At 39.9% G+C, this 72,089-nt stretch overlaps 1 protein-coding gene across 1 annotated transcript; it reads left to right on the forward strand.

Moving 5' to 3' along the window:
• The first annotated feature begins 21,173 nt into the window (after positions 1 to 21,173).
• LOC138428350 (glutamate decarboxylase 1-like) lies at positions 21,174 to 52,458 on the forward strand. The gene is made up of 15 exons (XM_069568999.1): positions 21,174 to 21,258; positions 24,915 to 25,031; positions 25,476 to 25,718; positions 27,704 to 27,794; positions 33,514 to 33,626; positions 33,931 to 34,046; positions 35,841 to 35,920; positions 38,446 to 38,500; positions 39,191 to 39,307; positions 40,103 to 40,167; positions 40,263 to 40,341; positions 43,913 to 44,062; positions 50,595 to 50,702; positions 51,445 to 51,534; positions 52,198 to 52,458. The coding sequence occupies exons 1-15, from the start codon at positions 21,174 to 21,176 to the stop codon at positions 52,369 to 52,371; spliced, it is 1,683 nt and encodes a 560-aa protein (XP_069425100.1). The 3' UTR covers positions 52,372 to 52,458.
• Positions 52,459 to 72,089: the final 19,631 nt, after the last annotated feature.

The following is a 72,089-nucleotide window of genomic DNA, read 5'->3' on the forward strand; positions in this document are numbered from 1 at the left end:
GATGGAAGGAGAAGAAATGGGATAAAAAATGCACTTATCTCAATCAAAAGAGGCAATTAAATATATATGGCCTGCATCAAAAAATGAGTGCCATGAACAAACTGAGGATTATTTAATGTGGATAAAGAAATACTTTCTCTTATTGTGGAAATCCTGGATAATCACATCTAAAGCATATTTTTTCTGTAAATGTGATCTCTCCAAGCCAACACATATGTTCCCCAGAACTGAAAAACGTGTACCACTTGACCCATTATAAATTTCTCCACTTCATTTTAAGTAATTTTATTAATAATTTTGCTATATTTGTAAAAAAATTCCTGTATGAATAATTTAGCAATGCGATTTTCTTAATGCACTGAGAAAGGGAAAAGCTCAGGTTGGACTATCAATAGTTAAAAGATACTTTTGTCTCTTAATGCACTGTGAGAGGGAGAAGCAGCATGTAGTAGAAGCTATTAATGGTTCTAAAAAGTAGTTTTGGTAAACAAAGTGAGGGAAGTGGACCTTGCCGAGCTAACTGCTTGAATTCCATCCTGCACAGGCTTCCCACAACTGATTGCAAGTCCAAGAGTGCCATCTACTTCCCATTTTCTGTACAAAATTCCAGCGTTTGGAAAACAACACAGAATGATCAAACTCTGACCTCAGATTTATGATTTACATCTGCAAAATAAAATGGGTATAGCAAGAAAAATTTAGTCATATAATCTTTCATATAAAATACATAATTCTCAATGTTTTCTATTTCTAAATCAGCAATACCTTTTGCTCTTTTAAGAAGATAGGTGTCTGGTACAGGTTGCTGGAAAAAAATCTTACATATTATGACAGTTTTAAAGCCATATCTGAATTTTAAGTAATTTTTTATTTTCTTTTTTTGTTTTTAATGTGATCTCTAAAGGTTGTCACTGCTTGGAATTAGATTTCCGGAAAACTTGCTCCTGTACTATGTTTATCTTTGAGATCAAATAACTCTTCAGTTGCCAGCTGTTAATTGTCATTAGTCATCTTTACTTGATAGCTTCATATGTTTAGAAACAGCACCCTTTTCTAGATGATTTCTCCTAATAAAAGTAACATAGCAATTTCTTTTGAGGGACTCAACTTTTGTTAATCAGTGTTCTTATTCAATCTGATGGTTAAGGGTACTGACGTGTGAGGAAGCGGTTTGTTGAGCAGGGCTGACTCAGTTACCTCTGAGCTTGGTACATGGTCACTGTGGCCTAATTAATATGAATCAACAGTTTTCATTAGATGGAGAATTTTATTTTGTCATTAAAGGTATTATTTCACAGGTAAACATTTTGAGTCCCGATGAAGAAGTTCAGGACTGTAAATGTTTTTAAGGAAAAAACAATAATTGATTTCTTCCAGATCATAATTAGCTACTTAATAAATAACACTGGGAGGAGGGCACAGCAACCCACGCCAATCTTCCCTGGAGAATTCCCATGGACAGAGGAGCCTGGTGGGCAACAGTCCAAAGTGAAGTCACTTGGTCGTATCCAACTCTTTGCGACCCCATGGACTGTAGCCTACCAGGCTTCTCTGTCCATGGGATTTCCCAGGCAAGAGTACTGGAGTGGGGTGCCATTTCCTTCTGGGTCACAAAGAGTCAGACAGACTGAGCAACTAAGCACAGCACAGCATATACCACTGGGCTTCCCTGGTGGTTCAGCGGTAAAGAGTCTGCCTGCAGTACAGGAGGCGTGGGTTCAGTCCCTGGGTTGGCGAGATCCCCTGGAGGTGGAAATGGCAACCCACTCCAGTACTCTTGCCTGGGAAATCCTAAGGACAGAAAATCCTGGCGAGCTACAGTCCATAGGGTCACGAAAGAGTCGGACATGACTCAGTGACTAAACAACAATATACACCATCCCATCTTGGGAACCAGGGATACAGAAGTGAGTAAATTGAGAGCCTCGTTCTCATGGGGACGTTAGAGAGGGTGTTCAGACAATCAAATAGTCAACAATTGAATGAATTTTACACTTTCAGATAGTTTTGACTGCTCTGAGAAATTACAGCCCAGTGACATGAGAGTTACAGGTCAGAATGATGAGGAATGGATAATTTACAGAGGGAGCTCTCACTGACTTGTCTGAGAATATGAGGCAGTATCAATATTCAGGATTGCACCAAAACTCATATGACTAATACCACTGGTGTGAGAACGTAGAAATTATTATTCTTATTCTCATCTCTACAGGGTGAATGCAAGGAAAAAAAAAGGGAACTGACATAAGGAAAATTCGGGATTATAGCTTGGTGCTATTTTTGCATTGGATTTAACACTTGACACAATTTGGAATTAGAATGTTTTAGCAGTCCACAGGATAGAGTCAGACACGACTGAGCGATTTCACTTTGACTTTTCACTTTCATGCATTGGAGAAGGAAATGGCAACCCACTCCAGTGATTTTGCCTGGAGAATCCCAGGGACAGGGGAGCCTGGTGGGCTGCCGTCTCTGGGGTCACACAGAGTTGGACACAACTGAAGCGACTTAGCAGCAGCAGCAGTCTTTCAATTACCTTTTTTGGGGTGTGAAACAATTCTTAATTATTATTAAGAATTAACAATTCTTAATTATTTAAATCACATGTAAGTGGCTAGTCTGAGGTCTTTGCTTTATACTGACTTTGTGTTTTAACTAAAAGTCTGATACTGTAACATACTTTAAGTTAGGCGAATTTAGATAATCGATATTAAAACATATGTACTATTTATTTTTCTTGTTTTAGTTATCTAATATTTATGCTTTCCTTCAAAACAGTCTTTTACCCTGACTATTTTTTGAGCATAAAAAACAAACTGAAATTAATTGCTATTGACCACGCCTACTCCCTGATAAGGCTGTAAGGAAAGTTCTACTGTTCATATGCAAACATTGAGCTTGATATCTGTGAAGTTTCTAAGTAAAACAATTTGCTGTTCAGTCGCTAAGTTCTGGACTCTTTGTGACCTCACAGACTGTAGCATGCCTGTCTCCCGTCCTTCACTATCTCCCATGGATTGCTGAAACTCGAGTTCACTGAGTCAGTGACAATATCCAACCATCTCATTCTCTGTCACCCCCTTCTCCTCCTACCCTCAATCTTTCCCAGAATCAGAAATTTTTTCCAATGAGTCATCTCTTCACATCACATGGCCAAAGTATTGGAGCTTCAGCATTAGCAACAGACCTTCTAGTGAATAATGGCTTCTTGTAAATACAATTCTGTAAGATTCCTGGTTTGTATTCCAAGGCAGGAGAAGTCTAAATTAAGCCCCAGCATTTTTAATAGATGTTGAAATTGCAGGTTTATAAAAATCATGCCGCAGTCCTTTCATGAAACCAATAACACATTCTATATTTTTCTTGGCTGATAAGAAAATTGTTGCTAGTCTCCAAAATAACTGTAATCCATCATGTGGAAATTGGAGGTTTCAAAGGGAAGATTGATCCAGTGTTTTCACTTTTGCAAGCAGGATGAAGTTATTCGGATCCCAGAGAAACTAATACGAAGGCAGATTCTAGTTTAAGAGAATATGATGTATCATTTGACACAGAAATTTCAGAAGAGATGCTCTACCTTTGGTAGAGTAATTAAATGAGATGACCTCATGATGAAATGTATTGCTAACTTATTTATACTATAGATGATTGCTATAAAAAATTAAGTTGAAAAACTTGCTGAGTTCTTTGCTAACATCTTGGCTTTCTGTGCCTCTGTGCTAAACAGAAATACAGAGACAGTTACAGAGGGGAAGGAAAGAATGGCTTCATTACTTTCCAGGCAAAGAGAGAACATAGTGGCCTAGTGCCCCAAGAACTGCGTCCCTCTCCCTGGTGAGTAAGGAGAGGCTATATAGTCAGGCAAGGCTATGTGATAAGGATCAAGGCACTAACAGCAACTTTGCATTCTTTCTGCTGCAAAGTTCCAAAAGGACGAGATTGCTGACAAGATTAGAATGTGTAGAGTCATGCAAAATGCCAGGCTGGATGAGTTACAATCTGGAATCAAGATTGCTGGGAGAAATATCAACAACCTCAGATATGCAGATGATACCACTCAAATGGCAGAAAGCAAAGAGGACCTAAAAAGCCTCTTGATGAGGGTGAAAGAGGAGAGTGAAAAAGCTGGCTTAAAACTGAACATTAAAAAAACTCCATGGTATCCAGCCCCATCACTTCACAGCAAATAGAAGGAGGGGGAGAAGGTGGAAGTGGCGACTGATCTCTGCGGCTCGGCTCTAGGATCACTGCAAACGGCGACTGCAGCCCTGGAATTAGAAGACAATTGAATCTTGACAGGAAAGCTATGACAAACTTAGACAGTGTAGTATAAAGCAAAGACCTCACTTTGCCGACAAAGATCTGTGTAGTCAAAGCTATGTTCTTTCTAGGAGTCATGTATGGATGTGAGAGCTGGACCATAAAGAAGGCAGAGTGCTGAAGAATTAATGCTTTTGAACTGAGGTGTTGGAGAAGACTCTTGACAGTCTCTTGGACTGCAAGGAGATCAAACCAGTCCATCTGAAAGGAAACCAACCCTGAATACTCACTGGAAGGACTGATGCTGAAGTTGAAGCTCCAACAATTTGGCCACCTGATTTGAACAGCTGACTCATTGGAAAAGACCCTGATGCTGGGAAAGACTGAGGCAGAGAAGGGAGCAACAGAGGATGAGATGGTTGGATGGCATCACAGATTCAATGGACATGAACTTGGGCAAACTCTGGGAGACAGTGAGGGACAGGGAAGCCTGGTGTGATGCCGTCCGTAGGGTCCCAAAGAGTTGGACATGACTTGGCAGCTGAACACATGACATAGAGTGGTGGCTCTCCTAATCTTAATGAGTCTCCCTGGCCTTTTTAATCTTGCCCCAGGTAGTTTCATTGCTCGAGCTTCCTTGATTAGCAACTGATCTGCCCCTTGGAACTCAGGAAAAGTCATGGAGGCTGGAGTCTTGCCTGCAAGAAATGCAGGACATGCCGGGAAGTCCAATAAGGTACTGCTCAGCATCAAGTTGATTATAAGCCATCTAGTTGAGTTATTCAAGTTTATTCTGCCTTTTTTTTTTTTTTTTTACTATTCTCTCTCTCTCACTGTCTTTCTGGATACAAGTCTTCAAAAAATTAATGGAAAATAAAGCCAATTTAATTATAGTATATTAATGCCAATTATATCTTTCAACTGGAAGACACTGTACTTCCTTTCCATATGGTAAATTTTATAAAAGAACAAAGGAATAATAGTTCAAACAATACTTGAATGAACAGTAATTGAATTTCATGCCCCATCAGCCAAATTTAAGCATATTCCCATTGTCTCAGAGCACAAAGCATGGATTTCATTATATTCAACATAGAACAATATCCTTTAGAATGGCTGACCTTCTGAGTTTTGAGAGACTGTGTGGGCGCTTATGTGTGCTCAGTTGTGTCCGACCCTATATGACCCCAAGGACTATAGCCCAGCAGGCTCCTCTGTCCATGGGATTTCAAAGGCAAGAATACTGGAGTGGATTGCTGTTTCCTTCTCCAGAGGATCTTCCCAATCCAAGGATCCTGCAACGCAGGTGGATTCTTTAGCCTCTGAGCCACCAAGGAAGCCTGCTGACCTGATCTTTGAGAGGCTAAATAAAGACAAACATGTTTTTTTTTAAAAGCAAGTTTCTTTCTGACAGTTCATCTCACAATAGCTGCTGGTTAAATTAACTCCACCTAACATTCAACTTTCCTACACATGACCCTGAAACACTTTAGATAAATACCTGTACTTTTCAGCATTAGCAGTAATTTGGAGGTAAAATAGTTACGCTTTAACTCAGCTCTCTGACTCTCCACGTTGTGTGTGCGTGTGTGTGTGTTAGCGGTTGAATCACCTGTAGTCACCTTTTTCTTGGTCTTCATGGTAAGAAAATAATTGGCCCTTGGTCTTGACAGAGCAGCCTACTGGACATCTGACCGTAGAGTAGGGAGATAGCAAGTCAAGGTTAGAGGGGAGTGAAAGTTCGAAAATTGGAAATTTACTGGCTGGACCCCTGCAGAGAGCTGAAATAGTTTAACTGGCAATGCTCAAGGGAGAATACAAAGGCTCCTTCCCCTTCAGGCAAGTTTCTATAACTGAGCACTCACTTGCTGGGCTTCCCTGACGGCTTAGATGGTAAAGAAGCTTTCTGCAATGCAAGAGACCTGGGTTTGATCTTTGGGTCAGGAAGATCCCTTGCAGAAGGGCATGGCACACCATTCCAGTGTTCTTGCCTAGAGAATTCCATGGACAGAGGAGCCTGGCGGGCCACAGTCCATGGGGTCGCAGAGTCAGACATGACTGAGCAACTAACAGGTATCTGGGACCAGCATCCTACATTTTCCCATCCTCCTGTCCACAGGGAGTGGCAGGAGCTGTATCACAGGCAGGACTCACAAGACCCGGGGCTTCCCAGGTGGCACTGGTGGTAAAGAACCCGCCTGCCAGTGCAGGAGACATAAGAGACGTGGGTCCAATCCCTGTGTCGGGAAGACCCCCTGGAGGAGGGCATGGCACCCCACTCCAGTGTTCTTGCCTGGAGAATCCCACGGGCAGAGGAGCTTGGAGGCCTACAGTCCACAGGGCTGCAAGGAGTCGGACACCACTGAAGGGACTCAGCACACGCACACGCACACGCACACGACCCAGGCGAGGACTGCCTCGGAGCTGGGTGAACGCAGACAGCTCCGATCTGCATCCTTGCTTCCCCAACTTGAGGTCAATGCACTCAACACGCTGCGGTGCGTATGCATAACTGAGGCCTTCAGCTGTCTATGTTCAGATCACAGTTCCGTTTGCTTGAGATGCTCTTCTATCCTCCTTTAGCATTTAACTTACACATCTAGTGAAAACTACATTTCCTTCCGAAACCTCCCAACTCTCAAGCAGAGCTGGCCTTTCTCTCTCCATGCTCCCATGCTGCTTCACGTCTGGCTCTTTTCTGTCTGTCATAGTTTGCATTTTTTTTAATAAAATAGGGTTAATTTACAGGGCTGTGTTAATTTCTGCCGTACAGCAAAGTGGCTCAGCGACTTACACACATGCATAGTATTCTTTTCTTTTCTATTACGGTTTATCCCAGGCTAGGGAATACAGTTCCCTGTGCCGTATAGTAGGATCTTGTTGTCCAGCTATTCTGTATGTAACAGTTTCCATCTACTATCTATTCTACTCTGACTATTGATTTCAAATTATTTGATTATAGTTCAGTTTTCCAAGTCAAAGTGCCTGAGCACTTTTAGAAAAATCTAGAAGATGTTTTTCCAGAGAAGGCAATGGCACCCCACTCCAGTACTCTTGCCTGGAAAATCCCATGGACAGAGGAGTCTGGAAGGCTGCAGTCCATGGGGTCGCTAAGAGTCGGACATGACTGAGCAACTTCCCTTTCACTTTTCACTTTCATGCATTGGAGAAGGAAATGGCAACCCACTCCAGTGCTCTTGCCTGGAGAATCCCAGGGACGGGAGCCTCGTGGGCCACTGTCTACGGGGTCGCACAGAGTTGTACACGACTGATGTGACTTAGCAGCAGCAGCAGCAGATGTTTTTCTCCCTTACTCCCATAATTCAGCCTTTTATCCTGGCCCATAGTAGGCAGCGCTTGTTTCTTGCGCTTGGTTTTTTCTTTTTTTTAAGAGCATCCACCCATTATTTAGTTTGATATTCACAATTTTGTGTGATTTTCTGAGATTTTAGCAATTATCACTAAACCAATCTCACCAATGAGAAACTTGACTTTAAAAGTTTTAGAAACTTGACTGCATCTCAAAGGTTTTGCAAACACCCATCAATCTCTGTAGTTTCAATCGCTCATGTATGTAAATAGCTTTGCAAATACTTAGCATTTCCTGCTGCTTCTTTGTTGACTGGTTTTGGCTGCTGACTATCATTCTGTCCTCATTCACTCCTTCAAAGTCTGGAAATTGCTGCCGCAACTTATCGTATTTATTTTTGCTGTGTATTTTATTTTTATAACATGCTTTTAGCTAAGTAAATACATTTCTTTTTCTTTTACTGGAAGACACACATTGTTTTGTAAAACATTTTCTCATGGATGTCACTGACACACCCTAGCTCTTTGAATTCATGTTAACATTGAAAGTTAGCAATTTTCTTTACCCATCATAAAGAGCCTAGTTTTATGAACATGCCTCTACTTAAGAAAAATTGATTTTTGAAGTCATGTGAGAGACTTGTTGCTATTTATTATATCTACAGTGACATGTTAGGAGACACAAATATAAGACTGACAAAGTCACAGCAGAGGACAAGAACACAAGGTGGTGTCTGGGGTATTATTAATGGGACACCAGAGTGGCGTGTTTAAGAAATGTCACTGCTAAATCTCAATAATTTTCTTCCAAAATATTTTGTCAGGTATTCCCTAACAACATATATCATTGTTAATATAGAAGCAGGGAAGCTAATTTAAAAATAGTTATATTTATTAGGGTTTCTTTGTTTTTATCAAGTTCACATTGTCCTTAAAAATTTATAATATGCCAAGCTCCATGCTGTGTGGAACACAGTAGGGAGATGTTGAAAATAATTTTTTTTTTTACAAGCTGTATCAGTCTTGCTTAAGAAATATCCTCTAATGCAAAACTCAAACATTGACATATTATTTCATTTAATAGATATTTATTGTCTCTTAAGAAGTCCGGAAATGGATGTGAACTGAAAGACGACTGACAATGAGCAGTCAGTGACTGCTTACCTGTCTAAATACCGAAATATGTTAGCATAAAATGCCAAGGAATTGCATAGGAAGCGAACCTAATTCAGTTTTGTATGCTCTGGGAAGTTATGGAAAATGAACATGTGTAATTTACGACCAGAAGGATGAATACCAATTAGCTAAGCAAAGGGTTAGGGAGAAGGGTGCAGGCTAAAGGGATTACATTTTAAATGGACCAGATCAGAGAACATGAAATTGTGTTAAACATCTTACCCCCTGGGGGGTAAGATTCCCCTTGAAAATGGACTATGAAGGCTGCGGAAAGAGAAGTGTTAAACTTGGTGGCACAGACAGGACCAGAAAGGACTTTATATATCATACTAAGTAATTTGGGCCTTTGTACCACTGAAAGATTTTAGGTAGGATAACTTTAAAGTCATATTAATGCTTCAAACTGATGACTATAAATGCAGTGTCTGTCAAGAGTGGAAGTTAGGGAATCAAGATAGTACAGGTGTAATTATGAGAAGTATAAAAATATAGAAACTGCTGAAGAAGTAAAGCCAAAAGTACTTAACTATTTCACGGGAGATGTTGGGGAGAAGAAGGAGTGAGGGCCGACACATTCCTCATCTGGGAAAGCGAATATACAATGCTGTATTCACAGGAATAGGAGAAAGGTCAGGAAGGACAGAAAATGAGTCCTGGCTCAAATATGTCACTTTAGAGTATTAGTTTATGTTTCCAATGAGTTTAAAGCCCGGCAACTTGAACTAGAACTTTGAAATGATGAGCATGGTAAGTAAAATAAGAATTGAAGAGAGTCATGGCTTGAACTCTAAACAAATATCAAAGAGAAACAGGAGCCCAGTAGAGCTGAAGATGGTGTGATCATCTGTAAGCGGTGGAGAGAAAAGCAACATAATATGATATAAAAAACAAGGTAAGGAAGCATTTGAGAAAGGAGAAAGTGGTCATCAGGATTAAAATTTAGAGACAGGAAAGGAAAAAAGTTTCAATACCTGCGAGGTAGAATACAAATGGTAACGAATTGAATAATTGCTAAAAGTGGAGGAAATACAGGTAAAATGGCCCGCAAGTGAGGAAGCCTGATGCTCAAGAGGAAGAAAAAAACTGTATGATAACAGTGAATCATATGGGTTCACAAATAGAGGAAGTTTTGAAGTTGGAGAAGTTTTGACTTTCTATAAAGACAAATGAAATCTGTATTAGTTCATTAGGGCATCCATAACAAATTGCCATAGGTTGAGTAGCTTAAACAACAGGAACTTATTTTTCTCAGTTCTAGAGGCTGCTGCTGCTGCTGCTAAGTCACTCCAGTCGTGTCTGACTCTATGGCAGCCCACCAGGCTCCCCCGTCCCTGGGATTCTCCAGGCAAGAACACTGGAGTGGGTTGCCATTTCCTTCTCTAATGCATGAAAGTGAAAAGTGAAAGTGAAGTTGCTCAGTCGTGCCTGATTCTTCTCGACCCCATGGACTGCAGCCTACCAGGCTCCTCCTTCCATGGGATTTTCCAGGCAAAAGAGTACTGGAGTGGGCTGCCATTGCCTTCTCCGATTCTAGAGGCTAGACGTCTTGAGATTAAGATGTCAGTAAGACTGGTTTCTTGTGAGTCTGCTCTGTTTTCTTGGCTTTGTAGGTGGCTGTCTTTCTCTGTCTTATTTGTTCTTTCCTCTGTGTATTTCCGTGACCTGATTTCTTTTTCCTATGACAGCACGAGGTATATTGGATTAGGATCCATCCTAATAACCCCGTTTAACTCAATCAGCTATTTAAAGACCCTATTTCCAAATGCAGTCGCATTCTAAGGTACTGGGGGGTGAGACGTCAACATATGGGATTTGTGGGGACACGACCCCACCCCCAAACCTTCTGTTGGAGCTTTGTTTCCTGTAAAGCGGAAGGAGGCGAAGTCAGAGGAGAGAGAAGGGAACCAAGAGGGAGTGAAGTCCCCGTGGGAGATAGGATGGAAAAAGATGCAGGTGAGGCTTGGCCATAGAGGAGGGATCTTTACGGTAACAGAAAATGAAAACCAGAGAGATGCAGCTGCTCTTAGTGTACACAGGTACTGGGGCTCGATGGCTTTTATCATCGCAGGAAGAAATATGGTAGAGGAGTTGGGCTAAAATTTTGAGAAAGATTTGCTGGCTGGGAAAGAGGCTACAAAACAATAGAGCAAGATGTTGAGAATATTGACGAGAGACTGCAGTAATGAAACGTGGGGCCTCTGCTAGCTGGGAAGGGACTAAAGACAGGAAGTCGTTAATGGGAAGGTAGTGAAGCAAGTGTTGAGAACTTGAAGCTCTCATGATTTAGTGTTGATTCACTTAAAAAATAAAATCTATGGGATTTTGCTTTCCCTAACTTTTATTATTAGCTAAATCTATCAGTGTTTTATCATCTCCAAACATCATTAAACTCTCTATATAAGAAAGCTGTTTGCTCTTTCATAGAGGTTAATACAATCACCCAGTACCTCCTTTATACCAGGTATGGCTTATTTACAGTACAAAGCATATTTGCTTACTATCTTATGATGTTTTGAAAGACAGTGCCCTTGGATTTGAGAATATAATACTTATTTTGAAGGAGTAGAACTGAGGGTTTAAATGTCCATGACTACTAATGAAAATTGTTCGTTGCAAAGGATGAGAGACTGCAGAGGGCACCTACAAGTGGAAGGCAGAAAAATAATTTTTTAAGAAATCTCTGGAACAGAAAACAATGGTGGGTGTGGGGTGGGGGAATAAATCTCCCCTGCAAGAGCATCAAAGTAAATAAAATGAGAGCTAAAGAGAGTGACATAATTATGGCTGGGTTGTAAATGTCTATTTCAAGTCTGCTTCATGTAGTTTAAACTGTTTTTCAGCTCCTTACTTGTAAGTTAGTACTCTACAATTATTAAAGTCTGTTAAAATTCATACCTTTAAAACAAGAAAACTAAGCTATGAATTTATTAGGCATTTAGGTCAAGTAGTGTATTCTTTAAAATAAAATTTATTTTCCAAAAGTACAGCTAGTGTGTCATGTGATACGAAAACCCCACTGATGGTTCGTCACTTTGACCACCTCCACTGCTTGCTGACCACTGTTGCTGGTGTAATGTAAACTTACAAATGTCTCTCGTGAAATGTGAGGCTTCCTTCAATCTCCTGATTTTGCAGTTTCACTCCTGCTCCATCTGTCCCTGATTACAAAGAAATAGGTTATTTGATGATTTAGAAAATGGAATTAAATGAATTGTACATGGTTATGCTCACCCAGGGAGAAGGCAATGGCACCCCACTCCAGTACTCTTGCCTGGAAAATCCCATGGACAGAGGAGCCTGGAAGGCTGCAGTCCCTGGGGTTGCTGAGGGTTGAACATGACTGAGAGACTTCACTTTCACTTTCATGCATTAGAGAAGGAAATGGCAACCCACCCCAGTGTTCTTGCCTGGAGAATCCCAGGGATGGGGGAGCCTGGGGGGCTGCCGTCTCTGGGGTTGCACAGAGTCGGACACGACTGAGGTGGTGACTTAGCAGCAGCAGCAGCAGCAGCAGCAGTGTGCTCATCCAGTCTTTACCTCAAAGAGTTCCACTCATATTCCTCACCCTTTTTCAGATTTCTTTCTCAGCTACATTTCCTTCAGCCTTCCATGGATGCAAGGATCCTGCTGAGATGAACTTAAGTGGAACCTGAACCTCAGAGTGGAGTAAGTTTTGAGTCTCAGTGTTAATTTTAAAAGTTAGAATTTGGGTTCAAATTTAGAATTTGGATTCATCAGCTGGACTCATTCACATTTGCTTTATGGGGACCAGTATCAGCAGATGGAAAATCTGTTTTGGGATGGATGGAGAAAGCCAGGTAAAATTCAGTAAAAAGAGGATGATGTAGGGATCCTCCTCACAGCTTATTTGAAGGGAAGCAATCCAGTTCTGATCCAGTTCTGAGGCTGAAATAATATTTTTGTTCATTTGAAAAGTCTTAATTGAACATGTACTAAGTCCTAGGCATATGGTGGAGCCCGGAGATAGGGAATGAAGCCAGCACTACTGCCAACACTGAAAAGGCCACAGTCAAGTCAAAGATACGACTCGGTTTGAACTTACTGGTTGCCATGGCTCAACCAATTACACAATTGTAGTGGTTCATATTGGAGAAGGAAATGGCAGACCATTCCAGTATTCTTGCCTGGAGAATCCTATGGACAGGGGAGCCTGGTGGGCGGCTGTCCATGGGGTCACACAGAGCCAGACACGACTGAAGCAACTTAGCAGCAGCAGCAGAGGTTCATAGGTATCTTGGGAGGAGTAAGCTGTTAGTAGTACTCTAAGAAGTAGGGAATCTTCATAAATAAGATTAGAACTGACTTTGAAGTATAAATTGGCTAGGTATGAAAAAAGGAAAGTATTCCAGGCAAAGGGAATAATCCAAAGACACACAGAGAAGTGTGTAAATGCTTAAACATAGTTCACATCTGTTCTGAATAGGGAAAGTCTTTCCCCCATGATTTTTCTCCAGAAAGAAATAACTAATCTTTATGTGGCCATTTAAGATTAAAGAAGTCTTTAAGATAATTCAGTTTTGAAGAATTAAGCATAGCAGAAAAGGGAAATTGTTGGGATGCTACATAATATTGAAAAAGTATATGTTGGATGATTGAATGACATTTGTAAACAAGCATCTTCAATTGTATTGGTTTATAGTAAATTACATCAAGTATGCAGCCAGGGGGCTTCCCTGGGGGCTCAGTGGTGAAGGATCTGCCTGCCAAAGCAGGAAGCCTGGGTTCGATCCCTGGGTCAGATCCCCTGGAGTAGGAAATGGATACCCACTCCAGTATTCTTGCCTGGGAAAGTCCATGGACATAGGAGCCTGGCAGGCTGCGGTCCATGGGGTTGTAGAGAGTCAGACACGACTGAGCATGCCCACATGCACACATCTCTAGAAGTTCTCATCAGCGGAGAAGGCCTTAGTCTTCTTGCTCCTGACAACTTCCCACAACTGGTCTCCCCTCAGACTTCCAACATATTCTTTTATCTTTAGCTGAAAATGGTATTTAAGGTGGTAGCTTGGGCCATTTTGGGAGTTACAAAGGTTTTCCTGGCTAAATCTTATGTATGCAGAAGGTAAACAAGTTATTAAACTTATTATTGTTTTGACAGGGAGGCCTGGCATGGTGCGGTTCATGGGGTCACAAAGAGTCGGACACCACTGAGTGACTGAACTGAACTGAACTGAACTGAATATGTCTTTATTACAGGCGAGTCTAGCCAAGAACCTAGAGTTTTCTGGAAAGAAAAACATGTTTTCCTCCCCTACAGACACATTATAGTCAATAAATGTCCTTTTAAGAAATCAATGAACTAACATAATACTCACTTTACTGTGGTTTTTAAGCGTTGAATAAAATTTAATTAATGTTACTTTGTTCTGAATTTTCCAAATCTCCTGTAAATGTGTTATCATACCTTCATAATTTAAAAAATGAAAAGAAAAAAGAAAGAAATATAATTACAGAGAATAAATTCAGTTAGGGAACTTTTGAAATCTTGCTGGCAACTTAGAAGAAAATGGGACAAAGATATGATTTAAATTGACTCCCCAAAATGGAACCTTGGTGTCACAGATGCCTCAATTCTATGTCTATATTTTGCATTTATTCCAAGACTTAAAAACATGCATTTTATATTTCTTCTTTCATGGTAAGATATGACGTGTTCTTAAATTCTTATTCAATAATAATATAAAATATAATGATGGTATTCTTGATGCTTTATTTCCTTGGTTAAAATTTAATTTTTGGTCCTCACACTAGGTGATTCGGACTAAGCTGATAGAATTTTCTGAGGTTGTTTAATTCACTTCATTAACACAAAATAGCCATCTACTAAGTTTTCAGTTTCGAACTACATCAATATAGACAAGGGTGAGAAAGACGCAATAGTAGTTACTTCAAGAAACTGATATAATGTAGTCAATGAAGCAGAACGTATAAAAGCAAATCATTACATTGCAAGATAATCAACACTCTAAGGTAAAATCCCAAAATACTGAGAAAACATTCTGTGTCAATAATGAGGAAACAGAAAACTATTTCATCTTATGCTGTTGAGAAAGAATAAGTAAGTCCTGTAAGAATAAGTAGGACTTTTCAAATAATAAAGGGAATTTGGGGAAGACATGCAAAATTGAGTTAACAGCAAAACAAATACATTTAATAATTAATTAACTCAAGTGACTGAAGTCCTCTCATCTTGTATATATAGTTCACACTGTAGACTAAGTGAATGACAGTTAATAGATAAGTAGAATTCCATCCTCATTCCTACTGCAGACTAGAAAGATGAGAGATAAATGTATTTTCCTCTGCTCTTTTCTGGTTAATCATGGCTATCTCGGACAGTTTTAAAGCTTTCTAATGTGTAAACAAGAATCAAGCTAATATCTCATTTTCAAATAGTGTTCAGTTATGCAAATCTCTGTCTTTCGTCTTTGCTTTTTATTAGTACAGTGGTATCCAGTGATTATAATGGCAGAGGATTTTTTAAAACTATTCTAATGTCGTTTATATAAGGAGAAAAATTTTTGTATCAAGCATCTTCTACAAAATGATGCATAGATAAATAATTCAGGGGATATTTATGAGTTTATTCATTTGTTTTATCCATAGAAGAAATAATGCGCAAATAAATATTTATGAGCCAATTTGTGTTACTGGTTTATTTCGTGATACCCAGATGTTATTTTTTTCCTCTTTGTATTCAGTAATGATCATTTGAGATTTAAATGCAAACACTAGGTGTAGTTGTCATACCTGTCCATCATTAAAAAATGAATAATACATCTTCATGAGGAAAAAAAAAAACTTACTGTCTCCTTTTCAATAAGACAATACCATTTGAAACCCTGCTGTGTATTTCAGAACAATTTTGTATCTACACTGAAGCTTACAAACACAGCACTTGATAACTTTTTGGTCTCAGGATCTCTTTACATATAGTCCTAAAAATTAGTGAAAACCTCAAAGAATTTGCTTTATGTGGGTTATATCTAATAATCTGGTTCTACTAGAAATATTCCAAATTAAATTAGTAAATTTAAAATATTTATCAGTTATTTAAAAGCAAAAATTGCAAATCTATTATATATATTGCACTTCACTAGTGGCTCAGATGGTAAAGAATCTGCATGCAATGCATTATATATTAACAGAAATAACATTTTTTTTTATAAAAAATAATTCTATTTCCCAAAACCAATCTAAAACTCATCGTAACAACTATTTGTAGCAAACTGGATACTATTAACACTTGGCTGTTTCCGGCTTCCGTGACTGGGGTCACCTGAGATTTGCCTTTGTTCCCTGAAGCTGCTGTCAGTCATTTAGCGCAGATGTCACAGATGTGGTTCAGGCCAGGTTACACTAAACTCTGTGAAATTCAGCTTGGAATTGTTTGTTGCTATTAGTCCGTATTCTAAAATCATGCTTCAAAATGTAGGCTTTGAGAAAATGCGGGAGCTTCTGAGAAAAGAAACATAAAGTGCATGTGTTAACAAATAGGAAGTAGCAACATGAAATGGCCGTTCATTCCCCCGGTGAGGGGCTGACCTGGCGGCTCAGATGGCAACGAGTCTGCCTGCAATGCAGGACACCCGGCCTTAATCGCTGGGTTGGGAAGGCACCCTGAAGAAGGGGGTAAGTCAGGAATTTGCAAAGCCAAGCATCAGTATTACTTTACATCTTCATATTTTATGCTGAAGTGAAAACACACACCAACTGAACGCAATATAAAATACTGGTAACACGATAGGCCGGATTTTAAAAATTCACTCGGTGGAAAGAAATGGGAAATGGTGTGCTGTGTTGTTTTAATAAAATGAAGAGATTAAAGTGGGAAGACCTGTGTTTTGGTCTGGGGTTGAATCTCTGTTCTGAAAGTTGTTAGTGATACTTTGTAGGGGGCAAACTCCTTAAGTTTTCTGGAAAATAGTTTCTATACTGTTGGTATTTTGTTAGAATTATATATCTGAATAATGGGAATGGCATTTGTTTTGCTTTGCTACAAAAAACAAAGCAAAACAAAAAAAGCTCTTTTTCTGCTTTACAGCAGAAAGCAAGCTGATAAAAGAAAGATGTCCTATAGTCTAGACACAAAAAGTACAAAGAAAAATATTGGTTCAAGTATATTGAATGATTATAATCTTTTCTCCTTACAGTGTGTAAACAGTAGGTTTGCAAGTGCGGATCGGAAAACTAAAGTGAAATGTAAGATGAAAGAATCACATAATTGTAAGGACCAGATTGTTCCAGAAAGCAAGAGCTGTTCTCTCCGTCCTTTGTATATTCAGAACATTGTGCTTCATGGTATTGTTAAAATCGTTTCTCAAAGACAAAAACAAATTCTCCCAGAAGAAATCAGTGACTAATGAGAACAAATGAAGTCAAACCTTACAAAGTAAACACACATCAATATGTCTCCTGGGTGTTATTTGTATCTTTCTATTCCACAGTCTTAATTATTTACTCTGTCTTCAAACGTATCTTTCTATTTGAACCCAGATAATCAGACATTATATGGAAAGAAAGGTTAATAAATATTTCCAGTGAAAGCAGTGACAATTCTTCTTTGGACTTTGTAGTATGACTAAGCATCATGTAGATATGAAAATAATTAAATGATTTTCTGAAGACAGAAAAAAATATTCTTAAATATTTTTTTTCTGTCTTCAAAGTTTATGCAGTGTAAGGGACAGAATACCAACACAGGCAATGTTAAAAAAAATAATAAAACATTAAATGGCAATGACCCACACGTTATTTTTTTAACAATATATTGAAATTACAAACATCCTTCTATCTTGGTCCAGATATCATTTTTTTTCCAACTCTACTCGTTAAAAACTATAAATGCGCACAAGGTATGTGATGATTTTGTGTTTCCCATTACTTATCTAAAGAAAGTTCTACACTAGTATCTGTGCATGGCATAGCCTGTTAATTTTCCCTAGTATCCCTCTTCTCTTCTTTGTTTTAGAAATGGAAAACCTTCCTTCCCCCGTTCTCCTCCTCCTTACCCTATGCACAAAGTGTCACCAAAGAAGAAGTTTGTTTAGAGGGTGACTGTGGTTTCTCACCTAGCCTCCCAGCAGTTCTGTATGACCAGGGCGGCTGTCTCTGACCGTGGAACTAAGATCCGGCCAAGGGGATGTACGTAAGTTCTAACTCACACTTTAAACAGTAGCCTAATTTCTTTCATCTTCTTCCCCCCCATTCCTTGGTCCAGAATTCAGGCACAAGGCTAATAAGCTAGCTTTGTGGATAAAAAGTAGGTAAAAGAAGCAATCTTGACTTGTGCTGCCAGTTCAGTGGTGAGTGGCCACGTGTGGCTTTTGAGTACTTGAAATGTAGCTGGTGTAGTTGAAGAGATAAATTTCAAATTTTACTTCCTTATAGTTAATTTAAATATAAAAACTCATACTCAATTTAGTTATTGGAAAGTTTTAAGTATCTTTGAAACAATTTATATATGTTCATTTATTTTTTAATTGAAAATTGCATGAAATCTAAATACAGACTAAGTATTTCAAATGAAATCTAACATCTTCATTGAGAAGCAGTTCATGCTTGAAATGATGAAACTTAAATATATTATTAAAGTTAACTCACCTGTTTTTAAAATTTTTGAATATGCTATTTTTCTGAGCATTTTTTTCTTTTACTTTTAAGTGCCATATAAAATGGATAGCACAGATGAAGGGAATGGCGGTGCCACAGGAAGACAAGAACTCAGGTCTTTGGATGAACTCATGGAGCAGAACTCTGAACACCTTCCATCCAGTTTAGATTTCTTCATAAAAGAGAAAATAAAATTATTGGTTTAAATCACTCTTATTTTTGTTTTTGTTAAGGCAGCCATACACTGTTTTAACTAATAAACTACTTCATAGATTTGTTGAGAGGGTTGAATGAATGAATGCCTCTGAAGGGCTTCGACTAGAGCCCGCCATATACTAAAGCCCGGAGCTTCCCAGATGGCTCAGTGGTAAAGAATCCGCCTACCAACGCAGGGGACGAAAGAAACGTGGGTTTGATCCCTGGGTTGGGATGATCCCCTGGAGTAGGAAAAGGCAACCCTCTCGAGTATTCTTGCCTGGAAAATTCCATAGACAGGGAAACCTGCTGGGATACTGTCCATGGGGTCCCAAAGAGTCGGACACAACTAAGCCCGCATGCAGAGTATACTAAAAGTTCGAAGCGTATAAGATTTACCACTCTTAATATATTTCCAAACTGAAAGAAATTTTCTCCCTCCATAAGCCTATAGCCCATTTTAGATATTTGTATTACATAGTGCCATCATCACTCAATTTCATGCCTTTAATTGGGATTCATTTTGAAGAATTTGTCGGAGAGCCTACACTGCTGCTTCTAGCATCTCCACTAGTCTCACAGACGATTAAAAAAAACAAACTCTTGCTCTAAGTTTTACCAAGAGACTGACTATTTTCAACCACAATCCCTTCACAATTGTTTCTACAACCATAAGGAAACCACGATCACGTCATCCCACGGCCCAGATCCTGTGTGGTTTTGTCCGCTAAATGCCAAACACATTTATGGGTCTTCCCACTTCCCCTGTTGATAACTTCTCCCCGTTGGTTTCCTGGGATGTCACATACACTTATTTTCCCTTATTTCCTCAATTAGCACCTCAAGATACTGTGCATTTTAAAAATTTTCTTGGATGTGATTTTCCTGTCTCATCACCTCGTTAAATGTCACTCAGTTCATATTTCAGCTCACACACACCCTCTTCAGAGAGCTGCAGATGGCCTTTCAGACTGTTAGTCATCTGTTAATTCTCTCAGAGCAACTTGGTGGCACATTCATCGAGCGCCCCATCCCAGGTCACTACTATAATTGATTATAATTTTATTATAAATGTGGCATTTTTCATGTCATTAAAATATGTAGAGTTTTGTCCTGTCTGTTACTCTCTTTTCTGCTTAATTGTAACTTCCTTGAGGGTGGATTTGATTGTACTTTTTGTACCTCCCCTCCAACACCAAGATAGAACTTCTAATAAATGCCTTAAACTGCCAAAGGAGCTGTACAAAAATTGAAAACACGTTGCTCTGATAATTCAGAGGGAAATAAAGATCACTTCAGCTCAGTGGTGGAAATATGCAAATATTTATGGAGTTACTAAGCTATGACAAGAGGAAGGATTAAGAGAGTGGACTCTACAATGAGAATGATCAAGTTCAAATCCTGGGTTTGCCACTTACTAGCTGTGTGATTTCTGGAAAATAGCTTGACTTCCCTGTGCTTTAGGTACTTCATCTGTAAAATGAGGGAAGTAAATAGCATTTTACAAGGTTGCAGGGAGAATTAAATGGATTAATGTGAATCTCTCTTACAAGAGTGCTTGGCACATAAGTACTCAGTAAACGTGTGATTCACGGGCTTCAAATTAGGAGAAAGAAAGAGAGAAGTCATTTAAAATATATGAAGTTGCTCTATACAAAGCACAAGGAGATAAGAAGAGGTGAAGTTAATGGGAGAGAGTGAGGGAACTATTTTTGAGATGCAAAAGGTTTCTGTAGCTGAGTGGTAGGAGGTAAGGCAAGAAAAGTGTCAACTTAAGGAGTTTATAGTAGATATCATCATTAGACGTTTTTGGTCCAGGCAATGGCATTATCAGAATCATCTTTTGATTGTTTTTTTTTCTGTCTGTCAAGACTGTCAGGAAAAAGAATTCATAGTTTGCTATAAACACTTCAAAAGCATCATCTCTTTTTATATTGAAAGCTCATGAGTAGGTATTACTATGGTGCCCACTTTATTGATGGGAGGGCTGAAGTAAAGAAAGATGTGAAACAGAACACAACAGTAATAATATCTAAATCCCTGAGGTTCTATGAGGAGTCAATATATGAACTATATTTAGCACTGTATTAAATACAGTAAGTGTCCAATAGGAAAGAAGCTATAGGTTTAACCTTGAGTGACTGTTTTTTTAAGAGTATTATCCCCATTTCCTCTGGAAGTCCTATCTAATATAGTGTAATATAATACAAGAAATCTTCGACATGCCTTGTAGATAAAAATTATTGAGTTTTCATTTCAATTTATATATGTTTTACAAATGCATAAAATTAGAATCAAGTGAAAAAGACAGCAACATTAATTTCCCCTTGGGTTGGGGAGGGTCAGCTGTGTGTTTAGACATAAAGGTTTCATTGTGAGGACGTGAAGGGGAAGAAATAGAGCGACAGAGAGTACTCTGTGGGGAGACCCGTTTGCTCAGAACCGGGATTGTCCGAGTCCTTCAGAGCACAGAGTGCCCGCGGTCGGTGTGTGGGGAAGGGGCTGGTGAGGAGGAGGAGGAAGCTAGGGGACTTTGTGGGATGAACTGTGCATGGGAGGGGTTCTCACAGTGCAAGCAGGGCAGGGACAGAACCGGGTTTATGAACAGAAATGAGCGGGGGTCCAGGAGTCAAAGGCAGAGCCGACAGTCGAATGAAGATAATGAGATCATCTTCCCTAGTGGATGTAGAGACACGAGCGGTGAAGAACCCGCCTGCCAGTGCCGGAGACCTGGGTTCGATCCCTGGCCCGGAAGACCCCCTGGAGGAGGAAATGGCAACCCACTCCATCTTCTTGCCTGGGGGGTGCCACGGACAGAGGAGCCGGGTGGGCTCCATCCATGGGGTCGCACAGAGCTGGACGCGACGGAAGCGGCTTAGCACGGCCGGGTGGATGTGGCGGAGAAGGTTTGCTGACCATCGAAGGAAACGGAAGAGCGGCTACGGACTCGGGACGCCGGGGAGCTTCTGTTTTCCATTCTCCCGCTTCTATGTCACTTCCCAGTCATCAGTCAGTTCTCCTGCAAGCAATGAAAGGAGCAAGAAACACGCAGAGAAAATGGTTTTCAAATCATCCAATGTGTTTTTTGTTTATTTGTTAGAGGCTCTAGTAAACTCCTTGATGAGGAAAAGATTGTAATAATGGGTCCAGATTAGGTTGGAATTTGTCAATGGCTTTTGACAACCCTCATTTTTCCCCCCTATCATTATCAGAGTGAATTAGACATCACTGAATCTTTTTATCCTGGAGAAGGAAATGGCAACCCACTCCGGTACTCTTGCCTGGAGAATCCCGTGGAGGGAGGAGCCTGGTAGGCTACAGTCCACGAAACGCAGAGGAGAGAAGCTAACGTATTTCCAGGCCCCTTTGTTTTGTGAGCCACCCATCTTTTCATGTTCTTTCATTAGCATGCTCAAAAGATGCTTAATTTTAAAAAATAGCAGTGTTGACCAGCACGTTATTTAATAGTTGTAAATTCCAAGGGACTAGTTGACAAACTCTTGAGAAAAGGTTCACCTGGAAATGGGGCTCAGAAATGACAATCATTATGTATTTTTGGATTATTTTAGAATTTTCAATCCAAAAGTAGAAAATAATTCCTGTGTTACAAACATTTGAATTATACTATTAATATGCCCATGCATTATTTTTGTTTGTACCCTAGAATATTAATATACCTAACATTCTTTTCCCAGTATATCATACTTTTAAAAAGCAAGTGATGTTTAAACACGATACATATAATTATGACTTCCCTGGTAACTCAAATAGTAAAGAATTCACCTGCAAAGCAGACCCAGGTTTGATCCCTTGGTTGAGAAGATTTCCTGGAGAAGAAAATGGCAACCCACTCGAGTATTCTTGCCTGGAGCATCCCATGAACAGAGGAGCCTGGCGAGCTACAGTTCATGGGGTTGCAAAGAGTTGGACATGACTGAGCGGCTAACCCTTACATACAATTCTCTCTCAGTAAATTCTCTAAACAAACAGGAGCATTGTATTGCGGCCTGTTTTTACAAGTAATGGAATTGCTCCAAATTTCTATGCCATCAAAAAAGGAAAAAGAAAAAAGGACCTTGAAAGGGTCCCTTATAAATTATAGCAGTTACTCTTCTTTAATAGTCAAGTTCTTTTCATTACATCAAAGTGTGCTCTGGGTGCAGGAATTCTCTTAAAGTAGATATTATTTTTTCATGGACCTTGAGGAGTGTGGATATAGCCTGGCAAGTAAGTTGAAATTTTGTGAGAAAAAGTGAAAATTACAAGTTCAGACTCTCAAGTCTTGTTTATTTTCTATGATTATTAGTTATTAACATATTTTGACAGAACATATTAGCAATCTTCATCTTATACATTTAAAGCAAGCATTTTGTTATTAAATATTAATTTAATTTCAGGTTGTAGAGCCAATGCATAGTTGAACTATTAATGGAGTATCATTCTTATTCTGCTATATCAAATCTTTTAGTTGCTACATAACTTTTTAATAAATGTTCTGTAATACTCTTTCATGTATAGAATTTTTTTATTTCACTTTTCTTGTGATTTTTGTTTCCATTATTTATAAGAAGTGATGCATTTAAAGCTTTAGTACTTTAAAATTTATTTATTATCAATTATTACTCACTGTCTATAGCACTGAAACTTGGAAAAAGCAATTTTCCTCTAGAAAAAAAATTGTACAAAATATTAATTTATATCTACTGGATCACCATGTAATATGACAATCTGTTTTTAAGTACACTGAATTCTCTGCAAAATTATCTCACATTTCTGTAATTTATGTTGTCTTCTCTTATGTGCAATTTTCTCATGTATTAGGATTTTACTTACAGAGAAAGCTATACTGAAACACTTTTTGTCTATTATACATAAACATTTAAAATGCTTGTGTTTTACAAACTGATAAATGTATCAGTGCTTAAAAGTTAAACCAAATTAATCTTGCTGCAGTCTTAACAAATGCAATCTGGATTATATAGGGGAATAGCTTATTTTATTTCAAGAAAAATCCAGTAGAACTTGAAACAATACTACTAAGCTTACAGAATAGAAGCTACAAAATTTAGCCATACGTCATTTTCTGACTTGCTGTTGTTTTTTAGTCGCTGACTTGTGTCTGACTCTTTTGTGACCCCGTGGACCGTAGCCCACCAGGCTCCTCTGTCCATGGGATTTCCCAGGCAGGAATACTGGAGTGGGTTCCCATTTCTTTCCCCAGGGCATTTTCTGATTACTTCGTGTTTTTTCTATATAGCTATTGGCAAACAATCGATTTTATAAATTACAGTTTGCACTTTCTTTATTCTCCTGCGTTGTTCAGGACGTGAAATGATATTAACAATGAAATAGCTGGCTTGATGGGATATTTGGTTTAACAATTTAATTGAAGAAGACCATAAGACTTATTATTTTCAAATATTAATTTTTAAAGAGGATAATGTATTGATCTTTGGATTTAAACACTTGTCTATAAATTCCAGTCCAACCATATACAAAGCTATTTTTGTTAATAATAGTATCCATATCATAAGCCTGTATTATGAGGATTGAATAGAATGTCACAGGTGAAGTACTTAGAACAGTGCCTGGGCCATAAAAAGTGCTCAACAAGAGTTGGTTTATTACTATTATTTAACTTCTTTAAATCTGTTTATCGACATACTGGGGAAATGTACCTATATTGGATGGTTACTATATGTTACCTATATTGGAGGATCAAATTGTGTGCACAGCACTTAGGACTCTTAATATGTAGTAGATATGGTTATATGTACTTAAATGTCAATACCCATGCAAGGATCTTATCCCATAGCAGGCATTGTTATTTATAGTTAAAGGTAACAGGTCTTCCCTAGTGGTTCAGACAGTCAAGAATCAAGTTGCCATGTAGGAAAGCAGGGTTCAGTCCCTGGGTTGGGAAGATCCCCCGGAGAAGGGAATGGCAATCCACTCCAGGATTCTTGCCTGGAGAATTCCTAGTGGACTCCAGTCCATGGGGTCGCAAAGAGTCAGACATGACTGAGTGACTAACACTTTGACTTTACTTTCATGAATGGTCTTTATTATTACATTATCAATCCTCTATGCTAAGCTGACATGAAGCTAGCGTGTAACAGTTGTATCATTGCTCTTTGTGTGGTGATAAAAGAACCTTGCATAATTTCAGTAGAACTCATGCTTCTCTCCAGTTTATCCCGCTCCACCAGAGATCACATGTAAATAAAAATTTCAAATGTTATGAGTTTTTTCAAAGCATCCATTTGATTACAGATTTGATTACAGTAATACATCTTATTAGCATGTTTTAATAATTATAAATATTTTCTTTCTCAACTTAGATAAAAAACAGATGAGAAAAAAATCCATTCATGCTTGTCAATCAACTGACAAAGACGTGATAAAAGAAGCTCATGCTGAGAATCTAATGACTAATTTATCAAATGCTTATGCTTCAGGTATGGATGCTGTTAACAAATGTTGTTTCATTTTTTTAGTAAAAAATCAAAAAATTTTATAAACTTCTGTTAAATACATATTATTGAAGCAATTTTGATTTTCTTAAGATCTATAGACTAACTTTTATAAGTATACTTTAACTGACTTTTAAAAGTACAACTTACCAGCTCATTTTTGATGACAGTCAAATAAGGACCACCTGGTAGAGCTTAAAGGGCCAATTACTTTCATGGCGTTTATTTAAATTGGCTTGCTTTTTAGTGAAAATTGTTATTCAGTGGGACTTCAAATGAAGATTATTTGTAGGATTGGGACAGATGTTGCTTTATTTACTATTTGGCATGGCCTTCAAATGTCTTTAATTTTCTATGATTAAAATTCTGATAGTGAGTTTCTTTGACTCTTTAGATACTGACCTTGTTGTTCATTTCTTTTTTCTCTAGATTTGTTGCCATCCAAGGAGGGCGAAGATTTAACAAAGTGTTTTCTGCTGCGAGTGGTAAATATTCTTCTGCACTACATTGAGAAAACTTTTGATGTTAAGAGTAAAATATTGGACTTTCATCATCCTCATCAGCTTCTTGAAGGTTTGGATGGGTTTGACTTAGAACTGTCTGACCATCCTGAATCTCTGGAGCAGTTGCTTGTTGATTGCACAGACACCTTAAAATATGGTGTAAAAACAGGTAATTTTCAAGTTTGTTTGCCCAAACTGGAGACTGAATGAGTAGCCTTAAGTTTGAAAAATACCCTAATTTCATTCATTTTTATTTAAAATATTTGTCTAGTTTATTTTAAATTGGTATTTTCATATATGAATTGTTTATTAATGAACAGAGAAAGTAAATCAAATGATTTTGGTTTGGAGGGATATATCCCAATGGCAAATAACATACAGTTTTTATTTACCTTTTTCATTTTTTTGCTTTATTTGATCATATTCATTACTGGATGCTTGATTTATTATCTCTGTACTTCAATAAAACATAGAATGCTAAAATTAGATATATATGTAATTTATATATACAGCCTATATTTTGGAAAGTGTTTTCTGATTAAAATAACATTATTGTAACTGAACGTAATCTCTTAAAACAATGGTATTTCCAGGAGCAAGTGATATCTGAACAAAACTGTAGAGGCAAAACAGATTCACAAAGAGCTTCATATCACACATGTTACCTTTTAGATAGAGTGTAAAGCCGGTGTACAGAACAATCCATTGTGGGCCTAAGGAGGAGAAGCTTAATTTAACCTGAGTTGAATATGGAGTGTTCAATTTGACAAGCAATGTTGTCCTTCATAAAAAAATTTGAAAAATCATTATAAGAGGAACCTGGTATTTTTATAGTTGCAATTCTTTATCTTTTTTTGCTGCCTGTATTTTTAAAGAATTCTTTTCCATTTTGGTTTCTTACAGGATGTTGACTGTCCCGTGCCCTACACTAGGACCTTGCTCTTTATCCATCCTACATGTGACAGTTTCCATCTGCTAACCCCGAACTCCCAAACCAGTTTGCCCTCCACCCCCTCCTCCTTGGCAATCACAAGTCTGTTGTCTGTGTTTGTGCTTCTGCTTCTGTTTTGTAGATAAGCTTATTTGTGTCGTATTTTGGATTCCACGTATCTGTTGCTCAGCCGCTAAGTTGTGTCTGACTGCGACCCCATGGGCTGCAGCACGCCAGGCTCCTCTGCCCTCTACTGTCTTCTGGAGTTTGCTCAAGTCCATGTTCACTGAGTTGGTGATGCTGTCTAACTATCAGCCTCTGCCGCCCCCTTCTCCTTCTGCCCTCAATGTTTGCCAGCATCACAGTCTTTTCCAACGTGTTGGCTCTTTGCCATCAGGTAGCCAAAATAATGGGGCTCGGCTTCAGCATCAGTTCTTCCAGAGAATAATCAGGGTTGATTTCCTTTCAGATTGGCTGGTTTGATCTTGCAGTCCAAGGGCCTCTCCGAGCCTTCTCCGGCACCACAGTTGGAAGCGTCAGTTCTTTGGCGCTCAGTCTTCTTTATGGCCCAGCTCTCACATGGTGTTTCTCACTTAGTATGATAATCTCTAGGGACCTGATATTTCATCCAAAAAACGTATAAGCAGCTTTGGAAGGAAGATTATTTCATCTCCCAGGTGATCTTTCCCCCGTTCACTGAGGTAGCTTCCCACACCCCACCCTCGGTCTTTCTACTTCAGCTGGGTTCCTCACTCTGGTATTTGAGCCCCTTCTCGTTTTGGTGCCTTCTTACAGCTGCTCCTCCTCCTCCACTGTTTGGAAATAGACTTAAGACCTTCTCTGAAAGATCACTTCCTCCAAAAGCCTTCTCTGGAGACTGCCTCTCCTACTCCTGACCCCTTAGAAATGGTCTTATAACATGCTGATCCTTTGCTTCATAATTTTTGCTTTTTACTGTACTTAAATACATTTTTGTCATTATTTGATTATGTCTCCTCCTTTCAATAGTAAGTGAGACCCCAGCTATGTCCACCCTGTATGGCTGCTGGGCCCTAAAACCCAGAACACTCCCAGCATAGGATAATCGCTCAGGAATGTTCACTGAATGAAATCGTGTACTTGATCCATAACACCTGTTCGCTGACAAACTGCTATAAAATTTAACCACATTTCAGCCCTGTGTCTACACTTTGACCCATGTGCAATTTTGTCTCTTTTCCCAGGACATCCTCGCTATTTTAACCAGCTCTCCAGTGGGCTAGATGTGATTGGACTTGCAGGGGAATGGTTGACAGCTACTGCAAATACCAACATGTGAGTGTCCTTCTGGGTCTAAGGAACGTGAGCCTGTGAGACACGTGAGCAAGAGTGAAGGTGTCAGTTGTTGAAGTTCCGTGTTGCTGGACAGGATGTTTGCTCTATCAGGAACAACTAGGTGATACCAGAAAGAAATGCAAAGAAAATGGTCCTGTTCCCAGGTGGACATTTTAACTGGTCCTCTGGACTTTCTCTCTTCTCTAGAAACTCTTAGGGTCCGAATTTCCTGGTAAATAGTAAAGTTCAGTTGATTAGCCTGAGTCATTAGTGTGCAGACTGGGAGTCCAGCTCCAGGACTGAAATCACTGCAATACTACCCAAAACAGCCCAGAGCATACAGTCCAAAAATGACGCACACCACTGTATGGAAAGTTTCCTGAATATTAATTGGAACTTCAATCTGCTCAAAGGTGAAGAAAGTAAACTATTAAAGTGAAATCGAACTCCAATGTGACTCCTTAAAAATTTTGACCTTTGTCACAACAAAACTTTCAGTTATATGAAAATGAGATATACCGCTTGTACTGTTTAGAAGTAAAATTAATTTCAGGGCAATATATTTCAAGTTTAAAGGAATAGGGAAATGATTGGACATGAAATTGGAAGGAATAGTCTGTCTCAGATGTTAATATAATTTAACTACAATCAAAAGAGATAGCTGGTAGAAATTTAAACTTTAAAACCAGGAACTAAACATTTATGAGAACTGACTGCTTTACTGTGTAGGAAAGCTGTGGTTTATTTTCACTGTTTAGTTGTCATTGGGATCTTAATGGTGCACATGGTTTTATAAATGTGAAATGCATAGAAAAATAAGCTGCACAGTTTATTTCTAGTTTTAATTTTCATTGCTTGATTGTAGCTCTTTATTTGAACACACATAGAGTAACACTTTTGGGAGCTTCTCTGATAGCTCAGTTGGTAAAGAATCCACCTGCAATGCAGGAGACCCTTAAAGAACCTATATCATTTGTGACATATAAAATGTGATGCATTTTATATAAATTATTACATAAAAATCATTTTACAAATCTTAATTATTTGGAATCCTATCGCTATGAAGCAATCATTCTCTGTATGAAGGAAATATAGAGTTTTGGTTTAAATAGAGAAATAGTAGAGAAACACAAAGAGAAAGCATTTAAGAGATGGTTCTATATGTTTGAATTGTTCTTACTTGAATCAACGGATGTGTGCATGCATGCTAAGTGGCTTCAGTTGTATCCGACTCTTTGAATTATAGTTCAGCAGGTTCCTCAGTCCGTGGGATTGTCCAGGCAAGAATACGGGTGTGGGCTGCCACTTCCTCCCTCAGGGGGATCTTCCTGACCTGGGATCGAACCTGTGTCCCTCGCACACTCTGCATTGGCAGGTGGATTCTTTACCCCTGGAGCCACCTGGGAATCCCAACCGTAATGTGAGATAATAGGAAAGCACGTGAGATGGAATTGATTAGAGAAACAAATTTAAGTCCTAACTACACCCTTTAATGGGGCTCTGGTCCGCAAAACAAGACCGGGAGCTGACTGTGGCTCAGATCACGAGGTCCTTATGGCCAAATCCAGATTGAAATTGCAGAAAGTAGGGAAAACCGTTAGACCATTCAGGTATGACCTAAAGCAAATCCCTTACAATTATACAGTGGAAGTGACACAGAGTTTTGTGACATTGTACCGGAGGCAGGGATCAAGACCATCCCCATGCAAAAGAAATGCAAAAAAGCAAAATGGCTGCCTGGGGAGGTCTCACAAATAGCTGAGAAAACAAGAGAAGCTAAAGGCAAAGGAGAAAAGGAAAGATATACCCATTTGAACGGAGAATTCCAAAGAATAGCTAGGAGAGATAAGAAAGCCTTCCTCAGTGATCAGTGCAAAGAAATAGAGGAAAACAATAGAATGGGAAAGTCTAGAGATCTCTTCAAGAAAATTAGAGATACCAAGGGAACATTTCATGCAAAGATGGGCTCAATAAAGGACAAAAATGGTATGGACCTCACAGAAGCAGAGGATATTAAGAAGAGGTGGCAAGAATACATAGCAAAACAACACTAAAAAGATCTTCATGACCCAGATAATCACGATGATGTGATCACTAACCTAGAGCCAGACATCCTGGAATGTGAAGTCAAGCGGGCCTTAGAAAGCATCATTACAAACAAAGCTAGTGGAGGTGATGGAATTCCAGTTGAGCTGTTTCAAATCCTGAAAGATGATGCTGTGAAAGTGCTGCACTCAATATGCCAGCACATTTGGAAAACTCAGCAGTGGCCACAGGACTGGAAAAGGTCAGTTTTCATTCCAATTCCAAAGAAAGACAATACCAAAGACTGCTCAAACTACCGCACAATTGCACTCATCTCACATGCTAGTAAAGTAATGCTCAACATTTTCCAAGCCAGGCTTCAGCAATACGTGAACTGTGAACTTGCAGATGTTCAAGCTAGTTTTAGAAAAGGCAGAGGAACCAGAGATCAAATTGCCAACATCCACTGGATCATCAAAAAAAGCAAGAGAGTTCCAGAAAAACATCTATTTCTGCTTTTTGACTATAACAAAGCCTTTGACTGTTTGGACCACAATAAGCTGTGGAAAATTCTGAAAGAGATGGGAATACCAGACCACCTGACCTGCCTCTTGAGAAATCTGTATGCAAGTTAGGAAGCAACAGTTAGAACTGGACATGGAACAACAGACTGGTTCCAAATTGGGAAAGGAGTACGTCAAGGCTGTATATTGTCACCCTGCTTATTTAACTTCTATGCAGAGTATATCATGAGAAACACTGGGCTGGAAGAAACACAAGCTGGAATCAAGATTGCCAGGAGAAATATCAATAACATCAGATATGCAGATGACACCATCCTTATGGCAGAAAGTGAAGAAGAACTCAAGAGCCTCTTGATGAAAGTGAAAGAGGAGAGTGAAAAAGTTGGCATAAAGCTCAATATTCAGAAAACGAAGATCATGGCATCTGGTCCCATCACTTCATGGGAAATAGATGGGGAAACAGTGTAAACAGTGTCAGATTTTAGTTTTTGGGCTCCAAAATCACTGTAGATGGTGATTTCAGCCATGAAATTAAAAGATGCTTACTCCTTGGAAGGAAAGTTATGACTGACCTAGACAGCACATTAAAAAGCAGAGACATTACTTTGCTCACAAAGGTCTGTGTAGTCAAGGTTATGATTTTTCCAGTTGTCATGTATGGATATGAGATTTGGACTAAAGAAAGCTGAGCACCGAAGAATTGATGCTTTTGAAGTGTAGTATTAGAGAAGCCTCTTGTGAGTCCCTTGGACTGCAAGGAGATCCAGCCAATCCATCCTAAAGGAAATCAGTCCTGAATGTTCACTGGAAGGACTGATGTTGAAGCTGAAACTCCAATACTTTGGCCACCTGATGTGAAGAACCGACTCATTTGAAAAGACTGTTTCCTGATGCTGGGAAAGATTGAAGGTGGGAGGAGAAGGGGACGACAGAGGATGAGATGGTTGGATGGCATCTCTGACTCAATGGACGTGAGTTTGAATAAACTCTAGGAGTTGGCGATGGACAGAGAGGCCTGGTGTGCTGCAGTCCACGGGGTCACAAAGAGTCATACATGACTGAGCGACTGAACTGACGGGCTGACTGTTGTCTGAAAAGAATAATGTCTACTCCACGGAATTGAAATAGGATCAAAAGGTAATGTGCGTAAGAAGCTGAAACTGACACAGCACTGGCAAAAATGAGCCTCATTGAAAGAGAAGTCTGTAAGGCTTGCTTTGTAAACTTTGTTCCTCTTAGAACTAGCAGCTTAATTCTAATAGGCAGTGGGTTTTCTCAGTCTGGGTTTTTGTACAGAGCCCTGGGCCAGAGCTTATGTATTATCACTGGATTAGCGCAGGCCATCCAGAGGAGCAGGATTGATGGGGAATGAGGGGAGTCAGGACAAGGCAGAGCGTAACAAGAGGGCCCTTTTAGGCCTGGTTACCCCTTAGAACAAGCAGAAGCGAGTGCTCGGTCTCTGGGAAGGTACACCCCCCTGTAGAGAACTGCCTCTACCCGCAGGCCCTCTGTAGGGAGCAAGGGAACACATTTGTTCTCCACCAGGTCTCTCACGACCAAAGGGCTACACAATAGGATGTCAGCGGGCCCCACCCATCATCACTGGGCATTCTTGGGACTCCCAGCTGCTTCCATGGCTTGTCATAAAGGCGAAAGGAAGTCCCAGGGCTGAAGGGTGGGGACTGCAAGCGTGTGATTCTCTATCATGTTATAGGTGAACATGGTCATGGTGGCTGGGCCTGAATCATGTCCGAAGACCTGAGAGAGAGCAAGCTGAGCACCTCTGAAATGGCACATAGCTGGTGCCTGGTACAGGGATCCACATGGAACTACGCTTAAAGGGATCCTTAAACTTGTTTTGAGGACAAATGAAAAGGATTTCTTGAGAATAACTGGGCCCACTCTTTGATTTGGGAGTCCTTAGTACATCCATTGGAGAAGTACTCTTGCCTGGAAGATCCCATGGATGGAGGAGCCTGGTGGGCAGCAGTCCATGGGGTCCTGAAGAGTCAGACACGCCTGAGCAACTTCACTTTCACTTTTCACTTTCACGCATTGGAGAAGGAAATGGCAACCCACTCCAGTGTTCTTGCCTGGAGAATCCCAGGGACAGCGGAGCCTGGTGGTCTGCCGTCTATGGGGTCACCCAGAGTCAGACACAACTGAAATGACTTAGCAGCAGCAGCAGTATATCCATTATTATTTACTGCATTTTGGTATTTATAAAGAAAAGCGTCAAGCCTTCTGTTTTAATCTCAACTTCTTTCTGTAGAGCTAATTTCGCAGGGTGACTCAGAGGAGAGTCCCCCACAGCAGTCTTCTTTTTTATTTATTTATTTATTTTTATTTTGCTTTACAATACTGTATTGGTTTTGCCATACATCAACATGAATCCGCCACGGGTGTATGTGAGTTCCCAATTCTGAACCCCCGTCCCACCTCCCTCCCTATACCATCTCTCTGGGTCATCCCGGTGCACCAGCCCCAAGCATCCTGTATCCTGCTTCAAACCTAGACTGGCAATTCGTTTCTTACATGATATTATACATGTTTCAATGCCATTCTCCCAAATCATCCCACCCTCTCCCTCTCCCAGAGGCCAAAAGTCCATTCTATACATCTGTATAGAACAGTCTCCTTTGAATTCTTTTCGATGAAATGTTCTTGCCTGTACCATCTACTTGCTGTCACTGGAAGCAACAGTTTGTAGCCTTTTTTTTTTTTTCTTGGATGTGTTTGCTCATAATACAATCTTTAGCTCGATAACATTTATAAATCAATTTTTAGAAAAAGCTCTTTCAAATTCTGCAAATCATTATCTGTAGCTGTAAATATGTTGACCCTCAGGAAATGTGTATATATTTTATTGATAACTGGGCATTTTCTGTCCCTAACAGTGTTGTGAGTGTGCTGAGGGGATGGGGTTACTTTCAATTTCCTTTTGGTGGCAAATGAAATTCCCAGGTATTGCACAAAACAATAGGAACCATGACACTTTGGAGAACTAACATACTCTTGATCAGGGGCAATAGCATATAAAATTTAACCATTTCTTGCACAGTCTGTTGTAGAATACAACAATCTATATAATCTTACCTAGCACATGACTTTATTTATCTCCTTCTGTTTAATATAATTCACAGTGGAATTTCTCTCTATATATATTATAGGTTTACCTATGAAATAGCTCCAGTATTTACTGTCATGGAAACAGTTCTTCTTAAGAAAATGTGTGAAATTATTGGCTGGAGAGAAACAGAAGCAGATGGAATATTTTCACCTGGTAAGAAAAAGGTTTATAAGTGAAAAGAAATAATAGGAGAAAGTAAAAATGTATTTAAATTAATATGATTGAGTCATTGAACTAATTTGAATGTTCATAAGCCATATTGTTGGTTATAATCATAAACAAAGTTTTTTGAAATCTAAAAGTTGTGGATTTTGTTGTTTGTGATTTCTTTTAATACTTTCAAGGAAGACGACATCAGTGATTTGCACCATTTTACTTTCAGAAAATTCTCAAATCATCTCAATCAACATTTCAGATTTTTGAAATTAGATTAACAGTCACAATTTCTCTTCCATAGGTGGGAGTATATCAAACCTCTATGGTATATTAGTAGCTCGTTATAAGCAATATCCAGAGATAAAAGCAAGAGGCATGGCAGTCCTTCCATGCATTGTATTGTTTGTTTCTGAACAAGTAAGTATCAAGTCTAGATTTTTCTAAGCTTTAAGAATCTTCTACGATATACTGATAAAGTAATTTAGACATTGAGAATATTAGCTTCATTTTTATGTTAAAAATACTCTGTAATCTCTGTTTGGATTTATATATCAGTATTGGAAAGGAGAAAAACAACTTTCCAGTCTATACAGACTATATAGATTAACAATACAAATAATCCAGGAAAAATTTTATTTCAACATAGGAGAAACTAACAGGAAAAAAAATATGATTGTAAATATAAAACATTCTACCATCTTTACCAAAAAAATATCAAGGCATAAAAATTTCAAATATTTAATGCTTCTTTTTAACATTGCATGAAGAGAAGAAGAAAGTGATTAATGTCCTGTTTTTCCAGTTAGGCCGGAAGAGTTGGTTGAAGAGAAAGCTTTGTTTTTACATGCCCTCAGCCAAATGTTTATGAAATTGACAATAGATCCACTGAGGTCCCCTTTATCTTTCATGTTCCGACTCTGTGTATAGTATCAGAACTTCTTTATAAAAATCAGTTAATCCCTCTGATAAATCTGATCACTTTTTCTTTTCCACCCTGGTAACATTCATAATTGTAAAGTGTAATTGAAGTCCCAGCTTGAGAATTGTACCTAAAAGTACTTGGAAACACTGGATTTTCTAAAAATGTCCCTATGTCTGCAATGCCCTTCCTTTACTAAACTCAAATTAGCATTATATAAATACATATGATCAAATTGGGACCATTGCTGCATTGTTTTGGTTCAGTGGCTAAGTCTTGTCTGACTCTTTTTCGACCCCATGGACAGTAGCATGCCAGGCTCCTCTGTCCATGGGATTTCCCAGGCAAGAGTACTGGAGTGGGTTGCCACTTCCTTCTCCAGGGAATCTTCCTGACCCAGGGACTGAACCCGAGTCTCCTGCATTGCAGGCGGATTCTTTACCACTGAGCCACCAGGCAAATTCCGTTGCTGCATACTTAATGTAATTTACTATAAAACAATACAATCAAAGATACTTGTTTATAAATGTCATTTTGATCATTTGACATATACTTTTTCAATATTATGAGCAAATAAGCTGAAATCCCATAATGTCATTTTTTAAAAATCATTTCCTATTTAATCTATGTATTGATACTCTCCATTGAAATGAAAACATCGTAAGGGTTTTAAATTTCTCTTTTCTCTCATATATGTGGTCTTTTCCAGACAACTAAAAATAACCCAGGAAAAGTTTATCTTTGAGCTGTCAGCTCCATCTTCCTGATTCTGTTTATATTATGCAAATTGTGCCATGAGATAGTAGTCACCCAGAAGGCAAGAAATCAAAGTTGATAGCAAAGTCAGAATTAAAAACTACAAGCAGAGGAAAAATTAATTCCTTTCTTTAGGCCCCTCCTAAAAAAAAAATTGGAAATTCAAGACTTAAAGCTGTCCATAACATGCAAGGATTTACCTGGAGAATATTGTCAGTAAATTTATAAATGACACGATTCATGTGGATACAGAAAACTAGAATAAGAATAATCAAATCCCTGCGTTCAAAGTGTTGTGCTGAGTGACAATGCCTCCTAGAAAGAGGTGCTACAGCCTTCCTCATCTCAACTAATGTCATGACAAGGGTCTGGAAGTGTGCCTTGAGAACTACACTTCTGTATGTGTGTGTATATGTATATGTGCACAGATCCATTCAGACGTACGCATATATGCCCTAATTTGAGTGATGCACTAGTGTAAGTGATGATTTAAGGCAGGAAAATTAATGCCTTTCCTGTTTTCATTTTTGCCCAAGGGTCATTATTCCATAAAAAAAGCTGCAGCAACTCTTGGTATTGGAACAGATAATGTAATTGAAGTAAAATGTGATGAAAGGTATGTTTCTTAACACATTCTCAAGATTTTTATTATCAGTATCCTTCATATAAAGATTAAAACCCCATTTTTCTATTATCCCAATTTTTAGCAAGAATACTTTTCCCAGATTAGTTTCAGTAATTTTAACTGGAAGTAATTATGAAAGAGTACCAAAGTGATCCTACCCAGTATCCTAGACTGAAAATAGTCCTATGCTAGTGAGAGTGTCGCATGCCTTTTCTTTGTTTTAAGTATGTTGAAGTAGCAATACAATGATGTTTGATGAAAAAGTCAGTTGCATCAGAAATTTACAGTGTGAAAATATATTTCTATTTCTCTTGAATCTTACTTTTCGTGAATAAGCTATATGATAAATACATATATTCTGGAAGATCATTTTGATGCATATTAAATATATTTATGCATATCAAATTCTGTGTTACAATCTGCAACTTATTTTTAAAATTTTTTTGGCTTTAGACTATATCTTAGAAACCTTAGCCTGTGAATTTATGCAGACTTTCCTTATTCTTTTTTAATTACTTTGAAGTTTTCCATTTTGTAAATATAATTTCACATATCTTATTTAAAAGGTTTTCACCTAGATTTAAGTATGTAAAGACAATGATTAAGTGAATGTGTGTGTGTGTGTGTGTGTGTGTGTGTGCTCAGTCATGTCTGACTCTGTGACCCCATGGACTGTAGCCTGCCAGGCTCCTCTGTTCATGGATTTTTCCAGGCAAAAATACTAGAGTGGGTCACCATTTCCTCTCGAAGAGATCTTCCTGACCCAGGGAACGAATCTGAGTCTTTTGGGTCTCCTGTATTGGCAGGTGGATTCTTTACTACTCACAGCACCGGGGAAGCGCTGATTTAATGAATACAATTATACAAGTATACTTGACTGTCTGTATTTGAATATTTCTCACATGAATCCCTAGAAGTTGAATTACAGGTTCAAAGACTGTCAGCACTTTAAATGTCATATAGATTTTCATTTGCCCTTCAAATATTTTTGAGTTAACTGACACTTATCTACTGGGAGAAACTTGAATATTGTCAATACTTCTGTACTTGAAAATTCTGATAGATGAAGGTGACCTTCAGCTGTTTAGAACTATTTCTGTCTAGTATACGGACCAACCAGCTGTGTGTTACCGCAACACGTCTGTTCATTTCCGTTTGCCAGTTTCTTATTGGTAGTTTATTATTTATTGGCTTGTAAAAATATTTATATATTGAGATATTTTGAAATGCAAAATATATGACTATAAAATATTTTGCAAACATGCTTTATAAGTTTGTCTTTCTATACTTACTTCAAGTTCTTTGGCTTTCTTCATATAAACCCTGTACATTTGCTGAGAATCTCTTTCCCAGATATTTTGTATCTGTTTTTACTACTACGAATAGGATATTTTCTACGTTTATTCAGAACAATTAGTTTAAAAAAATAGGAACCTAATTTACTATTGTAACCCTCCCATTGCTCAACATTCTTATAGTTTTCAAAAGTTTTTCAATAAGCAATGTTAGGTATTCCAGGTATACAACCATATGTACTTAAATTAGAGATTTTTCTTATTTTCGTTTCTATCTATCATCTATTATCATCATGATTACTTCCCTAGATAACAGATATTTCTTCAGAAAAAAAGATACTGTAATATTGATGGTGGTAGGCATCCTTACTTGATTCTGGACTTTAAAAGGAATGCTTCCAGTGAAGATGGTGTTTCAGTCTGATAACGGGATAGAGCAGGAAAATACTGGCTTTTTGTTTTTTGTCCCAGAAATTTGCTGTGAAGAAAAATGTGAGACCACCTGAATTTTTGCCACATTCCCCCCACCAATTTGTATCTTTGATTTTTCTGTCTTAATGCCAAGAAGTCTTTATGAAAGTGAAAATCGCTCAGTCGTGTCTGACTCTTTGCGATCCCATGAACTATACAGGCCAGAATACTGGAGTGGGTACCGTTCCCTTCTCCTGGGAATCTTCCCAATCCAGGGATCAAACCCAGGTCTCCCACATTGCAGGCGAATTCTTTACCAGCTGAGCCACCAGGGAAACCCAAGAATACTGGAGTGGGTAGCCTATCCCTTCTCCAGGGGATCTTCCCGGCCCAGGATTCGAACCACTAGGGTCTCCCGCATTGCAGGTGGATTCTTTACCAACTGAGCGAGCTATCAGGGAAGCCCCAAGAAGTCTTTATAATTAAAGGTTAATCAATAGAGAAAGGAAGAAAGAAAAGAGGGAAGAAAGAAAACCATTATGTATCTTAGAAAAATCAGAATCTTCTGATATGTAAATAATGCAGATTTTAAGATGACTGAATAGTAAACTCAGCTTCCTTTAATTCGAATAACATGATATTTTATCTTGGTTTAGGGAACTGCTTATTGCTTGTTTTCCACATCTATAAATATCTTTGGGAGTCACTAAGAACTAATTTTTTAATCTTAAATATTATTAATTCTTCTAACTGGTAAAATCAATATGTTTATTCACTCATAAGAAAACAATGTGTATTTGACTTTTTAAGGGGAAAGATGATTCCAGCTGAGTTAGAGAAAAATATATTACAAGCTAAAAGAAAGGTAAGTTCTGAAGTTCCATATTTAACTTGCAAATGCATCTGTATTTTCTTTACTGACTTTCATTAGTGGCAAGCAACTGATAAGAATTGCTACAGGAAATAAAGTAATCTCTAAATGTAGGAAATTTCTTCTAAAGCTGAAGTGAAATAATTCAATGACATTGCAATATTTCCCTGACCATTTTGTTTCTGTTAAATATCAAAAGAAAAGTTATCACCAAAAGTAAATAAAGTAGTTTATTTACTACTAAAGGAGTTTAGTCATCTTTATTGTTGTGGTATGATTTTCTGAAAACAAATTCAGAGAGAAATAACAATAAATAAGATTCAGAGGCAATGATATTTGTTCATCTTATGGTTAAGCTGCTTTTTCCGTTACTGTAGGTGCCTCTAAATATTTGAAGTTATTAGCTATCTAATGTCCTTAGTCAGGGGCTTCCCTGGTGGCTCAGCAGTAAAGAATCCACCTGTCAGTGCAGGAGACGTGGGTTGCACCCCTGAGTTGAGAAGACTGGCTGGAGCAGGAAACGGCACCCCACTCCAGGGTTCCCGTCTGGGAAATCCCATGGAAAGAGGAACCTAGTGGGCTATCGTCCGTGGGGCTGCAAAAGATTCGAATGTGAGTTAGCAACTAAGCAGCAACAATGGACTTCACGAGACTGTAAGAATGATGCCGCTTTTGCCATCCCAGGGCCAGACTCCTTTCTGTGTGGTGGCCACAGCTGGCAGCACCGTGTTCGGGGCCTTCGACCCGCTCCATGACATCGCAGATATTTGTGAGATACACAGACTCTGGATGCACGTGGATGTAAGTCATGTCCTAGAGTCTGGCTCATAATTTCCCTTTTTTAAGAATGTTACCTGTGCACAGTCCTCATAATTTCTTAATTGACATTACAAGCAAGACCAAAATTTCTCTGTAACTCTAACTTTTATAATGAATAAATATCAAGAAAAAATAGTCTCACTTGCATAAATTACCTTAAAATAGACAATGCACTCCCATAGAAAGAGCTACATATGTATCAATATTTTTTTAAGTCTAAATGCCTATCAATATTCAACCAACAATTTAGAAGATCAATTTGAAGAAACAGTTAAACCTGATTTTAAATCAAAGAGACTTAGCCCCTTACTCTAATATATATTTCTTAATTAATAGCTGTTATGGAAGTAAAAACTTTTGATGTTATTAGTACAATGACTGTGCAAAGATGTCTTTGGCTTTGATTAGAGTTGAACAAATGTAAAGTTATATAATATGGTAGATACTTTAATTTTTCTGTAGTATTGCCAAATCTGATGCCAACTTTAAAACAATTCTGTCTCTGGAAATTATACAGAAGATGTCTCTTTGCATTAATTGTCAATAGAAACCTAAAACTTTACTATGTCATGAATAGATAATGAGAATCCATAGGAGGAAAATTCTAAATGCATGGCCCTTTTAAATGAGATAATTATAGCCCAGTTTATAGTTATCTAGCATAGCAATCAAATCTTCATCAACTTTTGAAATAAATATAACATAGGAAAGAGCAGTCAGTGCTATGTAAAAAGAAACAATTAACGTAAAAACACAAATCCTTTGTGTCTATTGTAGGCAGCTTGGGGAGGTGGATTGCTGTTGTCCAGAAAGCATTCCTATAAACTCAGTGGCATCGAAAGGTGAGAACTGGGCCGCTGCTCGTGCAAGCGGAAGGACCTCTCCAGGCTTCTGTTTTGTCTCCTCAGCCTGTGAGCACTGCTGTTTTATCGCCTAGGGCCGACTCCGTGACCTGGAACCCCCACAAACTCATGGGTGTGCCCCTTCAGTGCTCTGCTCTCCTGACCCGGGAAAAAGTAAGTGACTCCTGTTTTTGAGTAGTGATGTAATGGAGACCCTGGTCATGACTAGGTTCATTGTGCATGTTCAAAACCAAAATCATTATTGCCTCACTGAATTCATGTAGTGCCGGACCATTTGCCCTCTAGAGGAAAGCTGCTCCTTAATTATCAACCACTGGGCTTCCCTAGTGGGTCAGATGGTAAAGAATCTGCCTGCAATGTGGGAGACCCGGGTTCGATCCCTGGGTCAGGAAGATCCCCTGGAGAAGGAAATGGCAACCCACTCCAGTACTCTTTCCTGGAGAATCCCATGGACAGAGTCCATGGAGTCGCAAAGAGGCAGACGTGACTGAGCAACTAACGCTGGCAGTGGGTAACAAAAGTGTCACAGAATCCAGTGACTGTAGGGCCGCAGGCAGTAAGTTAATGTGTGAAAGCGATCTGGGACAAGACAATAGACAGTGATGAGAAATAGAATAGATGATAGAAAATGTGGTCATTTGTGACCTCCCTTCTAAACACACCGTGAACGAATGTAAGGCCTCTTTGGAGTCAGATTTGGCCTGCTGACCAATTTGTTACCTCGGAGAGTAAGGCCAAAACAAGACTTGTTTTAAGTAGGGATAACTATCAGTAACGGTGATGTACATTTAGCATAAAAAGCAAAACATTACGGGTTGTATGAAATTATTTTTTGCTTAGGCTTCCCTGGTGGCTCAGAGGTTAAAGCGTCTGCCTGCAATGTGGGAGACTTCCTGGGTTGGGAAGATCCCCTGGAAAAGGAAATGGCAACCCACTCCAGTATTCTTGCCTGGAGAATCCTATGGACAGAGGAGCCTGGTGGGCTACAATCTGTAGGGTCGCAAAGATTCAGACATGACTGAGCGACTTCACTTTTTCACTTGTGTATTTTATCTCTGCCAATAGTAAATGTAATGCTACACAAGGAGATAAGCCCGTGATCTCCTGCAAGAAGAGATACAATTACAAAGTTCAATTTGAATGTTCCCTGTCTCTACTTAGTTCTCAGAGGTGCAGACACACTTTACGCAGCTATCATTTATAGCTTTGTTTTCTTTCTCTCTTACTCACAAGCAATCCAGTGGTTTGAACTTAAAAATAAAGTGCTTGTCTTCCTATTATAAACTGCCTGAGCTGGTACTCCCCACTTTCTGTTGAGTGAGGTATGAGATTACACACCTCTTCCTCTCTAGCTCTAAGACCATCTTCGTCCTCTCCTACCCTGAGGCATTCTCAGCAGTCCAGGCTGGAACCAGGAGCTCTGCTGCAGCTCCTGCTCAGCTGGCTGCATGGCAACGGCCCTCCACTTGGCTCTCAGGTCTATAGTCCACTTGGCGATTTCCGGTACTTTTATATTTAGGGCTCAAAACCAAATTTTCTGCAGTCTTTCTTCATTTCTTCACTCATAGTGAGTATGTGGAAGTAGCCCTGCCCTTCACTGCTCAGCTTCCTACAACCCAGACTGTAAACTCAACTAGGCTAGAGTTTTTCCTTGCCACAAATCCACAGTCCCAGCACAGAGTATGACAGATTTTAGGTGCTTAATTTTTACCTCAGAGGCTTCCCAGGTGGCACAACAGTCTAAAGCATCCAGCTGCCAGTGCAGGAGAGGCCAGAGATGTGGGTTCAGCCCCTGGCTTAGGAGGATCCCTGGGAAAAGAAATGACAACCCACTGCAGTATTCTTGCCTGGGAAATCTCATCGGCACAGGAGCCTGGTGGGCTACAGTCCATGGGTTTGCAAAGAGTCAGACTCAACTGAGCATACACACAATCTTTATCTAAGAACTATAGTTAAAACTCACATTGTTTACACTGTTTTAAAATATTTTAGTTTCTAGTTCTAATGGGGCTTCCCTGGTGGCTCAGAGGTTAAAGCGTCTGCCTGGAATGCAGGAGACCCGGGTTTGATCCCTGGGTTGGGACGATCCCCTGGAGAAGGAAATGGCAACCCACTCCAGTACTCTTGCCTGGAGAATCCCATGGATGGAGGAGCCTGGTGGGCTACAGTCCATGGGGTTGCAAACGGACACGACTGAGCGACTTCACTTTCTTTCTTTCTCTCTTTCCTGTCTAACAAAATATTAAAGTCAAAGTTTGAAGTAAACTAAAGGGAAAATATTTTTCATGTGTAAATTGGACCCTATAGTGTATAGCGTATTAGTCATTCAGTCATTTCTGATTCTTTGTGACCCCAGGGACTGTAGCCCACCAGGCTCCTCTGTCCCTGGAATTCTCCTGAGCCAGATGGTAAAGAATCGAAGGATGTACCTGCAATGCAGGAGACGCAGGAGACATGGGTCCGTGCCTGGGTTGGGAAGATCCCCTGGAGAAGAGAATGGCTACCCACTCTGGTATTCTGCTACTTGAGTATTTTGTTAGATAGGAACTGGAGACTAAAATACTTGAAAACAGTGTATGTAGTATATATATATATATATATGTAGTATATTGTGTATATACACACACACTGTACACACACACACACACAAAGTACTCTCGTCTGCAGGGTATCATTTCTTCTCTATCTCACCCCAGTACTTCAAATCTTATCACCAGTTGTGACCCTTTCCTTAGACCCATAAGCCGCTCCTAAATAAGAGTGTGAGTTTTCTTCCCTTGGAAATTGGATTGCCACAGACTCCCAGACGAACTATCCTCTTGTTAGCGCTCAAACTTAGCACTGTACAGATATATGATCTTGAACATTCCTTACTGTGGTGATGTTTCTGTTTCTTCAATCTATAAAAATGATATAATAGTAGCACTTACGCCCTAAGTCTGCCATGAGGATCAGATGGTATGTTTGTGATGTGTCCAGTATGTAATAGGCACGTGATAAATACATTCTTATTTGCTTCATATTCAAAAGGTTATAGTTGGTATGGATTTAAACTCTACCCAGTCAGTGCACACAGGTTTAGCCTTTGTTATGCTGTGGCAATGCATATCTTTTGAGAAAAGCCTCTTTTCAACTGGCTGATGGAAAACATTTCTTTTCTCTAGTGATTATTATTTAATCATTCAAAAGGAGTATTTCTCCATTCTTCAACACCAAGGAGGAAGGTTTTCGACACCTTTTATGTAAGAGGAAATGGTAGGAAAGGGCAAAATTAAATAAATGGACTGTTTTATTCTCTACCTCCTGTGGCCATCAGAGCAGTTTGCTTGACTGGCATCTAAATGGTTGATTCATGAGAAAGCTTAGTTAAAGTGAACCAGACACTCAATTCTAATTAACTTCAAGGCAGGCTGGTCACATAATTTCAAAAGAGCAGCAAAACTTTTTAAGACTTTTTTAAGCAGCAAGGTTTTTAAGAAAAGTTAAAGAAATATAGACAACTGGCAGTCTAATTACACCATCTACTGTTTCAGATAAATCCAAAGAACAACTGAACCCATGAAAATCCTAAAAAAGTAACATATGTTTATATAAACTAAACAAAAATTCTATTTAAATGTGCCTGTAAAGTAGAAATGCTAAGTGAACTGAAATAAATAAGTGATTGTGGCTTCTTATTGAGACATGGATGACTTACACAGTAGATACACCATTCCTTTTTCAGGGTCTTCTGGGAGCATGCAACCAGATGCAGGCTGAATACCTTTTCCAGCCAGATAAAGTCTACAATATTAACTTTGACACCGGGGATAAAACTATTCAATGCGGCCGACATGTTGATGTCTTTAAGCTCTGGTTAATGTGGAAGGCAAAGGTAGGAATTTGCCATCTTTTAAGAGGTCCTATGTGCTTGGATACCCGATGTAACTAGTTCCATATTTTAGAGCTTACTTTGGATGTCTTTCCCCAGATTATGGTCCTTTCATTTTAAGTTTTTCTCTTTTTAAAATTTTATTTATTTGTGTTTGGCTTCACCGCTGCTCGGGCTTCTCTTTAGTTGTGGCGAAGGGGGGCTGCGCTCTAGTTCCGGGGCTTCTCCCTGCGGTGTCCTCTCTGGCTGCAGAGCGCAGGCTCTGGGGCGCCTGGGGCTCCAGTCCTTGCAGCACGTGGGCCCGGTAGCTGCAGTTCGCAGGCTCCAGAGCGCAGGCACGGTAGTCGTGGCACACGGGCTTCTTTGCTCCGCGGCAGGTGGGATCTCCCCAGATAAGGGACTGAATCCCTATCTCCTACATTCGCAGAAGGTTCTTTACCCTTGAGCCCCCAGAGGAGCCCTACGGTCCCTTTATTTTGTTAAACTTCTGTCAACAAAACTGCTCTAACTGCAAATGGCAAGCTTGGTTCTGAGCTCAAAATCCCACTGAAGTGGAGAAGATTTTAGCTTGTTTTACCATCAATATGTATTCTATCAAATGGTAGGAGTAAAATCTGTTAGGAATATAAATTTGCCTGCAGGTTTAAAAGAAAACAAACTTTTTTTGGTTCTAATTGGAATTGGAAATAGGTCAAGCCACTTGAAGTCAGTATGTATTCCCAGCTGTGAACACTTATCAATTACCTGAATATTCAATCTACCGAAGAGTCAAGGTCGGGGCTTCCCAGGTGGCACAGTGGTAGAAAATCCATCTGCTAAGGCAGGAGATACAAGAGACCTGGGTTTGATGCCTGGATCGGGAAGATCCCCCTGAAGAAAGAAATGGCAACCCACTCCAGTGTTCTTGCCTGGAGAATCCCATGGACAGAAGGGCCTGGCAGGATACAGTCCATGGGTCGCAAAGAGTCGGACACGACTGAGTGATTAATAAACACACACACACACACACACATGCACACACAGGGTCAAGGCCAACAGACACAGTCTCTCCGAAGATCACAACAGCAGGGCATGCTCTACACCCTCCTTCTGCCGTTTATAATTTTCAGCTTAAATAATGGAAATGCTTTTAGGAAGCTATTTCTATCACCTCCTTCCTAATCCTCTATAGGAAGATAGGCAGTAGGTCCTCTGAAGATGAAAGCTTTGACATGAACCAACAGCTTCTTTAATACAGTGGGAACCTGATCACAACACATCACCCACCCTCTGCATCTCAAGGGGACTCTTCTGTGTATCACAGGTAGTTATCCTTCTCCAGAAAAATTGCTTAGATTTTTATTTGGTGGATATAGAATTCCTAGTACAAAACACAAATAGGAAAACATGTTCTGTAACATGAATCACAGAGGCAAATTCATGATACTTCTTTAGTAATCTATAATACATTGGCAGCATTTTCTCTTACAAATTTATCTTTTATCACCTGCTTTTTCTTAACCTTATAATCACCTTGTTTGAAAAAAGCATTTAAAAACCCACTTTGAATAGTGTATATATATTGATAACTCACCTTAAATTCTTTCAATAATAAGGCATTGAAATAATAAATATATCTATTCAATAGTATAGATCTTCAGTAGTCATGGGTTTACCATACGTTGAACATATATTAAAGATTTACTTATGTAATTTAGCCTCCGTGTCCCAACAGTTGAGCTGGTTATATCTGGTAAATAGGTAAAGAAATTAACTTGCTGATAGATGAAGAGAACTTAATCTAAGGAGCACAGCTGACTCTCAAATTCAAAATCTATTTTTCCACAAACCCGTATTATCTTTCTTAACATAATTCATAGCACCATGGGAATGCTAAAACTCATCTAGAATAGTGATGAAGAAGCAGGTTTATCACCATTTGCATATGGAAACTATGTTACCAAAAAAAGGTGTATAAACAGATATTACGTTCACAAGGCCATTCCTGAGAGTAGGGAAACAAAATTCCAGTATACAGCAGAATGGAAATTATTTTCATATTTAAGAACATGTTTATATGTTAAAATGCAAGTTCAGGTAAATATCCATGGCAGGCTTGAACGGGAGGAGTTGACTTGCAAGTTTGTTGCCTGATCTATAACTACTAAATATTTAAACATTTGCTGGGTGAGTCTCCATCAGTACTCTTGACAAGATGATGGGGATTAAGAAGAAAGTCTAGAGATATAAGTGAAAATTTTATACTTTTTTCCTCATTTGCTGTAATTACAGAATGAATACCTCATTGATTACAGAAAAGAGGAGCCATTTTTAATGAAATTCATATTTCCTTAAAGTAAAATTAATTCCATAAAATACTGTGGTAGGTTATAAAACTAAGTAATAAGAAAATCATATAGAAATATAAGGTTCCACAAACGCTGATTATTGTCAGCAAAAGCAAATCTAATGAACAAGCTTCTCTGTTTGGATGGATTTTCTACAAAAGTTGGACTAGTTTCGTATTCATACAATGACTGTGTTTGGCCAGGGGAAAGCCATCGAGCTTAACTGCGCAAGAGCCCATCTGCTTCTTCTAAAGTCACAATTGCGTTTGCCCTGAGGCTGGGGTCCCGGTTTTCTCCCGTCAGTGACTGACAGTGCTTTCCAGGGAGGCTAAGGCACACAGCTGCTGAGAGACAGGAGCCTGTTCCTAATAGCTGAGCTAAGTGAAGAGGCCTTACAGGCCTTCCTACATCTTAGATTTCCCTGTAGTCTACGATGCTTCCACTCCACCTTTGCCCGTCTTTTCCCTTCACTTAGAGTCATATTGGGGCTTGCCTGGTGGCTCAAATGGTAAAGAACTTGCCTGCAGTGTGAGACTCTAGGGTTCAATCCCTGGGTTGGGAAGATCCCCTGGAGAAGGGAATGCAACCCACTGCAGCATTCTTGCCTGGAGACTCCCATGGACAGAGGAGCCTTGCGGGCCACAGTCCCTGGGGTCACAGAGAGTCAGACGTGACTGAGCGACTAACACACACACACAGAGTCATATTTATTCACAGTCTGAAAGCTTTCGTGGTCTGCCTACCTCCTTCCTACTGTCTTTCACACAGGTATGTGTGTGCGCTCAGTTGTGTCTGACTCTTTGCGGCCCCGAGGACAGTAGTCCGCCTGGTCACAAAAACTTAAGTATTGAGAAGATGCTGAAGTGCCACCTCATATTGTTGTTAAGGCCCTACATTGCATACCCTAAAGTAACCAGTAATGGGTACCCTCAGCAAAGAATATCTGGAATGCACAGACAGAAGCAGAGATCATTAGAAAGCAAATTCAGTAATGCAGGACAGGGTGATTTGTCCAGCATAGTGGCAACAAATAGGTTAAGATATATTAGAATTTAATTACCTTTTGAAGTTAAATCCAATAGCATTTTCCAAAAAATTCTGGGTGTGGGTGTGAAAAAAGAAGAAAATCAAGGATAAGATGCTGATGGTTTGCACCTTGGCAACTAAAGGATAGAATGGAGATTGGGAACACTGGGAAGTACAAGTTTGTGGAGAAAGGTCAGGAGTTCGGTTCTGGGCATGTCATTTTGAGATGTTAGTTATATTAACAGGGAATCAAACATATGAATCTGAGGTTCAGAGATGAGGTCTCAGGTGGAAATATAAGTGGGAGAGTCATCAGCCTTTCCATATTGCTTGGAGCCATGAGACAAGTGGCAATCATGGAGGGAAAGAAGGCGAACGGAGACAGAGATGGGCTGGTTTCTCCATGCCTTTGCTGTCCACTTTATAGCACTCTAAGAGCGAATTAAAGCAAGAGTGCAAAGCACTGGACTGCTTACCTGGGCTACAGCTACAGATCAGCAACTCTCAGTTCTAAGACATCCTATGCCAGCCAGTATGCCAAGGGCTTCGTTTGCCATATTTCCCCTGCTCCTCACTGCGTTGTATGAAAGTTTTGAAACATATTGCTCTGCATACTGGACAGATAAAAACCAGATGTCAAGGGCTTCCCTGGTGGCTGAGTGGTAAAGGATCCATCTGCCAACGCAGAAGATGAGGGATCCACCCCTGGTCTGGAAAGATCCCGCATGCTGTGGGGCACAGGAGGCCGAGAGCCACAACTGCGGGGCCTGCGCTCGAGAGCTCGGGGCACGGCCACTGAAGGCCAGGCACCCTAGAGGCCACTCACCCTAGAGCACATGCACCCTAGGGCACACTCACCCTAGGGCACACGCACCCTAGGGTACACCCACCCTAGAGCACACCCACCCTAGAGCACATGCACTCTAGGGCACACGCACCCTAGGGCACACTCACCCTAGAGCACACGCACCCTAGAGCACACCCACCCTAGAGCACACCCACCCTAGAGCACATGCACCCTAGGGCCACACACACCCTAGAGCCACACACCCTAGGGCACACCCACCCTAGAGCATACCCACCCTAGGGCACATGCACCCTAGGGCACATGCACCCTAGGGCACACCCACCCTAGGGCACACTCACCCTAGAGCACACCCACCCTAGGGCACACGCACCCTAGGGCACACTCACCCTAGAGCACACCCACCCTAGAGCATACCCACCCTAGGGCACATGCACCCTAGGGCACACTCACCCTAGAGCACACCCACCCTAGGGCACACGCACCCTAGGGCACACGCACCCTAGGGCACACTCACCCTAGAGCACACCCACCCTAGAGCACATGCACCCTAGGGCCACACACACCCTAGAGCCACACACCCTAGGGCACACCCACCCTAGAGCACACTCAACCTAGAGCACACACATCCTAGAGCACACCCACCCTAGAGCACAACTACCCTAGAGCACATGCACCCAAGGGCACACCCACCCAAGGGCACACACACCCTAGAGCACACTCACCCTAGAGCACACCCACTCTAGAGCACATGCACCCTAGAGCACACTCACCCTAGGGTACACACACCCTAGGGCACACTCACCCTAGGGCACACACACCCTAGGGCACACTCACCCTAGGGCACAACCACCCTAGAGCACATGCACCCTAGAGCCACACACACCCTAGAGCCACACACCCTACGGCACACCCACCCTAGAGCACACCCACCCTAGAGCACACCCACCCTAGAGCACATGCACCCAAGGGCACACACACCCAAGGGCACACACACCCTAGAGCACACTCAACCTAGAGCACATGCACCTGAGGGCACACTCACCCTAGGGAACACACACCCTAGGGCACACTCACCCTAGGGCACACACACCCTAGGGCACACTCACCCTAGGGCACACACACCCTAGGGCACACTCACCCTAGGGCACAACCACCCTAGAGCACATGCACCCTAGGGCACATGCACCCTAGGGCACACACACCCTAGAGCACACTCAACCTAGAGCACACCCACCCTAGAGCACACGTACCCTAGGGCACACACACCCTAGAGTACACCCACCCTAGAGCATACCCACCCTAGGGCACACGAACCCTAGGGCACACTCACCCTAGAGCACAGGAGCACACACACCCTAGGGTACACCCACCCTAGAGCCACACCCACCCTAGAGCCACACACCCTAGGGCACACTCACCCTAGGGCACACACACCCTAGGGCACACTCACCCTAGGGCACATGCACCCTAGAGCCACACACCCTTGAGGCCATGCACTCTAGAGCACATGCACTCGAGGGCACACGCACCCTAGAGCCACACACCCTAGGCCACACTCACCCTAAGGCACACGCACCCTAGGCCACACGCACCCTAGAGCACACTCACCCTAGAGCACATGCACCCTAGAGCACACACACCCTAGAGCACATGCTCCCTAGGGCACACACTCCTTAGAGCACACGCTCCCTAGAGCACACTCAGCCTAGGGCACACTCACCCTAGAGCACACTCACCCTAGAGTACATGCACCCTAGAGCACACGCTCCCTAGAGCACACGCTCCCTAGAGCACACTCTCCCTAGAGTACATGCACCCTAGAGCACATGCTCCCTAGGGCACACACTCCTTAGAGCACACTCTCCCTAGAGCACACTCACCCTAGGGCACACTCACCCTTGAGCACACACACCCTAGAGCACACGCACCCTAGAGCACACGCTCCCTAGAGCACATGCTCTACAGCAAGAGGAGTCTGTACGCCACAACTAGAAAGTAGCCCTGAGTCACCACAGCTAAAGAAAAAGCCCTCCCAGCAAGGGAGAACAGTATATTCAAAAACAAACAAATAAGTAAAATTATTTTAAAAACTCATGTCAAATATTTATCAAACATTTGTAGATCTAGACAATATAAGCTTAACAAGGCTAAGTAACTTGCCTCAAGTTCTGCAGACAGTAGGCAGGGAAAGCAGGTTGAGGAGACAGAAATAGGAACGCAGTGAGAGTAGAGGCTACCTGCTGTTAGTAGATAATAATCACATTTGTTTAAATAAGTACATTTAAATAAATTTAATACATTTCAAGAGCTTCTTTGGTTTAATTTAAAGGTACTTACTTGAATAAAGCTTTTGATTTTTTTTTTTAAACTACAGGGAACCTATGGCTTTGAGGTACAGATTGACAGATATATGGAACTGGCAAAATACTTCTATAAAGTTTTAAAGAAAAAAGATAACTTTAAGCTTGTATTTGATGCAGAGGTAAGGACTCTATTAGTGGACTTTTTTTGGTGATACTTTAATGTATCTTTTCTTTATTTGCTGAGTATTTTTTCTTGAATCTATTACCTGTCTAAAACACTTTGAGATAATTCAAAAGTTACATGCAATAATTATCATACACATTGTATTTTATCTAAGTGCTGCAAAACATTTAGATCTTAAAAACTTTTCCATTAAATTCTCTTTTTCTATAGGCTTAGGGCCTAATAGAGTAATTTAATAGTTGCCTTGCCTTTGTGCACGCTTAACTGTGTCTGACTCTTAGTGTTCCCATGGACGGTATTCCACCAGGCTCTAAATTTAAAAAAAGAATTAAGATAAAACTATTTGGTTATAATTGCTTTTCTGATTTTGATGGCACTTAATCAGAGACATTTAATTTTTCCTAGCATTTTTCATGTAAGTTAGACTATGCAGTTGGATTTCTGGAGAGTAGGTGACATAGGAAAAAGTGATCTTTAAGTTACCTGATAATCCGTGGTTATTTATTATTAAGATACTAAATTATAGATATTAATGATAAAATTGAGAGTTTTGCTAGTATTATATCTATCTTCCTCTTCAAGGGCTAGTCAGCTCCTTGGCAGCTTGATGGCATGGGTAATTAAAATACTTCTGGGATAATTAAGAAATTAAGTAGGGCCTTAAGAATACTCACAAAATTACTAGAGAAGTAGATGAAACTTTAAGAATACTTGTAAAGTGTTAATTTTTGATTTAGCCTGAGTTCACCAATGTCTGCTTCTGGTATTTCCCACCAAGACTTAAACACATCCCAGAAAGTTTTGAAAGAGATCAAGAACTGCAAAAGGTAAGTTTGCGTGTGTGTGAGATGGGGGTTATAATTTGAATACTGCATTTTAAACAGCGTGTGAATGCCCTCTGCATGTCCCAATCTTGGTGCCGCTTAGCCCTGTAGTTTCCATAATGACCCCAGACTGTTATGTAATCTAATAGCACCTGTGCGGTATTGTTTTAAGAGCTGCGCAAGACTTTAAACAGGTAGAACTTTCCTCTGTAGAACTGACAAAGAAGCCATGTTTTGCTGTGAAACAGTGACCTTGTTGAAAAACTCAAGTTGTATTGTCATAATTCAAAGAGTGAAAGTTAGAATACCAGGAGGTATTCCTACTTTTCCATTCTCTAGTTCATGTTACCTCTCTCCCGGATATGTCTGTTTAGATCGGCATAAAAATGTGAACAGAATGTCACACAACCGTCTTTAATGTGTCCTAGTACACTTGCATTATTTTATGAGTTTGGTAATTGTGAATCATGGACTAGCAAGCGCGTTAAGGTGTTTAGAACATGCTGCTTTTTTTTCGGTAGTAAGCTGCTCCTTAAAAATTATCCCTGACAGTTTTAAATTGCCTGCAATTTACCTCAAGCTAATGATAGTCATGTAGTCATCTAGGAGGTAGAACAGTATTTATTTGTAAACCTTCTTTTTAATGATGTTTGCATTTATACACAGATTGCTCCAAAGATTAAAGCCCAGATGATAGTGGAAGGTACAGTCATGCTCAGCTACCAGCCCTGTGGGGACAAAGTAAATTTTTTCCGAATGGTCTTTTCTAATCCTGCCACAAGACAAACAGATGTTGACTATCTTATTGATGAAATTCAAAGACTTGGGAAAGATTTATGATACTGCAGTATAAACTTGAATACCAAATGTAAAAACCAACTTGAAAAATCTATTGCTGAAGATAATAAAGGGATATTATAAATGGTATCTTCTCTTTAGAATGTTTGATTCTTTTTTATTCTGTTATGTAAGATGATGACAGGGGAGTGGGCTCACTGCAGACAGATATAGAGATTCAAGTTTGTTTATATATTTGTTGTTTTCACTAATTCAGTAAAATTTATGGAAAGTCACAACTGTCTTGGGCTTCAAAATCACTGCAGATGGTGACTGAAGCCATGAAAATAAAAGATGTTTGCTCCTTGGATGAAAAGCTATGACAAACCTAGATGGCGTATTAAAAAGCAGACATCACTTTGCTGACTAACGTCCATCTAGTCAAAGCTATGGTTTTTCCAGGAGTCATGTATGGATATGAGAGTTGGACTATAAAGAAAGCTGAGCGCTGAAGAATTGATGCTTTTGAATTGTGGTGTCAAAGACTCTTGAGAGTCCCTTAGACTGCAGGGAGATCCAACCAGTCCATCCTAAAGGAAATTAGTTCGGAATATTCATTAGAAGGACTGATGCTGAAACTGAAGCTCCAGTACTTTGGCCACCTGATGCAAAGAGCTGACTCATTAGAAAAGAGTCTGATGCTGGGAAAGATTGAAGGCAGAAGGAGAAGGGGACAACAGAGGATGAGATGGTTGGATGGCATCACCGACTCTATGAACATGAGTTTGAGCGTGGTCCAGGAGATGGTGAAGGACAGGAAGCCTAGTGTGCTGCAGTCCATGGGGTCACAAAGAGTCGGACATGACTGAGCAACTGAATAACCACCACAGCTGTCAAGGACATTTCTTGGTGCATTAAAATACATCAGTAAATTAAAAAGACAGAAATCCCTCCACTTACAAAAAAAGAAATTCCATTATAAAATCTGGTAAGTTAATATATATTTACATGATTGATTTCATTGCATAAAGACTTGCCAAGTTCAAATCATTTTCAGTATCATATGGTAGCATTCTGTCTCTGTAAAAAATAAAGTAACGCATATGATGTTTCTCTATTTCAATAAATCAGGGGAAGAAATGTTCTGAATTCTGGAGCAGAGAGTCAGAGAGGAGAATGACAGGGCTGACAGATTAGCCTTTTGCTCCTTGCGTTTTTATTTAGAAGGAATTGTGCTTCTACCAAGCTTACATGCAGTGATTCAATTAATTGTTTCTGCAATGCCATTTTTAATGTCTCTGAAGATCAACAGTGATATTTAATGTCCATCTAAACATATCTGCTCTTTTCCTAATCCAAATCCCCAGCATGATGTGGATACAAATTCAATAAATATTTTTACAGAAATATCAGAGTTGATTTTCTCAATCTCATGTGACGCTTCTTATCTCTAGGTCCCCATCTTACTGTTCCTTTCACAAATACAAGAAGAGAGGTACATTACATCTTTCTGACCTTCACTCTCACATGGAATGTCTTTTCATGTAGAAAAAAAAAAAACTTTGCAAGACACTTCCTTGATAAAGTAGTGATAGTGGCTATGCTGATATGTTATTTAAACTCCATATAGGAATAATAGACAGCCCATTAAACCACACCTGTGTACTCTCAAACTAATGAAGCATTCATGAGGAGTACCGTTGTGACTTAAATTCTGCAGTTCATTGGATATTTAAACAGTCTTACCAGCTAGCAACTTCCACTCAGTATTCTGAACTATCCTATTAAGAATAACTTAAAATTTTCTTTTAAAAAGTAGCTTCGGTACATCTCGATGCATCTCTGTGTGCGTGTGTGTGTGCTCAAGTCACTCAGTCGCTTAGTCATGTCCAACTTTCTGTGACCCGATGGGCTGTAGCCCACCAGGTTTCTCTGTCCATGGAATTTTCCAGGCAAGAATACTAGAGTGAGTTGCCATTACCTACTCCAAGGGATCTTCCCAGCCCAGGGATAGAACCTACCTCTCTTGTATCTCCTGCATTGACAGGTGGATTCTTTATCACTGGCACCCCTTCGGAAGCCCAGATGCATACCTTACCAGGTTTTTAATTATAAGCAATGGAGTATCACTCAGTCATTAAAAAGGAACGCATTTGAGTCAGTGCTAATGAAGTGGAAGAACCTAGAGCCTGATTATACAGATTGAAGTCAGTCAGAAAGAGATAAACAAATACCATATATTAAGACATATAAATGGAATCTAGAAAGATGGTACTGATGAACCAGTTTGGAGGGCAGCAATCAAGAGGCAAACATAAAGAACAGACTCATGGGCACGGGGAGTGGAGGGGAAGAGAGGGTCGGATGAATGGAGAGAGTAGCGGGGAAACATAAGCACTGCCATATGCAAGACAGATAGTCAGTGGGAAGTCGCTGCCTGACTCGGGGAGCTCAGCCCCGGGCTCTGTATCAACCTAGCGGGGTGGGATGGGGTGGGAGGTGGGAGGGAGGTTCAGGAGGTTCAACATATGTATACCTATGGCTGATTCATGTGGATACACGACAGAAGCCAACACAATATTGTAAAGCAATTATCCTTCAACTAAAAATACATTTAAAAAATTGAATTGGCTGTGGTCAATACATTCTAGCAGTACTTTAAATTCTAGCAGTACTTTATGAAGCTAAGGTCCCTGAAAGCCGAAAAAATAAAAGAATTTTCAATTATACTCAGATTTTATAATTTTATTTCCTAAGTGCAAAGAACATCATCTTTCTTATAAAATGACCAGACTTTATCAGAAAATATAATATTAATCTAGAATGAAGAGACGTAACTGTATCAGGAAAAGAAGTTTTATACGAATTTTATCCGTGAATTGTACCTGACCCACGTGAGTTTTCCTGGCTGTTTCCTGTGTTTAGCACGTGTGGTCTCGGTGTCTTAAACGCTGAGATACAGCAAGAATAAAGGTTACTCATGTGAATTATGGAGACACTTATGAGAGTTGGAAATTTTTGAGACAGCCAGTAACCCATGTGTATCAAAACAATGAATGTTATGTTTGTTGAGGTTGGTTCTGTATTCCCAGGCAGACCAAATAATCTTGGCTGCAGAGATATCTCATATATTTGAAACTTGTACTTGGAACTGACCCACAATTTCAAATTTTCTCTCAGCGACTCTGCAATCTTGACAGCATTTTACCATTGTGGTCCCTTGGGAATATTTTATGGCAAATTTAGCTTTCCACAGGTAGTAAACACAGTATTTCTGTCTCAGCTCCTGTATTTCCATTTGTCAAATCATTTAAACATAAATAGAAATAGAAGTGAAACCATACCTATCCAAATTATGTTTGATTTATTCAAGGACTTAAAGGGCTTCCCAGGAAGTGCTGGTGGTAAAGACCCCGCCTGTCAATGCAGGAGACTTAAACAGAAGTGGGTTTGATCCCCGGGTTGGAAGACCCTCTAGGGCAGGGCAATCACTCCAGAGGTTTGTCATAATTTATCTGCGCATGCTAAGTTGCTTCAGTTGTGTCTAACTCTTTGCAACCCTATGGACTGTAGCCCACCAGGTTCCTCTGTCCATGGGATTCTCCAGGTAAGAATACTGGAGTGCGTTGCCATTTCCTCCTCCAGGAGATCTTCCCAATCCAGGGATCAAACCAGCATCTCATGTTTCTTGCATTGGCAAGTGGGTTCTTCCCCACCAGCGCCACTGGGAAGCCTGACCTAATTCATATTTTATGTTATTTCCCTTTGCCCAGACCACAGAGCTGAGGGAAAAACTTGCATAATTAAAAGTACAACTTTGTTCAAACAATTTAACTTTAGGACATGTCCTTTATTTCGGTGATTTATGGATAACTTTGAAAATCAGCACTACCCAGCCCCTCTCAAATGCTATGGACTGATCCTTGTATAATTACAGCAAACACATTCAGTAACTGTGTTATAAATTAAAATTTCCTTTTAACAGATAATTTATCATGAACATTCAACTGTGCTTGATTTTGGTTACAATGACTCTGCATAGAAAAGTTAAATGTCTCCTGGAAGTAAGTTGACAAAAATGTGAGAATGCAAACTATATAGAGTGGCTTTATTCCTTTACTAAATTTGGTTCCTATTACTTTTCCCAGGGCTTCCCTGGTGGCTCATATGGTAAAGAATCTGCTTGTAATTCAGGAGACCTGGGTTTGATCCCTGGAGAAAAGAATGGCTACCTACTCCAGTATTCTTTCCTGGAGAATTTAATGAACAGAGGAGCCTGTCAGGCTACAGTCCATTGGGTCGCAAAGAACCAGACACGACTGGGCAGCTAAGACACACACACACACACACACACACACACACACACACACACACTATCCACTAATATTCCAGTAGTAGGAGGTATTAGTGGATAGTGTGTGTGTAGCAGTAGCCAGGCCTCCCTGTCCATCACCAGCTTCCTTCCAAAGAAATCCCAGGGCTGATCTCCTTCAGAATGGACTGGTTGGATCTCCTTGCAGTCCAAGGACTCTCAAGAGTCTTCTCCAACACCACAGTTCAAAAGCATCAATTCTTCAGCACGCATCTTTCTTCACAGTCCAACTCTCACATCCATACATGACCACTGGGAAAACTATAGCTTTGACTAGATTGACCTTTGTTGGCAAAGTAATGTCTCTGCTTGTTAATATGCTGTCTAGGTTAATATGCTGTCTAGGTTGATCAATGGAGAAGGCCATGGCACCCCACTCCAGTACTCTTGCCTGGAAAATCCCATGGACAGAGGAACCTGATAGGCTGCAGTCCATGGGGTCGCAAAGGGTCGGACATGACTGAGTGACTTCACTTTCACTTTTCACCTTCATGCATTGGAGAAGGAAATGGTAACCCACTCCAGTGTTCTTGCCTGGAGAATCCCAGGGATGGGGGAGCCTGGTGGGCTGCTGTGTATGGGGTCGCACAGAGTCAGACATGACTGAAGTGACTCAGCAGCAGCAGCAGCAGGTTGATCATAAATTTCCAAGGAGTAAGCGTCTTTTAGTTTCATGGCTGCAGTCTAGGACCTGGTATATGTCAGGGGCCATGAGGAGCTGGGTTATTTGTTGACTGACTTGCACATTCACAAGTCCTCACAATAATGCACCCAGCTAATGAAATCATGTGTAAGTAGTTTTGTGGAAACTGGCTAAATGTTACTATTTCCTTGTGACACTTAGAACTTATGAAAATCACAGAAATTTAAGTTGCTTTTGTTTTCTAAGAACAGAAACACACTTTATTGCAGACTTTTGGGTCAATGCTCCAAGTTCTGTGACCTGAGTCTCCCAGGCTTCTGAGGGCACAATTATTGTCAGTCAAAAGCATTTTGACTGATTTCATGCAACCCAATTACAAGACCTAGGATAAAGCTAAAGTAATTAAGACTGTGGTATTGGTCAAAATCCAGACATGTGGATTATTGTAACAATATAAAAGTAAACCCACATAAATATAGTAAGTCAGTTTTAACAAAGATTCAAGGATAAGTTGATTGAGAGATGATCATCTTTTAAGTAAGTGGTTCAATGGACATAAATTTGGGCAAACTCTGGGAGATGGTGAGGGACCAGGAAGCCTGAAGTGCTTAGTCCATGAGGTTGCAAAGAGTTGGGCATGACTTGGCAACTACACAACAGCAGAAAGTAAGTGGTGCCACACACATACACAAAATCTTGACCCCATAGCTCACAACTTATATATGTATATGTATATGTAAAATAGAGAAGGAAAAATGTGTTGGGTCAGTCAAAAAGTTTTTAGTGAAATTCATAAAAGAAAAATTGGAGCTTTACAAAATTAAAACCTTTAAGTCTGTGAAAACACAGTTAAGAAGAGAAGACAAGCATCAGTTCAGTTCAGTTCAGCTCAGTTGCTCAGTCATGTCCTAATCTTTGTGACCCCATGAACCGCAGCATGCCAGGCCTCCCTATCCATCACCAACTCCCAGAGTTCACTCAAACTCACATCCATCGAATCGGTGATGCCATCCAGCCATCTCATCCTCTGTCGTCCCCTTCGTCTCTTGCCCCCAATCCCTCCCAACATCAGAGTCTTTTCCAATGAGTCAACTCTTCGCATGAGGTGGCCAAAGTACTGGAGTTTCAGCTTTAGAATCATTCCTTCCAAAGAACACCCAGGACTGATCTCCTTTAGAATGGATTGGTTGGATCTCCTTGCAGTCCAAGGGACTCTCAAGAGTCTTCTCCAACACCACAGTTCAAAAGCATCAATTCTTCAGAGCTCAGCTTTCTTCACAGTCCAGCTCTCACATCCATACAAGCATAAGGACCTAGGACTTTCACTCAGTCGTGTCTGACTCTTTGCGACCCCATGGATTGTAGCCTACCGTGCTCCTCTGTCCGTGGGATTCTCCAGGCAAGAATACTGAAGCGGGTTGCCATTTCCTTCTCCAGGAGATCTTCCCAACCCAGGGATCGAACCTGGGTCTCCCACATTGCAGGCAGATGCTTTACCATCTGAGCCACCAGGGAAGCTCCATATAAGCATAGACTGGGAGAAAAATCATGTTTCTGACAAAGCACTTGTTTCCAGATTATATAAGAGCTCTCAGAATCCAGCAATAAGAAAAGGAAGGAACCTGATATTAAAGAACGGGCAAAAGATCTGAACAGATACTTCATCAGAGATGGCAAATGAGCGCATGAAAATATGCTCAACATAATTATTCATTAGTAAAAGCCCCATCAAAACTGCAATGAAATATCACTTCAGGCTTCAAAAAATTGGCAATACCAATTGCTTACCAGAATGCAGATCAACTCTAACTCTCCTGCATTCCTAATAGGAATGCAAAACAGTGCAATTCTGTAAGAAAAGAATTTGGCCTTTTCTTAGACATAGACTTCTTATAAAACTCAGTAAATTCCACTCTCAGTTATTTGTCTAAGAGGAATAAAATCTTGTTTGTATAAATCTTGCAGGCAAATGTTTATTTATAGCAACTCTATTTCTTATCACCAAAAAACAAGAAACAACCCAAACGTCCTTCAACCAGTAAATGGATAAACCGACTGTAGTATATATCACATTGTATACTCTCAGTAAGAAAGACAAACTATTGGTTCCTGTAACAACAAAGATGACTCTCCAATGCACTTTGTTAAGTGAAAGCAGTTATGCATCAATTGTAGGAAAAGGCAAAATTATTGGAGACAGAGATCAGATGAATGATTCTCAAGAATTGCAAGTCACAGGGGAGGGGGATGGTCTCTGAAAGAGATGATCAAACTATTTTGTGTAGAGACAGTAGTGGTGGATGTGATACTCTATGCCTTTGTCAAAACCCAGAGAACTGTATATGGTAAAAAGTTAATTTTACCCTTCGTAATTTTTAAAATAAAAAATAACAATCTGGAAAATTAAAGCAAAGTAATGACTGCTTTGTCCTCAGTTGCACTTCTGAAGCAATACAATGATTTGACTCAGTGATTAGAGAGTCAACTTGAGACAAACAGTAGTCACAAAATACTGAGTGCTGGTAAATATTTCAAAAATATTACCCTGCCACTATACTGCTAAAAATTGGGGGATTTGCCATGCTTGTTATATATTTTACCAGATATATTAATTATTTACCAGATGTATTAATTATAGCTTATAACATGGATGGACTTTATTTTCACTCCATTCTATAGGCAGAAACTCCTGGATGCAAAATAAAATGTTGGGATCCAAAAGTTCGTGATGAATTCATCCATTCATCCAAAAAGTAATATCTATTTTAGATACCATTGCCATTGGGTTTGGGGTAAAGATGCCTATAATTGCTTCTATTACTAAAAAAGCCCCCCAAATTTGCAAATCTATTAATAGATATTTTTAAGTTGAATCACTAATGATAAGATACATGGAGACAAATAATTGAGTTGAATATTTTGTAAATAAAGGAGGGAAAGAGTTTACAAATATAATTAAAAGTATATTTTACAACTAGAACCATGTGGAAAACTTCCACTTTTGGCAGAAAATCTACACATCTACTTTGACAGATGATCTGAAGTCTTAAAATAAGAGTGAGTCACAAAAATTAGAGAAAGACCAGTATTTAATAGGGCCCCATTTAATGGGCTTCTGGCTGCTTCTTCTTGAGCAAAGAAAAACAGAGAAACTCATGTCCACCTTTCTATCCTTCATTTCAGGTGACTGATCACTCAGTGGGTCTTCTATATTTGTTGCCATGACAACAGAGATGTGGAAATGGAGAAACTATTAACTACGGCTCTTTAGAAACGCAATTACGTATTTGATAGGGGGATGTGATTAATCAAAAATGGCAGCGCGACACATCGCTCCAAACTCCGTCTGAATTCTTTTTGTGCAGGCTGTCTTCTGAGCCATTCCATCAGTGTTTATGATGTCAGACCTTGGCAAACTGTTTCCTCTTGATCTAGTGATCTTCGTAAACTACTGCTTCTCTGGACTACGTGTGTGTGTGTGTTTGTGTGTGTGTGTGTTTGTGTGTGTGTGTGTGAGTTGCTCCGGCGTGTCTGACTCTTTGCGACCCTGTGGACTGTAGCCTACCAGGCTCCTCCATCCATGGAATATTCCAGGCAAGAGTACTGGAGTGGGTTACCATTGCCTTCCCCTTCTCTGGACTGCATACATTTCCACACTATTCTCCACTGATGACCCTACTACTGTGCTCAGTATACAATTATTACCGGCTTGATGGTTTTCCGGCTGCTTGTTCATCTGCAGCAGAAGAGAAAGTTCTTGCTCAACTGGCCTGGAGAGATAATCAACCAAGCTATGAATCTTAATTCTGTCTTTACATATATATCCTTATTTACAAGATTTTTTTCTAAAATAATGTTTCTTTCAATAATAGATACTTCTTGTATTCAATTAGGCAATTATCTCTACAAAGATGAAGATGACCTGTAGGACTACCATTTTGTAACCAGGACCAATTATGTGACTGTCAAGAATATAACTGTAAGAAAAGCTATGATAAACCCAGACAGCATATTAAAAAGCAGAGACATCTATTTGCCAACAAATGTCCACAGAGTCAAAGCTATGGCTCTTCCAGTAGTCATGTACGGATGTGAGAGTTGGACCAGTAAAGAAGGCTGAGTCCTGAAGAATTTATGCTTTCAAACTGTGGTGCTGGAGAAGACTCTGGAGAGTCTCTTGGACAGCAAGAAGATCAAAGTAGCCAATCTTAAAGGAAATCAACCCTGAATATTAGAAGCTCAATAGTTTGGCGGCGTGATGTGAAGAGCCAACTCACTGGAAAATACCCTGATGCTGGGGAATGTTGAAGGCAAGAGAAAGGGGTGACAGAGGATGAGATGGTTGGGTGGTTACATGACTCAACATGGACATGAGTTTGAGCAAACTCTGGGAGATAATGAAGGACAGGGAAGCCTGGCATGCTGCAGTCCATGGGGTGGCAAAGAGTCAGATATGACTTAGCGACTGAACAACAGTAAGAATACAATTAACATATGTTTACTGACATGGATGGAGAAGGCAATGGCAACCCACTCCAGTACTCTTGCCTGGAAAATCCGATGGATGGAGGAGCCTGGTGGACTGCAGTCCATGGGGTTGCTAAGAGTCAGACACGACTAAGCAACTTCACTATCACTTTTCACTTTCATGCATTGGAGAAGGAAATGGCAACCCACTCCAGTGTTCTTGCCTGGAGAATCTCAGGGATGAGGGAGCCTGGTGGGCTGCCGTCTAAGGGGTCGCACAGAGTTGGACACAACTGAAGCGACTTAGCAGCAGCAGCAACTGACATGGGTAATACTGAATACATGACATGGCATTGATATGCTTGGCAAACTGGCTCTCTCACTGGACAGTAACCTCTTTTGGGCCAAGGATGACACTATTCTTCACAAGTGATAGGTATGCAGTGATGTCTAGTACATTGCTGTGTCATGCACTTAACTGTATAAAGGCAATGCTTCAAGGTTTAGATAACTATAGCATAATGAAATTTAGGACTGTTCTTTCTCTGTGGTTTAACACGTGTCATTTCTTAGTCCCTGTCCTGTAGAGAAATGGTACAGAAGAAAGTGGTACAGAATAATTTAATGCAAAGAGCAGATGACACATAAACCACACACATATAAAATTACATAAAGTCAGGAGCAATTATATAAAACAAAAGTTAATTCATTCATTATTGTAGATGGCCCTAAGCAAGACTTTAGTATGTTGAATTCCAAGGCTATACATGGGTGTATCATGAGGAGGCAAAGCCAGAATTTTTAAAATATAGTGACATTATTTGATCACTCTTCACACATTATATTGACAAGGACTTAGTGGCATTCTTTCTCATTTTTTAGTAAAACACAGTTTTCTACAGTGTTCTATTAGAGAGAGATTACTTGGCTGGAATTCAGCACTTCGGGTGTTTGAACCTTATTTTGCCTCTGGTGGTTTTTAAACTCTGGGTCATGACCCTGTCTGTTCATTCAACTCAGTTTTCTCTGGGGGAGCTTTTTTTTTTTTTTTTTGGTACAATGCAAGGAGCCACCCAGACAAATTAAACGAGAACTTCTGGGATTGTGATCAGAATAGTTTTAAAAACATCCCCAGTGATTCTAATAAACAGTTATAGTTGAGTCTCTGACTTATCAGCCAATAAAGTTAAATAGAGAAATCTGACCTCACTGAGTTCTATTCTCCGTACAGCCATCAATAAACTGGCTAGTTTTTTGAGGGAATGAATGTACACATTTATTGTACACAATGTTTTGCTCTACCACAATGTCTAATGAAATATCATGAGAAATTCTGGGCTGGATGAAGCACAAATTGGAATCAAGATTCCTGGGAGAAATATCAATAACCTCAATATGCAGATGACACCACCCTTACGGCAGAAAGTGAAGAAGAACTAAAGAGCCTCTGGATGAAAGTGAAAGAGGAGAGTGAAAAAGTTGGCTTAAAACTCAACATTCAGAAAACAAAGATCATGGCATCTGGTCCCATCACTTCATGGCAAATAGATAGGGAAACAGTGGAAACTGTCAGACTTCATTTTTGGGGGCTCCAAAATCACTGCAGATGGTGACTGAAGCCATGAAATTAAAAGAAACTTACTCCTTGGAAGAAAAGTTGTGACCAACCTAGACAGCATATTAAAAAGCAGAGACATTACTTTGTCAACAAAAGTCTGTCTAGTCAAGGCTACGGTTTTTCCAGTAGTCATGTATGGATGTAAGAGTTGGACTGTGAAGAAAGTTGAGCACTGAAGAATGGATGCTTTTGAACTATGGTGTTGGAGAAGACTCTTGCGAGTCCCTTGGACTGCAAGGAAATCCAACCAGTCCATCCTAAAGGAGATCAGTCCCGGGTGTTCATTGGAAGGCCTGATGTTGAAGCTGAAACTCCAACACTTTTCCCACCTGATGTGAAGAGCTGACTCACTGGAAAAGCCCCTGATGCTGGGAAAGATTGAAGGTGGGAGGAGAAGGGGACGACAGAGGATGGGACGGTTGGATGCCATCACCGACTCAATGGACATGAGTCTGAGCAAGCTCTGGGAGTTGGTGATGGACAGGAAGGCCTGGCGCTTTGAAGTCCATGTGGTTGCAAAGAGTCGGACATGACTGAGCGACTGAACTGAACTGAAAGTATCCAGTTGACCCAAAGAGCTCATTATCTGAGCATTTAATGTATTCTTAGAAAGATCTCTGGTATTTGAATAGATGTCTGGCTTCCCTGGTGGCTCAGACTATAAAGAATCTGCGTATTACTCAGGAGACTGGATTTGATCCCTGGGTCAGGAAGATCCCCTGCAGAAGGGAATGGCTGCCCGCTCCAGTATTCTTGCCTGGAGAATCCCATGGACAAAGGAGCCTGGTGGGCTACGGGGGTGGGGGTGGGGGAATAAGGATATGGCAACAACTCCTCTTGTCTCTATAATAGAGTTGCCTCAGGATTTTTTTTCTTCTAGATAAAACACACAATCAAAAAAGAATGAATCCAGTTTTTAATTTCAACTAGCCTTTCAAGAGCATTTCAGAAAATATCCTTTTATTTTCAAGGTATAAAGAATAAATCTAAATTGGAAAAGTCTGAAATGTATGTCATCAGTCTGTACCTAAAGGTCAAAACTTTAATATGAGGTTTTGATAAAACAAATGCTTATATAAAAACATTTGCCTCCAAAAGTTCTTGACTTCTATACTGCTGATATAAGTTCAGTATTATAAAAAAGAAATTATTTCACTAAATGATGTATTCTCATATTCTGAATAAAGAAAACAAACCTCTGGCAAAATGATCAATAAATGGATAGAAGTACATGTTAACACTTAAGATGAAACAGGGCCTCAAATACAGATTTTAAAAATGATAATAAAATTCAAAGCAAAAACTAATGTTAATAATTTTGAAGAACATATTCCCATAATACTCTCAATAAGAAGTATAAAAATAGAAGAAAGTAAAAACATTAAATCAGTTGACACAGTAAATTTGCTGCCCTATAGTGGAGACAGACAATAAGTCTTGGTATTTTTGTAGGTGGGTTTTTTTTCACAGCCTCAAGAAACAGATAATATAATTTCATCACAGAATAAGAAAAGAAAGTAACCCCTAATTCCCAAATATACATGTACTCTGTTTTAGTAAGACCAAAAGAGAATAGTATAATAAAACTACATTTTGTACCAAACACTCTTGTGACCACTGAGTTGTATATTTTAAATAAAATACCATCAAATCGCATTCAGCAGTGTTTGCTCACCTAAAAGAAGACTCAGTGTCTTAAAACAGAAGGCTTTCTTAAGTAATCTTTACATTCAAAGCAGTTTCAATCAAATTCTCAACAGAGGTTTTGTGTTTATTTTTCAAAACTTCATAGCCTGATCTCAAACTTCTGATAATGGAACAAAGAACCATGAACACCTAAGTCATTCTGAAGCATAAGTATCAGCATAAGGAAGAAGAACTTGCCTTACTGGATATCAAAACTTTCTGTAAAGCTCAAGTAGTTCAGACGCAGGTAATGACAGAGGAGCAGATCAGTATCTTACTGGATGGCTGGAGCTGAAAGTGAGAATTCATTTATATGTAATGGAAAAGCAAAAATATGGGTGAGCAGGATACGCGCCAATTTCACGATTAATAACTTTCTTCTTGACACAGGAAACAGTCGAAATAGCATTTCAACAAAACATGGAAACTGCTGTTTCTTTTTTTCCCAGTTTTATTGAAAAATAATTGGCATATATCATTCTTTAAGGCTTACAGCATGATGGCTTGATTTATGTACATTGTGAAATGATTACTAACATCCATCTTCTCATGTAGATACAATACAAAGAAAGGAGAAAAGGAAAGGAAAATTTTCTATTTTTGATGAGAGCTCTTAGAATTGACTCTCAATAATTTTCCTGTATTTCATGGGGGCATTGTTGTATCAAGGTGGTAAAATGTCTGAACTTCCAGTGGGAAGCACTAGGGATGTAGTATCTGACAGGATGACTACAATTAACACTGCTGCCCAGGGTACAGTGAAGAAACCAATTACATTTCTTTTTTTTTATTTTACTTTACAATACTGTATTGGTTTTGCCATACATCAACATGAATCCACCACGGGTGTACACGTGTTCCCAATCCTGAACCCCCCTCCCACCTCCCTCCCCATACCATCTCTCTGGGTCATCCCAGTGCACCAGCCCCAAGCATCCTGTATCCTGCATTGAACCTAGACTGGTGATTCATTTCTTATATGATATTACACATGTTTCAATGCCATTCTCCCAAATCATCCCACTCTTTCCCTCTCTCACAGAGTCCAAAAGACTGTTCTATACATCTGTGTCTCTTTTGCTGTCTTGCATACAGGGTTATCATTGCCATCTTTCTAAATTCCATATATATGTGTTAGTATACTGTATTGGTGTTTTTCTTTCTGGCTTACTTCACTCTGTATAATCAGCTCCAGTTTCATCCACCTCATCAGAACTGATTCAAATGTATTCTTTTTAATGGCTGAGTAATACTCCATTGTATATATGTACCACAGCTTTCTTATCCATTCATCTGCTGATGACATTTAGGTTGCTTCCATGTCCTGGCTATTATAAACAGTGCTGCAATGAACATTGGGGTATACGTGTCTCTTTCAGTTCTGGTTTCCTCTGTGTGTATGCCCAGCAGTGGGATTGCTGGGTCATAAGGCAGTTCTATTCCCAGTTTTTTAAGGAGTCTCCACACTGTTTTCCATAGTGGCTGTACTAGTTTTCATTCCCACCTACAGTGTAAGAGGGCTCCCTTTTCTCCACACCCTCTCCAGCATTTATTGCTTGTAGACTTTTGGATCGCTGCCATTCTGACTGGTGTAAAATGGTACCTCATTGTGCTTTTGATTTGCATTTCTCTGATAATGAGTGATGTTGAGCATCTTTTCATGTGTTTGTTAGCCATCTGTATGTCTTCTTTGGAGAAATGTCTGTTTAGTTCTTTGGCCCATTTTTTGATTGGGTTGTTTATTTTTCTGGAATTGAGCTTCAGGAGTTGCTTGTATATTTTTGAGATTAGTTGTTTGTCAGTTGCTTCATTTGCTATTATTTTCTCCCATTCTGAAGGCTATCTTTTCACCTTGCTTATATTTTCCTTTGTTGTGCAGAAGCTTTTAATTTTAATTAGATCCCATTTGTTTATTTTTGCTTTTATTTCCAATATTCTGGGGGGTGGGTCATAGAGGATCCTGCTGTGATGTATGTCAGAGAGTGTTTTGCCTATGTTCTCCTCTAGCAGTTTTATAGTTTCTAATCTTACATTTAGATCTTTAATCCATTTTGAGTTTATTTTAGTGTATGGTGTTAGAAAGTGTTCTAGTTTCATTCTTTTACAAGTGATTGACCAGTTTTCCCAGCGCTACTTGTTAAAGAGATTGTCTTTAATCCATTGTATATTCTTGCCTCCTTTGTCAAAGATAAGGTGTCCATAGGTGTGTGGATTTATCTCTGGGCTTTCTATTTTGTTCTATTCTATATTTCTGTCTTTGTGCCAGTACCATACTGTCTTGATGACTGTGGCTTTTTAGTATAGCTTGAAGTCAGGCCGGTTGATTCCTTCATTCTTCTTTCTCAAGATTGCTTTGGCTATTTGAGGTTTTTTGTATTTCCATACAAATTGTGAAATTATTTGTTCTAGCTCTGTGAAAAATACAGCTGGTAGCTTGATAGGGATTGTGTTGAATCTGTAGATTGCTTTGGGTAGTGTACTCATTTTCACTATATTGATTCTTCCAATCCATGAACATGGTATATTTCTCCATCTATTGATTTCTTTCACCAGTGTTTTATAGTTTTCTATATATAGGTCTTTAGTTTCTTTCAGTTCAGTTCAGTTCAGTCACTCAGTCGTGTCCGACTCTTTGGAACCCCATGAATTGCAGCACACCAAGCCTCCCTGTCCATCACCATCTCCCGGAGTTCACTCAGACTCATGTCCATCGAGTCAGTGATGCCGTCTCATCCTCTGTCATCCCCTTCTCCTCCTGCCCCCAATCCCTCCCAGCATCAGAGTCTTTTCCAATGAGTCAACTCTTCGCATGAGGTGGCCAATGTACTGGAGCTTCAGCTTCAGCATCATTCCTTCCAAAGAAATCCCAGGGCTGATTTCCTTCAGAATGGACTGGTTCAATCTCCTTGCAGTCCAAGGGACTGTCAAGAGTCTTCTCCAACACCACAGTTCAAAAGCATTGATTCTTTGGTGCTCAGCTTTCTTCACAGTCCAACTCTCACATCCATACACAACCACTGGAAAAACCATAGCCTTGACTAGACGGACCTTTGTTGGCAAAGTAATGTCTCTGCTTTCCAATATGCTGTCTAGGTTGGTAATAACCTTTCTTCCAAGGAGTAAGCATCTTTTAATTTCATGGCTGCAGTCACCATCTTCAGTGATTTTGAAGCCCCCCAAATTAAAGTCTGACACTGTTTCCCCATCTATTTCCCATAAAGTGATGGGACCAGATGCCATGATCTTCATTTTCTGAATGTTAAGCTTTAAGCCAACTTTTTCACTCTCCACTTTCACTTTCATCAAGAGGATTCTTGCTTCCTCCATAAGGGTGATGTCATCTGCATATCTGAGGTTATTGATATTTCTCCCAGCAATCTTGATTCCAGCTTGTGATTCTTCCAGCCCAGCGTTTCTCATGATGTACTCTGCATAGAAGTTAAATAAGCAGGGTGACAATATACAGCCTTGACATGCTCCTTTTCCTATTTGGAACCAATCTGTTGTTCCATGTCCATTTCTAACTGTTGCTTCCTGACCTGCATATAGGTTTCTCAAGAGGCAGGTCAGGTGGTCTGGTATTCCCATCTCTTTCAGAATTTTCCACAGTTTATTGTGATCCACATAGTCAAAGGCTTTGGCATAGTCAATAAAGCAGAAATATTGTTTCCTTAATTTCTTTTTCTACTTTCTCATTATTAGTGTATAGCAATGCAAGGGATTTCTGTGTTGTGTTGATTTTATATCCTGCAACTTTACTATATTCATTTTTTAGCTCTAGTAACTTTCTGGTGGAGTCTTTAGGGTTTTCTATGTAGAGGATCATGTCATCTGCAAACAGTGAGAGTTTTACTTCTTTTCCAATTTGATTCCTTTTATTTCTTTTTCTGCTCTGATAGCTGTGGCGAAAACTTCCAGAACTATGTTAAATAGTAGTGGTGAAAGTGGGCACCCTTGTCTTGTTCCTGACTTTAGGGGAAATGCTTTCAATTTTTCACCATTGAGGATAATATTTGCTGTGGGTTTGTCATATATAGCTTTTAGTATATTGAGGTATGTTCCTTCTATTCCTGCTTTCTGGAAAGTTTTTATCATAAATGGATGTTGAATTTTGTCAAAGGCTTTCTCTGCATCTATTGAGATAATCATATGACTTTTATTTTTCAATTTGTTAATGTGGTGAATTACATTGATTGATTTGTGGATATTGAAGAATCCTTGCATCCCTTGGATAAAGCCCACTTGGTCATAGTGTATGATCTTTTTAATGTGTTGTTGGATTCTGATTGCTAGAATTTTGTTAAGGATTTTTGCATCTATGTTCATCAGTGATATTGGCCTGGAGTTTTCTTTTTTGGTGGCATCTTTGTCAGGTTTTGGTATTAGGGTGATGGTGGCCTCATAGAATGAGTTTGGAAGTTACCTTCCTCTGCAATTTTCTGGAAGAGCTTGAGTAGGATAGGTGTTAGCTCTTCTCTAAATTTTTGCTAGAATTCAGCTGTGAAGCTGTCTGGACCTGGGCTTTTGTTTGCTGGAAGATTTCTGATTACAGTTTCAATTTCTGTGCTTATGATGGGTCTGTCCAATTACATTTCTTGACTATCAAGCAAACGGAAAAAACAATATTAAGCTTTGTTTATCTGAATGATGGGTGAATGGAAATTTGTTAAATCATCTTCTATATGATTAAAATATTTTGTATTTAAACAAATTAGAAACTCATTTTTGGAGTAGTTGGAAAATATGAACTGAAAGTCAGAAAACTTGAATTTTCATCCCTTTTCAGCCTTTAATTATCTCTATAAGTGAGCTGTCAAGGATCAGTGTTCTCATTAATGAAATAAAGCCACTAGAAGAGGTCTGTGCCTTCAACCACCAAATGGTAATGGCCCTGGCTGCTCTAACCCATGTATTTCCCAGGAATTTCAATGAGCTTTGAATTGTAGCAGAATTTATCAGCCAGCCTGTGTTTGTCAAGCAGGTGACTACAGTTCTTAACTCCTGCTCCTTAATTCTCCGAGGAGCAATTATGATAATATCATCAATGTAATGCACTAACTGGCTCTTAATGTTTATCATTTCCAAGTCCTTCCTCATCTAATTATGACAAATGGCCATGTATTCAAATATCCCAGTGGGAAAATAGTCAATGTCTACAGAGTTCCATCCAAAAGAGTGGAAAGTGGGCCTGGCTGGGCTTCAAGTTTGCATTGAAAAGAAGACCTTAGCCAGATCTGTGAGGACACAGCTCACTTTGAGTCATTTGTTCTTCTTCCCTTTGCATGGAGCGGGAGCCACCAAAGACACCGCCTGTGTGATTCTCCATACTCTTAACCTCCAGAGTATCTGCTTTACTTGCTGACCTGACAAGCCTGTTAAGTGGGGATTTAACGGGACTTCCCTGGTGGTCCAGTGGCTCGAGACCCCAGTGCAAGGGTATCGGTTTGATGCCCCTGGTTGTGGAACCAGATCCCACATGCAGAACCTAAGGCCTGGCACAACCAAAGAAATAAAGAAATAGAAGTATTTTTAAAAAGGGGGGGGAGGGTAAAAAAGATACAAAACGATACTTCTGCTGCAGTTGTTGTTTCAATAAGAGTAGTGATCTCTTGCTGCCTCCCAGGCAGGTCTCAGTGTGGTCATTTAGTCTGGTTAGTTGTAACTAGGCACAGGGCAGAACTAGACCATAGGAAAACCAGCGGATAACACGATCGTTCACTCATTGTATCTGCCCCACTCATGCGTTCAGAAAAAGGCAACGAGCCTTCAGAGTAACCTTTCCAGCTACATTTTCTTTGCACTGTGTGACGCAGCTCACACCTTCCTATCCTCTCCAGCACTGACTCGCCATTCTGGACCTCCCCTCTCCATCACCAGGCCTCTCAGAACGTCATCACTGCCCCTCGTAGCCGCAAAGCCAAAGCATTTTGCCCATGACGCTCCCTGCCTGCTTCACTCAGAGGGTGGCCTGGGATCCCCACCAGGGGTAGGATGGTTGGCCAAGCAGATCGTGGGCTCTGAACTTTTTTTTATCGGATTGTATCAGAGTGAACTCAGCTCTGGTTCAAATATTTTTCATTCCGGACTGAAATCCTCACAAGTGAATTGGAATTCCTCAAGGTCTTGGAGGTATAAGAATAGATCCTGTCATCCTTTTTTTGGGGGGTGGGGGGTAGTTGTTTTAATTAATTGCTACTGGGGTATAGTCGCTTTCCAGTGCTGTGTTAGTGGCTACTGTACAGCAAAGTGAGTCTGCCATATGTATACACACCCCTTTTTGGGGATTTTCTTCCCTTTAGGTCACCGCAGAGCACTGAGCAGACCTCCCTGTCGTCTTCATTGATTGACAGAGTGCTCAGTTTTGTGTGGACAGGCACTTAGGTTTGAGTTTTGTGTGGACAGGCACTTAGGTTGCTGGAGTTACCCTGTCAGGCCTGAGAGTGGACACCTGGCTGTCTTTTTCCCAGGACTTTAAAAAGCATATTAAAGTGCATGGGGATGACCCAGAGAGATGTTGTGGGGAGGGAGGTGGGGGGGGGGGGGTCATGTTTGGGAATGCATGTAAGAATTAAAGATTTTAAAATTTAAAAAATTAAAAAAATAAAAAAATAAAATAAAAAAGGCAAAGGAGTATAGTTTCATGAAAGTGCCAGCAGATGTCAGCAAAAGGCAAGGCAATCACACTTGACTTCTATATTGGGACATCAAATATTTAAATAGCAAATTCAGAGCTTAACAAAACATATCACGTTTTAATTTTTATTTACCTTTTATTTCTATTTAAAAAATTGGGAGTAGGGGCGGGGAGTTGTGCTTCATAGCACACAGGATCTTGGTTCTCTGACCAGGGATGGAACCTGAGTCCCTTGTAGGGGTTGTGGTGGTTTAGTCACTAAGTTGTGTCCAAATCTTGTGAGCCCATGGGCTGCAGCCCTCTGGGCTCCTCTGTCCATGGAATTCTTCAGGCCAGAATACAGGAGTGGGTTGCCATTTCC

This window comes from Ovis canadensis, chromosome 23, assembly GCF_042477335.2.
Source record: "Ovis canadensis isolate MfBH-ARS-UI-01 breed Bighorn chromosome 23, ARS-UI_OviCan_v2, whole genome shotgun sequence".
Taxonomy (NCBI): Eukaryota; Metazoa; Chordata; class Mammalia; order Artiodactyla; family Bovidae; genus Ovis; species Ovis canadensis.

Excerpts from the sequence above, each read along its gene's own strand:
- LOC138428350 (XM_069568999.1), top strand. The coding sequence starts at position 21,174 with ATGAACAGAAATGAGCGGGGGTCCAGGAGTCAAAGGCAGAGCCGACAG. Across the intron at positions 25,032-25,475 it reads ATCAAATGCTTATGCTTCAG|ATTTGTTGCCATCCAAGGAG; the intron begins GTATGGATGCTG and ends TTTTTTCTCTAG. Across the intron at positions 25,719-27,703 it reads AAAATATGGTGTAAAAACAG|GACATCCTCGCTATTTTAAC; the intron begins GTAATTTTCAAG and ends CTCTTTTCCCAG.